This window comes from Phyllobates terribilis, unplaced genomic scaffold, assembly GCF_046119375.1.
Source record: "Phyllobates terribilis strain yellow unplaced genomic scaffold, ASM4611937v1 Scaffold_4__5_contigs__length_816908805, whole genome shotgun sequence".
Taxonomy (NCBI): domain Eukaryota; kingdom Metazoa; phylum Chordata; class Amphibia; order Anura; family Dendrobatidae; genus Phyllobates; species Phyllobates terribilis.
Window position 1 is genome coordinate 584223146 of NW_027362764.1, and position 66541 is coordinate 584289686.

Consider the following 66541-nt stretch of genomic DNA (forward strand, 5'->3'; position numbering starts at 1 on the left):
AGGCATGGTGTTATCGCAGCCGTCGTTGTTACTACTCCCCACGGGCGGAGCAGGGCCTCAGGGCAGAGAGACAGGATGGAGAGAGTTGTAGTCTAGAAAGCCTGCATAGTGCGGTGTAGCGCAGAATAAAGAGTCCGGAGGCCATAGGGGTGAACTTCCAAGGCTTTACTCACATGAGAGATGGCATAAGGAAGGCAACTCCCTGCTCCTCGCGGAGTTCTGCAGTCACCAGGAACGAGGGTCCGACAACCTCTGAGGAAGTCCAGTTTTCAATCAGGACCCCGCAACAGAGTGTTCCTAAGCTACAGACCGAGTGATTTCCTGTCTGTGTGTAGATAGGCCGGGTCTCCCTCTGAACCACCCTCAGAAATAGGGTACGAGTGGCAACTCTGCTCTTTCCGTCACCCGGTGGGATCCTCAGGGCCTACCGGGCTTCCCCGACCAGGACGTGGAGTAGCAAGGTCGGGTGTCGGGGCCGGTACCCCTCTTGCAGCCGGAATCCCTCTGAATAGATCAGAATAGCGAGGACAGCTGGCGTATACAGCTCTGTCTGCATCCTCCCTGGGATCCATTTGCGGTGGAGCTACACTCCTAAGCTCCGGGCCTTTTTGGTCATGGTCCTTGACCGGGTTGAGACATATGTTAACTGTAACCTGCCCCTCGGCCCAAGGCCAGTGCACGAGGGCCGTGTCTCCATCCGCTGCAGGTCCACACAGGATCCACGTTCAGGGTGGGAGATCACAATCAGAAGACCAAGAACCAAAAATGGCTTTTTCTTAAATATGAAATCTAAATTGTCACTAAAATGTGAGTCCTCCACTCTCACCCACTAAGTGGTTCCCCTAACTCTTGGTTCTCCAGTGTCTCGATGTAACCAGGAGGGCAGCACCTAGTGCATACTAGCCCCCTCTGGTGGAGAAATGTGGCGGTCGAACCCTCAGGGGCGCCATAGTGGCAGGCTTCGGGAGTCCGATACGGCTTTTGACTCACCCTCACATGCAGTTCAGTCAGGATTTCGTGCTCCACAACCAGCATACAAACTGGCAGCTTCAAAAACAGGTCCCCGTTTCACTGAAGCAGCTCTCGGCACTGTTGCTTCTGGGTCGGTGACAGTGTCTCTGCCACTGTGACATCCTCGACCCTGGCTTCAGGGTGGGCCCCCAGGCACATAGCTTCCACCGGTTCCCTGTCATGCCATGTTTGAGCAGGTTAATGTGGTATACCTGGTATGGTTTTCTTCTCCCTGGTTGGTGGACCTAATATTTGACGTCACTCAATTTTTCGACCACCTCGATGGGACCAACAACAACACCCAGTCTCCGGGGCTAAACTGTCTCAGTCTCGCCCACCGATTGTAGACCCTTGCCAGGGCCTCTCCTGCTTGAAAGAGGCTTTCCCTCACAATCGATATCACCCTTGCGATCTGGTCCTGCATCTGGGCCACATGCTCGATAATGCTCCAGTGGGGTGTAACCTCAGCTTCCCAGGTCTACTTTGCAATGTCCAGAAGTCCCCGAGGGTGCCGTCAATATAACAGCTCGAACGGCGAAAACCACATAGAGGCCTGGGCCTTCCTTAACCGAGAATAGCAGGTAGGGGAGTAGGCAATCCCAGTCTCGGCCATCCTTCTCCATGACTTTCTTGAGTATGGACTTTAGAGTCTTATTGAACCTCTCCACCAGGCCGTCCGTCTGTGGATAGTACACTGACGTCTTGAGTTGGGTAATCTGGAGAGCCTTACACAACTCCCTCATCACTTTAGACATAAAATGAGTCCTTTGGTCCATCAGGATCTCCTTTGGCAGACCTGTCTGGGAGAAAAAATGCACTAGCTCTCGGTCTATACTCCTGACAGAGCAGTTTCTCAGTGGTGCTGCCTCTGGGTATTGTGTCAAGTAGTCCATCACCACTAGAATGTATTGGTGCCCCCTTGCTGACTCATCCAGAGGCCTGACAAGGTCCATAGCAATCTGGACAAACGGGACCTCTATAATGGGCAACGGCACTAGGGGACTGCGGAAGTGGGATACTGGAGTAGTTAGCTGACAGGTAGGGCAAGACCGGCAGAAATGAACAATGTCTCGGTGACATCCAGGCCAGTAGAACCTCTGCAGGACCCACTCTTTGGTTTTGTCTACTCCGAGATGCCCACCGAAGACATGTGAATGGGCCAAATCTAACACCCTATGCCTAAGGACCTGGCACCAACAACTGCTCTATCACTTTCCCTCTTGGTTTAGTGACCAAATAAAGCAGCTCCTCATTTAATGTGAAATATGGGAATCTGGTGTCAGCTCCTGGCTCTTGAGCAACCCCATTGATCACAGTCACATTATCATATGCACTTTTCAATGTAAGGTCCTGCATTTGAGCAGTACCAAAATTCCCCCAGAAACCCCACACTCAGGAATCTCGGCCTCCTGGGTCACTGTTTTGTCGTCATCACCGGTAAGGGCACACACGGGGAACTCATACGCCTCCGACTGCTATGAGAATTCTTCATAGTGGCACCGGCTCCTGTCTGAGTCACCTGGTACCCATGACATTCCGCCATAAGTCCCAGAACAAGCAAAAGTCCCAACCTATAATCACCGGGTGTAGTAGGTCTTTAACAACTCTGAGCTCATGGAACTCAGCCCTACAGTTTGTTTCTATAGTCACTCTGGCAACAGGGTAGTCCTTGGCTTCCCTCTGAATACAGCAGACACCCACGTTTTTCCCAAGATCGACTGGTGGGGGAGTGTCGCCCGTATCAGAGTCACCAAACTCCCCGAGTCCAAAAGTCCCGACACCAGCACCCCATTTACTGTCATGGGACTTGACTGGGGCCCCTCACCAGGCTGATAGTCCACACTGCAGGCGGGGTAGGCATAGTACGAACAGCACCTTCCTAGGATGCAGTCCATCTGCTCGGAGGACATAGGACCGTGAGACCTTCAGCAGATCATGTCTTTCCCAGCGGCCTTTGGCAACCCCTCAGCAATCCCTTGGGACCTTGGACTTCTCCTAGCTGTGGCTCTATTACTCCTCTATAGAGGTTCTGGCTCCTTCTGGGTACCCCAGTATAGGGATGCCACACCACCTGGCTTCCTTAGGAAACTCTCAATGACCTGGTACCTCTCTATTAGGCCAACCAGGTCGTCCGCATTTCGGAGGTCCCCCTGGGCATCCCAGGTCTGCACGCCCCGGGGTGAGAGTGGATAAACCTGTCCATCACAACCCATTCTACAATCTGGGCTGAGGTGGAGGACTCTGCCTGTAACCACTCCTGTAAAAGATGCAAGAGATCAAACATTTGAGAACGAAGGGGTTTATCACCGCAATATGCCCAGTGGTGGACCCTTTCAGCTCGGACAGACATAGTCACCCCTAAGAGTGCTAGTATCTCAGTTTTTAACTTTGAATATTCCTGGGCATCCTATAAGTCAAGATCATAATAAGCCTTTTGAGGCTCACCATTCAGATAGGGGGCCAGGACCACCACCCACTGCTCCGGCGGCAGCTTTTCCTGCTCTGCTACCCTCTCTAACACAGTCAAAAACACCTCAACATCATCTCCTTGGGTCATTTTCTGCATGGCTCATCTTACCGCCTTCCGGACTTAGGAGTCATCACCTGGAGTTGGGGGAGGGGATGCCAGCCTCCCATGAACTGCCTCTGCAAGCAACTCCATCTGCTGCTGCTGTTGGAGCTGGTCTTGTTGCTGCTGCTGCTGCGGTTGATGGATCTGTTGCATAAGCAGCTTACTTGTCTCCTGTTGGGCTCTAACAAGGTGCTTGATCTGGTCTTACAAACTATCTGTCGTTGTTTCCTGGCTTATGGCCGACTTTACCCAGACATATGGTTTGCTGCTATACGTGTTCCTGGAACATTGCCAGCATTCTCCACCACCTAAAGTAAGTGTCATCCGAAATACATACATAATATATACAAATATATTGAGCCAGCCAGATGCCCAAAAACACAGGCTGAGATGAGTAATACCCTAGCACACTCATACTGTATATACTAATTCCTACAAGAGACACAGAGTCCATAGTCCATATGTCAAAATATCCAAATTTTATTGAAAAAGTATAACATAAACGGGCAGAATATATTAACATGAAATGTATAAAAATTGTCTACAATGGTAAAGACACAGGTATTTGAGTGTGTAGTCTACAAAAATATACTGGTTATGAATGGTGTAACATCTTAACTTTGTGAGTGGAATCAACACAATAGATCACAGTCTCGAGTAGAGGAAATGAATGAAGAGGCTCTCACAAGGCAACTGGTATAAACATGATGTGTACCCCTTGTATATAGAAATCAATAAGCCTAGACACAAGTGCAAGTGCATAAAATATGGGATCCAACATCACATGTGTGAACCATGTATATCATCTGAGAGCCACTCAGTAACGCCAAAGGATAAATGCAGGCTACATGTGTAAAGCCCTAAACACTGTGTTACAAGGTCTAATGAGACAAAAAACATGTAATACTATAAGATGTGCACCTTACCCATGATGTACCCATGTGGACCCACACTAACACCAGACCCAAACCACCTGTGGTAGATCGGCTCACTCAGCTGCACCCGGAGGTAGACAAAGGATCGCTGTCTCTTTAAATTTCTTGTTGGTTTATTAGAATGCGGCATAAACCAACATAGAGTTCATCAGAGTAAACATTGCCCTTTGGGAAAAACAGAAAAACAAAGAAGCACCACAAAACACAGTCCTTGTGGTAGCGGGGATCCTGCTCACAGTTTAGCAAATGGTTCAGGTTATCATAACACCACCTCTCTGGAGCTAGCCTCTCCAAACATACTGAACACTGAATGCCTGAGCAAGCCGTTTATTTAAACCCCAGACCACATCCTGGGGTGGAGATATGGAGAACAACCTCCCAGCAGCTCTATGGTTGTTCAAAAAACCCAGCCCTTAAAATGGCTGCTTAACCCCTCGCAGAACTTAGTGTACTGGAGCAAAACTTATGGGTTCCAAATCTCTGAAGCTAATAGCCTCAGTGAAACATACCTCCCCTCCAGCACTTTGCTAGTGACTTTGTCACGCAACCTACAATTTAACAAAATCTTCTTAATATTACATAATTTTTATATCAATGACAGAGAATGGTATTCAATATCTGATAATACAAAACAATGTTTTTGGGCTAAACCTTCATAGTTATCCTATTGATTTATTCATATGTTCCAGAATCGCTACACATAAAAAATACAGACAAAATAATTACCATTTGTAATGCCGATAACTCGCACGCTGACTCAGTGCCATCCTACTCACTGCGGTCTCTGCTCTGCTTTTCCTCGTGCCAGACTGTCTCGCTGAGTTGTCTCTTGCACTACGCCAAGCACTGCTGCATCTTTCTGCTGTCTCCACCTGTGTATTGGGAGGCACTGGCAGACTTTGCAGTGACCTAACCCTACTTTGTTCTGCAGGCTTCTGCTTTCCTGGCCTATCCCCTGCCAGCAGAGGATATATTAGGCAGCACCTCCCTCCACTGTTTGCCTGAGCTTTGGTTTCAGTTTGGAGTTTGCATCTAGTTACCAGTCAAGGTGTTTTGTTGTTTATCTCTCCTGTTACCAACCCGGTATGTATACCCATTCTGTCTGACCTCGGCTTTGTATTCTGAACCTGCACTGCCTGCCCCGAGCTCGCACTATCTGACAAAATAGCCGTCTGCTCTGAGCTTGGACTGTTTGACTACGTCTTTGCCTGTGCCCTCTGTACAATGTACCCCTACCTTGACTCAGCTGCTGCAGGTCGGGGCACTACCCTGGAGTGGCACCTGGAGTAGGTACCCTACTGCCCAAGCTTATCCTCACCATCAGAAGCTCTATTGAAGACCAGGTATCCACTTAGTCATACTCCTCCAGAGTAAACCCGGCCAGTGGGTCCACACTCACTATTGCCAAACCATTGTTCTGTCATTTGGTGTAAAACGCTTCACTTCCGCATTTCCTTGGCATGAAAAACGCATGTACAATCCGCATGCGTTTTTTCTGCCAGGGAGATACAGAAACGCTCAGGAAAAAAATCCTGAGCATTTCTGCATCGTGGGCACATAGCCTAAGGCTATTTAGTTGCTGTGGTTTCACAGCATCACAAGGTGAGTGTAAAAAAAACACAATATAACTGAATGCTATTAGGGCATTAACCAATGTGTACATTTTGTCAATCCCTAGTCTACGAGTTTACAACAAAGACACATTTGACTTCCCATTTCCAGCACCGTCCCCATCTATTCCCAACCAGCACAAACGCTATCCTGCTGATACCCCAATGTTGAGTCTGCTGCAGCCGCATTCATTCCTATTACTGGACTTGCTGCATGACATGATAACAATACTCCTTCTAGTGCCCTACATAGTAACAATGGCCATCTCTGTGCCCTTAATATAGTAAAATGCACCCTTTGTGCCCTCTAAATGGTAAAATTGCCGTCTAGAAAATATGTCCTCTGTGAGCATCCTAGAAAGTAATAATGCCCACATTTCATCCCATAGAAAGTAATAATACCTCCTGTTTACCTCCTTAGCAAATAATAATGCCCCTAGTGCTTGAAAAACAGTAATAATGCCCATTCAGTTCCCCATATATAGTAATAATGCCCCTTGATTCCCCAATATAGTAATAATGCCCTCTGAATTCCCTACATATAATAATATCCACCTAAGTCCCCCACATAAAGTAATAATGTTAAACTAAATCCCCCATATATAACAATGATGTCCCGAGTACCCCACATACAATAAAAATGCACCAAGTCCCCCGATATATAGTAGTAATGCCCAACTGAGTCCTCCACATATAGTTATAATGCTTCCTGACAGGGGCGGACACTGACAGCTTGGTGCCCCTGTGCACGAAATGTGTCTGGGCCCCTCTGCTTTTATGGCAACAAAGCTACAGATTATATATATATATATATATATATATATATATATATATATATATATATACAGTTGTGCTCAAAAGTTTACATATCCCGGCAGAATTTTTCCTTTCTTGGCCTCTTGGCCTTGTTTCAGAGAATATGAATGATAACAAAAAAACATTCATGGTTATTTGTTGGGTGAAGCCAATTATTGTTAAACTACTGTGTTTTCTCTTTTTAAGCCTGAATGACAACCAAAAACATCTAAATGACCCTGATCAAAAGTTCACATACCCTGGTGATTTTGGCCTCATAACATGCACAGAATTTGACACAAATGGGTTTGAATGGCTACTAAAGGTAACATTCTCACCTGTGACCTGTTTGCTTGTGTGTGCATAAAAGCTGAGTGAGTTTCTGGGATCCAGACAGACTCTTGCATGTTTCTTCCAGCCACTGACGCTTCTGGATTGTGAGTCATGGGGAAAGCAAAAGAATTGTCAACGGATCTACAGGAAAAGGTAGTTGAACTGTATAACACAGGAAAGGGATACAATGCCAGTCAGCAGCGTTCAAACTGTGATGAACAAATGGAAAATCAGGGGCTCTGTAAAAACCAAACCACGGTCAGGTAGACCAACAAAAATTTCGGCCACAACTGCCAGGAAAATTGTTTAGGATGCAAAGAAAAACCCACAAATAACATCAGCTGAAATTCAGGACTCTCTGAAAACTAGCGGTGTGGCTGTTTCAAGATGCACAATAAGGAGGCACTAGAAGAAAAATCGGCTGCATGATCGAGTCGCCAGAAGAAAGCCATTATTGTGCAAATGCCACAAAGTATCTCGCCTACAATACACCAAACAGCACAGAGACAAGCCTCAAAACTTCTGGTACAAGGTAATTTGGAGTGATGAGACCAAAATTGAACCTTTTGGCCACAACCATAAACGTTACATTTGGAAAGAGGTCAACAAGGCCTATGATGAAAGGAACACCATTCCTGCAGTAAAGCACAGAGGTGGATCGCTGATGTTTTGAAGATGTGTGAGCTACAAAAGCACAGGAAACTTGGTAAAAGTTGAAGGAAAGATGAATGCAGCACGCTATCAGCAAATACTGGAGGCAAATTTGCATTCATAAGCCCAGAAGCTGCGCAAGGGACGTACTTGGACGTTCCAACATGACAACGATCCAAAACACAAGGCCAAGTTGGCCTGTCATTGGCTACAGCAGAATAAAGTGAAGGTTCTGGAGTGGCCATCTCAGTCTCCTGACCTCAATATCATTGAGCCACTCTGGGGAGATCTCAAGCGCGCAGTTCATGCTAGACAGCCCAGGAATTTACAGGAACTGGAGGCTTTTTGCCATGAAGAATGGGCAGCTTTACCATCTGAGAAATTAAATAACCTCATCCACAACTACCACAAAAGACTTCAAGCTGTCATTGATGTTAGAGGGGGCAATACACGGTATAAAGAAATGGGGTATGTTTTGGTTGTCATTAAGATTTAAAAAGAGAAAACACAGTAGTTTGACAATAAATGGCTTCACCCAACCAATAACCATGAGTGGAGAAAAAGTTTCTTGTTATCATTCATATTCTCTGAAAACAAGGCCAAGAAAGGAAAAATTCTGCTGGGGTATGTAAACTTTTGAGCACAACTGTATATATATAATGTGACAGAGTCACTGGCATTATATGCGAGGGGAGGTATGTGTCACTCAGGATGTTCTCCTGTGTGAACTAAGACCTACTGAATTTTTGCCAGCATGTTATATGCTGGAGGTTAACTCTTTGAAAGGGTGTGGTTTTATGGGAATGGCGTAGAGATGGGAGGGAAGTCATACCCCATACTTCCACCTCAGGGTGTGACTGAACAGGGTTTAAATGTTCAGTCAGTTTTTTTTCCTGGGTGGAGTGTGTGGTCTGGAGATTGAAGTCTCCAGGCTGTGTGTGGCTGATGCCAGAGAGCAACACCGGAGGACTGGTGTTGCTGAAACTTCACAGGACTATCTGCAGCCGGCAAAGACTTTGCTGGCTAGAGGACTCTGTTATATGTCATCTTTTGTTTTCCCGTTAACCCCGAAAGGGACTGTTTATTTTTATGGGATGCTGCTGGAGTTTATGCCGCACAATAAACCCACAGGAAGTTTACCCAACCAGTCTGTCCTGTGTCTGCCTCTGGAGAGCCAAGCAAGTATATATATAGAAAAGATATATTGGAACAGCACCATTTCACATATACTCACAGTGGGTGCCAGGCCTCCAAGCAACCTGTCCACATTGCATCTTAATAGAAAATAATATATTGAGGCAGCACTCCAGATAGATTCAATTCTTAGAAAAAATGGACTTTATTGAGCCCAAATGGCAACGTTTCGGTTCACAGAACCTTTCTCAAGCAGAGTTCAAGTGCAAATGGCGAAACATTTTTAGGTGCAATTTGTGATTATCATCATTACAATTCATTAACATATGCAGATCTTTTTCACATCAAATTAGTGCAAAATATATTCTCATTACTTCCACTTTGTTTTACATAATTTCTGTCAAACTTAATGTAGTTATTTTTTTTACATTTCAACAATTCATTCTCCATATAAAGTGCCAAGTGACTAAATTGATAGTAAATAGTGTCAGGTGCATCTCCTAAAATGGTTGTACGACTCACCCTTCAGCAATCTCACATATTACATGATTTCTGTTTGTCATGCTGTTCTCGGCATCCTCTATTCCACACTGCGCATGTCTCCCATGATCCACCTTGAGTTCCATCATGTGACCGGAGCATTAGTGATCCGCCCATACGGTGACGTCACTGGGCATGCGCATTGCATTCGCGACGCTGCGGTCGCCATCTTTGAAAAGGTTTATAATAATAATTTTTTTTTATTTTTTTTTTTTATAGCGCCAACATATTCCGCAGCACTTTACAATTTTAGGGGGGACTTATGCAATTAATACAGAATAAGTATATCTCATATCAAAAGAAGTGAGGGCCCTGCTCGCAAGCTTACAGTCTATGAGGAAATGGGGGAGACACAAAAGGTAAAATGTATATGTATTATATAATGCAGCCTTGATATACTAAATAGGATAACATGGACTGGTCGCCAGCCAGTATGTGTACAGTCCTGACCGAGGCTATTAAGTGCATGGTTGGTATGAACCTGAAATTGAAGAAGATTTTAATATGGGGGAAAACTGGGATGGACAGATAGTGTGTGGAGGCGATACACCAGTCTAAAGAAATGGGTTTTTAGGGTCCGCTTGAAACTGTGGATATTGGGAATTAATCGAACTGTCCTGGGTAGTGCATTCCAAAGAATTGGCGCAGCACGCGAGAAATCTTGGAGACGGGAGTGGGAAGTTCGGATTATAGAGGATTTTAGTTTTAAGTCATTGGCAGAACGGAGGGCACGTGTAGGGTGGTAGACTGAGACAAGGGAGGAGATGTATGGCGGTGCTGAAGCATGGAGCGCTTTGTGGGTAAGCGTGATAAGTTTAAATTGAACTCTATATTGGATGGGCAACCAATGCAATGACTGGCACAGAGAAGAGGCATCGGTGTAGCGGTTGGTGAGGAATATGATCCTGGCTGCTGCGTTAAGGACGGATTGGAGAGGGGAGAGTTTAGTAAGAGGAAGACCGATTAGTAGAGAGTTGCAATAGTCGGGACGAGAATGAATAAGAGCTATAGTAAGCGTTTTTGCCGAGTCAAAGGTGAGAAACATCCTGATTCTTGAGATGTTTTTCAGGTGTAGATGACATGAACGAGCGAGTGATTTTATGTGAGGATTGAAGGAAAGATCTGAATCAAAAATGACCCCAAGACAGCGGGCTTGTTGCTGGGGAGTGATGGTTGAGCCACAAACGGAAATGGCAATAGTAGTAGTAGTAGTTCAGTTTTTGACAGATTCAGTTTTAGGCAGAGGGAGGATATAATTTTAGACACAGCAGAAAGACAATCACTGGTCTTTTGCAGTAATGCAGGGGTGATGTCCGGAGCAGAGGTGTATAATTGGGTGTCATCAGCATAGAGATGGTACTGAAAACCGAATCTGCTGATTGTTTGTCCATTAGGAGCGGTGTATAAGGAGAAAAGAAGGGGGCCTAGGACTGATCCTTGAGGAACCCCGACAGTAAGGGGAAGGAGAGAGGAGGAGCCGGCAAAAGACACAGAGAAGGAGCGGTCAAAGAGATAGGAGGAGAACCAGGAGAGAACAGTGTCCTTGAGGCCAATAGTGCGGAGCATAGAGAGGAGGAGCTGGTGATCCACAGTGTCGAATGCTGCAGAGAGATCCAGGAGAATAAGCAGGGAGTAGTGACCATTAGATTTACCTGTTAGTAGATCATTAGAGACTTTACTGAGGGCAGTGTCAGTAGAATGTAAAGAGCAAAAACCAGATTGTAATGGGTCAAGAAGAGAGTTGTCTGTGTTAGAACCTTACTCTTAGGTTTTTTCTATTGCTGGTCACATGACCTTGTTGGCCTATTTAGTCCTGCTCCGCCCTTCTGGCTTTGCTGGACTTCATTGTATTACTACTCTTTAGCTAGCCGGTGCTCAGTATCTTACTCTGTTAGTTTGCTTGGTCTTCGGACCTCTGTGTTCTATATATATTGTTTGTTCGTCTGTCTGCTACTATTTCTGTTAGGAGGTGTCCATTTTGCTCCCAGTCCCTAGTACTTGTAGGGATTCCTTCCCCACATCTATAGGTCTCCGTACAGACTAGCTGAGGACTTTAGCAGGTCTGATCGCAGGATCAGGTTCCCTGTTACATCGTAGGGATCAAGCTGAGTTCTATCGTAGGGACAGATCTCCTCTCTTTCCTTAGCTCTGGTAGCAGAACATAACAGTAAGTCCAGCCCGCAAATTCTCTAAGGAAAGATTTTTCTGTTCCATCATGGTGTCGGTTCAGGGTTTGGCTAAATGCCTGCAGGGACTCTCTCTGGAGGTGGCCGAGCTCCATCAGCATGTGAGTAACTGTTCTGGAGCACATTTCTTGGAGCCTAAGGTACGTTTGCCTGATTTATTTTTTGGTGAACACCAAGAATTTTTTTCATTTAAAAATGCTTGCTTATTGTATTTTCGTTTGAGACCCAGGTCCTCTGGGGATGAATCCCAGCGCGTAGGGTTCATAATGTCACTTTTGCGCAAAGAGCCTCAGGAGTGGGCCTTTTCTTTGCTACCTAGTGATACATGCCTTAGATCAGTGGATAGTTTTTTTTCTGCTTTGGGGCTATTATATGATGATCCTGACCGTGTCTCATCTGCTGAGACTGAGTTGAGACGTTTGAGACAGGGATCAGGTAATGTGGAAAAATATTGTACTCATTTCCGTCGGTGGTCTACTCAAACAGGGTGGAACGATTCTGCTCTGAAGAGTCTGTTTCTGGCAGGGCTTAGTGAAAGGGTTAAAGACCTGCTAATTGCTTATCCCACACCTGAAGATTTGCAACAGGCTATGCAATTAGCTATACGGGTGGATAGGAGACTGCGTGCAAGGGTTAATGAGAGCAAATCCTCTGCTATGTCAGTTTCTGGTCATATGAATGTGTGTACTAACAGTGGAGAGCCGATGGAGATTGGAGTGATGGCACCTCGCTCTCAAGAAGAGGACCGCAGATTTTCTGAAGGTTTGTGTTTCTATTGCGGAAATTCTGGTCATTTCATTAAAATCTGTGTGCTTCGTATGAAGAAAGAAAAAAAAATGGTTAGTCATGCCCGTATTGCCTGTTTAAATTCCAAGGGTGTATTTTTAGCTGCTTCCACTATTGCTCAGGAAAAATTAATGGAATTTCGGGTGTTTGTCGATTGTGGGTCTACTCTGAATGTAATTGATGGGTGATTCTTGGAAAAACTCAATTTAAAACCCGAACCTTTGTCATCCCCCATTGCTGTGGTTTCTGTGGATGGCTCCCCTTTGAAGAATGTTACTCTCAAGGTCTGTGAATTTCCCCTCACTATTAATGGTGTTCACCATGAGAAATTGGATTTGGTAGTTTTGAATAATTTGCCTTCTCCGGTGGTGTTGGGATTGCCCTGGTTAAAATTGCACAATCCTGTACTGGATTGGTCTACCAATGAAATTCAATCCTGGAGCCATAAATGTTATGACAAGTGTTGTAACGGGCGTATTGCAGCTGTGGATAGGGGGGAATTGCCTGTTCCTATTCAGGATTTTTGGAGAGTTTTTTCTGAGAAGGAATCGCAGGTTTTGCCTCCCCATAGAGACTATGATTGTACTATTGAATTTGTCCCTGGAGCGACTCTTCCTAAAAGTCGTTTATTTAACCTTACTATTCCTGAGAGAAAGGCTTTGGAGGAATATATACAGACAAGTTTGGCCGCCGGTCACATTAGGCCCTCTAAGTCTCCTGTGGCGGTTGGATTTTTTTTTGTAAAAAAAAAGGACGGCGGTTTACGTCCTTGTCTGGATTTTCGTGAGATTAACAAAATTACTGTACGCAATCCTTACCCACTGCCATTGATTCCTGATCTGTTTAACCAGTTAGTGGGGGCCAAGTGGTTCTCTAAAATTGACCTTCGGGGGGCATACAATCTGTTGCGCATGAAGGAGGGTGACGAATGGAAGACTGCTTTTAACACTCCTGTGGGTCATTTTGAGAATTTGGTTATGCCTTTTGGTCTTACTAATGCTCCTGCATTTTTTCAGAATCTTATTAATGACATCCTTAGACCTTTGATCGGCAAAAATGTGGTTGTGTATTTGGATGACATTTTGATTTATTCGCCGGATCTGGAATCTCATTGGCGGAGCGTACGTGAAGTATTACAGTTATTAATTGACAATTCGCTTTTTGCTAAACTGGAGAAATGTGAGTTCGCTGTACAGAGAATTAGTTTTTTGGGCTACATTATCTCCAGCGAAGGTTTTGAGATGGACCCGGTGAAAGTTCAAGCTGTGCAGGAATGGCCTAGGCCTATTGGTTTGAAATCGATACAGAGGTTTTTGGGTTTCGCCAATTATTATAGAAAATTCATTAAAAAATTTTCTATTATTGTCAAACCTCTGACCGATCTCACCAGGAAAGGTGCTGATGCGGTTCAGTGGACTGCTGAGGCCATTGAAGCTTTTGTGTATCTCAAGGAGAGGTTCACCTCTGCTCCCATCCTTATGCAGCCTGATGTGACTAAGCCGTTTTTGGTTGAGGTTGATGCTTCCTCTGTGGGGGTTGGCGCAGTATTGTCTCAGGATAACGGGGATGGAGTACATCCCTGTGCCTTTTTTTCAAAAAAAATTTCGGAGACTGAACTGAATTACGATATTGGTAATCGGGAATTATTGGCTATTAAACTCGCATTTGAACACTGGCGCCACCTCTTGGAAGGTGCTGAATTTCCCGTTCAGGTTTTTACGGATCATAAAAATCTGATATATCTTGATGCTGCCAAGTGCCTGAATGCCCGTCAGGCTAGGTGGGCACTGTTTTTCTCGCGGTTTAATTTTTCCGTTACTTACATCCCAGGTACTAAGAATGTTAAGGCGGATGCCTTGTCTCGCAGTTTTTCTCCCATAGTCGGTGCTGAGAAAGAGGAGAACATTTTACAAGAAGGTGTTGTGATTGCTGCTTTGGACTCCGTTTTGGAAGATGAGATTCTTAAAGCACAGGAGAATGCCCAATCTAACACTCCCCATAGGAGGTTGTTTGTGCCTGGGACCTTTAGGAGAGATTTGTTTGTTGAGTGTCACGAATCTCGGTTGGCAGGTCATCCCGGAATCTCTGAGACCAAGAGACTGGTGGGTCGCAGTTTTTGGTGGCCTGGATGGCAGAAGGAAGTCATTAAGTGGGTGCGTCAATGTACTATATGTGCTAGATCTAAGTCCTCACATACTCCTGCTGCGGGGTTGCTTTGCCCTCTGGAGATTCCCAGTGCTCCTTGGACACATTTGGCTATGGACTTTATAACTGACCTTCCCCCCTCTGAGGGTTTTACTGTCATCTGGGTGGTCGTGGACCGTTTTAGCAAGATGTGTCACTTGGTTCCCTTCGTCAAACTGCCCTGCGCTAAGACTCTCGCTAAGGCCTTTGTCAAGGAAATTGTCAGACTTCATGGCGTTCCTACTGACATTGTTTCTGATAGGGGACCTCAGTTCGTGGCTCATTTTTGGCGCGCCTTTTGTGACAGGTTGGGAGTTCATTTGTCGTTCTCATCCGGATATCATCCTGAATCTAATGGCCAGACAGAAAGGAAAAACCAGGATGTTGAGCAGTTCTTGCGTTGTTTTGTGGCAGACAATCAAGAGGGGTGGTCTGAGTTTCTGCCACTTGCTGAATTTGCTTTGAACAATCATACATCTTCTTCTGCTGGTTGTTCGCCTTTTTTTTGTTGTTCTGGGAGACATCCGTCATTTGGGTCGTTATCCAAGTTGGTATCTGCCGTGCCTGAGGAGGAGAATTTTTCCGGCGATTTGGAGAGAGTTTGGACGGATGTGCGTGGTAATCTTCAGGAGGCTAACAGAAAATCTAAAGACTACTTTGATAGGAAACGACAGGAGGTTTTGTTCGCTGTTGGTGACATGGTTTGGTTGTCCTCTAGGAATCTGCGGTTGAAGATTCCTTCTAAGAAATTGGGTCCCAAGTTTGTAGGGCTCTTTAAGGTGCTTCAGGTTGTCAACCAATCTGCTGTTAGGTTGGAGGTTCCTACCTCCTGGAGAATTAATCCGGTGTTTCATGTCTCTCTGTTGAAAAAAGCTGTTGTGTCGGATTGTGACGCCTCTGCCTCTGTTCCTCCGGTGGTGGAGGACGGAGAATATGAAATTTCTCGCATCCTTAATTCTAGACGGTATAGAGGTAGTTTGCAGTATCTCGTGGCCTGGAAAGGTTTCGGACCCGAGGATAACTCATGGGTGAGGTCGGATGATGTTTCCGCGTCCAGACTTATCAGAGCATTTCACAGGAGATTTCCGGATAAGCCTGGTCCTAGGGGATCCGGAGGATCCTCTTAGAAGGGGGGGTACTGTTAGAACCTTGCTCTTAGGTTTTTTCTATTGCTGGTCACATGACCTTGTTGGCCTATTTAGTCCTGCTCCGCCCTTCTGGCTTTGCTGGACTTCATTGTATTACTACTCTTTAGCTAGCCGGTGCTCAGTATCTTACTCTGTTAGTTTGCTTGGTCTTCGGACCTCTGTGTTCTATATATATTGTTTGTTCGTCTGTCTGCTACTATTTCTGTTAGGAGGTGTCCATTTTGCTCCCAGTCCCTAGTACTTGTAGGGATTCCTTCCCCACATCTATAGGTCTCCGTACAGACTAGCTGAGGACTTTAGCAGGTCTGATCGCAGGATCAGGTTCCCTGTTACATCGTAGGGATCAAGCTGAGTTCTATCGTAGGGACAGATCTCCTCTCTTTCCTTAGCTCTGGTAGCAGAACATAACAGTCTGAGAGATAGAGGATTAGATGGGAATGGACCAGGCGTTCCAGGAGTTTAGAGATAAAGGGAAGATTGGAAACAGGTCTGTAGTTGGCCGTGCAGTTCTGGTCAAGGGATGGTTTTTTAAGTAATGGATGTATGCTGGCATGTTTAAAAGAAGAGGGAAAGATACCAGATGAGAGCGAAAGGTTGAAAATTTTAGTTAGGTGAGTGGTGACAGCTGGAGAAAGGGACTGAAGGAGATGTGAGGGAATAGGGTCACTGGTGCAGGTGGTAGGACGGGAAGATGCAAGGAGCCTGATCACTTCATCTTCCGTGACTGGTTCGAAGTCAGAAAGTGAGCAAGATACAATGTGACAGGGGAGAGCATGCATAACATTTGGGGATTGGGAGAAAATTTCCTGTCGGATATGGTCAATTTTTTCTTTGAAATAATTGGCCAGATCGTCAGCACTGAGGTCAGTGGTCGGGGCCTGTGCTGTTTGATTGAGGAGAGAATGAAACGTGTCAAAGAGGCGTTTAGGATTATTGGAAAGTGAGATTATGAGGTTGTTAAAGTAGGTTTGTTTGGAGAGGTGAAGCGCAGAGTTATATGTTTTCAGCATAAATTTATAATGGAGGAAATCTTCGGGCAGATTAGATTTTCTCCACAGCCGTTCAGTGCACCTGGAGCACCGCTGGAGAAGACATGTTTGAGGCGTGTTGCCAGGGTTGTCGCCATCTATGCCGAATTGTTCTTTGTGTAGGAGGTGCGGCTTCATCCAGGGCGCATAGCATTATTTCGTTATAATGCTTCAATGCAGAGTCGGGACATGAGAGAGAGGAGATTGGGCCAATGATGATTGCATCTTTTTCATAAATTTCTGGGTGTTAATGGCGCGTATATTTCTATAAGTGTGGAAAGTGTGGGTGTCTTGAATAGAGTCACAGTTCTTGACAGAGAATGAAAAAAGATTATGGTCAGAGAGTGGAAGGGGAGAGTTAGTAAAGTCATGTACTGAGCAAAGTCGGGAGAAGATCAGGTCCAATGTGTTCCCGTCTTCATGTGTAGGAGAATTAGCAAGCTGTGAAAGGCCGAAGGAGGAGGTTAGCGATAAAAGATGAGCGGCAGATGGGGAAAGGGGATCGCCAATTGGGATGTTAAAATCTCCCATGATTAGAGTGGGGATGTCGCAGGATAGAAAATTTGGAAGCCAGGCAGCAAAGTGATCCAGGAACTGACGAGAGGGACCTGGAGGGCGATAGACAACCGCCACTCGCAGGGAGAAGGGCCAGTGGAGTCTGACTGTGTGGGCCTCAAAAGAAGGGAAGATAAGGGAGGGTACTGGAGGGATAACCTAAAAATACATTTTGTTGAAAGAAGCAGACCAACACCTCCATCTGATCTGTTGTCAGGTCTCGGAGTATGAGAGAAGTGTAGGCCACCATAGGAGAGAGCTGCAGTGGCGGTGGTGTCCAACTGCTGGATCCAGGTTTTGGTGAGAGCCAGTAGGTTGAGGGAATTAGAGAGGAAAAAGTCATGGATGTAAGAGAGTTTATTACATGCTGAGCGCGCATTCCAAAGGGCACAGTTCAATGAGACAGACGATATGCAGGGAATATTAATGAGATTAGCTGGGTTTCTGGATGTAACAGGGAAAACGTTAGTGTTATTATTACTGGAGGGTCCTGGATTAGGAGAAATATCACCTGCGACTAAGAGAAGGAAGATACAGTGAGTGAGCAGATGGTTGAGTGATTTGTGAGAGCGCTTCCTGTGTTATATGGTGGGAATGAATGGATCTGTGTGGTATAACATTGTGAAGAGAGCATGACAGTTGTACATAGGAGAAGAGAGGAGAGAGGGATTAATATGGATGAAGTGTGCAGAATTTGTGGGAGAACAGTGAATGTGGATGATTGTAGCAGCCAGAACGTAAATGGCACAAATACAAATGGTGAATACTGTTTGCAAAACAGATGACCTGGAAGCAAGTTTGTTTAATAGTCTTGCATGTCTTACCTGTCTCCTGCCCTGTCCATCTGCCATATCTAACTGCCGAGGCACTTACTACTGCCATATATAGAATTCTCATTCAATCCTTTTTCAATCCATTCAATCAATTTTTTAGGTAGATATATTTAAAACTATAACCAAACACTTGTTTTTTATTTATATATCAGTTCTATTATTATGTTACATTCTGTACCTATAATACCACGGATAGTATTCTCCTTCAGGAAATAATCCTTATAAGTTACAATATGTTAGACTAGTATCCATAATAATGTCCGGTTAATAAATATTTTGAGAGATATTTTATATATTTCTCTGACCCAATCACCCTTCCATGGATTTTCCCATCTCTGAGTCCATTGAGGAAGATTAAGGGTCAAAGGGGGAACCTTTTAGATCCCAACCTCTTTCCCAATCTTAAGGTGATATATTGGGTCTATTCTCTTTTTAAAAAGAATGTCTCTCCACCTATGGGAACATTTTTAGTCCAATTGAATGTTTTTTTCATTACTTTCAATTAATAGGCAGTTTAATCACTCTAAATGAATAGAATTCAATTAATTATTAAAGGAGTCATTTTCAATATGTCGATTGTCGCAGAGTGAGTCGTCTCCACATCATATAATTGGCAAAAAGAAGGGAATGGTACACCATGGAACAGAAGAGGTTATTGAAGGGACAGCAAAAGATGGAAAGATCATGATTTAAATAGACATTCATATGTATGTGATAACTTTTTCTCTAGATCCAGACCAGGAACAACAGAAGGGAGCCAACGGAAAAGAAGAGGGGGCAGACGGCATCAAAGGCATCAGGAAAAAACAGGACAGAATCAAACCACGACAACAGAGATAAATGTTAACACGCAAGAAAGAAACAAACTAGTGGTAAATATTTCTAATAAAATATTGACTAAATCACAAATGACAGTATTAAATAAGGGGTTATCTTTCGGACCAAGTAAACAATTGGATTGGTTTCAACTGGAGTTAGATCTCCAGAATTTCTTCAGAAATGTTAAATTAAAAAACAGGTTTTCTAATATTGTGGTTCCCCCTAAATGCACAATTAGTGAACTTAATTTACAACAAATGCAAATGACGAAAAAAGGCACTTTTGTACCACATATAAACCCTCCAATTATTGAAGCATTCATAGAGGCTGTGCAGAGAGATGTGAAGGTAGTAAAAGAGAGTGTAAATGGTAAACTGAATTCTCCTAATTTGACTGCAGAAGAGCTACGGGCTTTGCATGACCTTGCCCATGACGACATAATAATAATAATAATAAAACCAGCAGACAAAGGTGGGGCAGTCATCGTCATGGACAGGGTCATGTATGTTGAAGAAATAAGGAGACAATTGAGTGAAAGAGAGGTCTATGCCAAACTAGATAGAGATCCAAAATTTGAATTCCTGAATCTTTTGAAAATCATTTTAGGTGAAGCTTTGGAAAATAACATAATTGATAAAGATCTATATGACTTTCTATATGTGGAGTATCCTACTACCCCCGTACTATATATGCTCCCTAAAATTCATAAGAATTTAAATAATCCTCCGGCCCATAGTCTCCGGAATAGACTCATTGACTAATAAAATTGGAACTTATCTAGATAAGATATTGAACCCCTTGGCCAAAAATACAAAATCATTTGTGATTGACACTACTGATTTTTTATTGAAATTACAGGAGAGAGAATTGGAGGATGAGGTCATTTTAGCCTCATTCGACGTGGTCTCTCTTTATACCTCAATTGATAACATTAGGGGAATGGATGCGATTAAATGGAGGTTGTTACTTACTGATCTTACAAGCAATAGCCAAGTATTCATTATCAAACTATTAGATTTTGTATTACATCATAACTAATTTTTATTTGGGGATGAATTTTTTCTCCAGAAGAGAGGAACTGCAGTGGGGGCCTTCAGACATGTCATGGCGTGGTGGCGGTACATAGACGATGTCTTCCTCCTTTGGAGGGGCACACAGAAAGAATTGGAGGAATTTCATATATATTTAAACCAAGTGGATAGGACGATTAAATTCACACTAGTTAGTTCTAGCGAAGTAATTCAGTTTTTGGATATTCTTGTCACTCAAAAAAATAGGAAACTGATGACCTCTCTGTTCACAAAACCGACAGATAAAAATTACATTTTAAGACTCAATAGTCATCATCCCAAACGAACAGTAAAATCATTGCCATAAAGCCAATACCTAAGGGTTAAGAGAATAGAAAGTAACGAGGATGGTTTATGTAATAGTTTGAAGGAATTGATAAAAAAAATTTGAAACAAGAGGTTACCCTAATAAGCTTCTGGCTGAACAAAGAGAAAAAGTTAATAGAGTAAACAGAGGTACCTTATTAAAAACAACTAATAATAAAAAGAATGAAGGGAGAATACCAATGGTCTCAACATTTGGGGAAGAAAGTGAACGAGTGGCTGACATAATTAGAAATCATTGGAAAATGTTAGGAAAATGTCTACCGAACGTACTGGAATTCAAAAATCCTACGTTATTCTCATATAAAAGAAATAAAAACATCAGGGATGTACTAGTATATTTGGTCATTGGTCCATTTAAAACTAAGACCCAAACATATATAACGGGAAGAGAAAGGAAGGAATGTTATCCATGCCTGTCATGTGTTAACTGCTCACTTATGTTAAAAGGAGATCAATTTGTCCATCCACAAACTCAGAAGAAATACTATATCAAACACTATTTAACATGTGATTCTGATGATGTTATATATTTATTAGAATGTCCATGTCAGCTTTGGTATATTGGAGAAACTATATGCGAGTTTAAAACCCGCATAAATAATCATAGACACTCAATTAGGAAAAGGAGGATGAATTTACCTGTATCGAAATATTTTGTGTAAGCAGGCCATATGGTAAATCAATTAAGAGCCAGAATTATAGATACTGTACCTATACAAAGACGAGGGGGTGATAGAATAAAGTTATTGAGGAAAAGAGAACTCGAGTGGATACATAAATTAGATACACTAAGCCCTAATGGGTTAAATGTTGAATTCAATAAAGCCGGAATAACTTGAGAATCACACTCTGACAAATTAGCAGTGTATGAAATATGGAGTATTTTTAAATAATGTAGAAAAAATGTGTATTTTAATCTATATGATTGTAATTTAAATTTTTGATTATTTGCAGATCTTTATAACATTATGGTGTGGAGACGACTCACTCTGCGACAATCGACATATTGAAAATGACTCCTCTAATAGTTAATTGAATTCTATTCATTTAGAGTGATTAAACTGCCTATTAATTGAAAGTAATGAAAAAAACATTCAATGGGACTAAAAAATGTTCCCATAGGTGGAGAGAGATTATTTTTAAAAAGAGAATAGACCCAATATATTACCTTAAGATTGGGAAAGAGGTTGGGATCTAAAAGGTTCCACCTCTGACCCTTAATATTCCTCCACGGATGGACTCAGAGATGGGAAAATCCATGGAAGGGTGATTGGGCTCGAGAAATATATAAAATATCTCTCAAAATATTTATTAATGGGACATTATTATGGATACTAGTCTAACATATTATAACTAATAAGGATTACTTCCTGAAGAAGAATACTATCCGTGGTATTATAGGTACGGAATGCAACATAATAATAGAACTGATATATAAATAAAAAACGAGTGTTTGGTCATAGTTTTAAATATATCTACCTAAAAAATGGCAGGATTGAATGAGAATTCTATATATGGCAGTAGACCTTTTCAAAGATGGCGACCGCAGCGTCGCGAATGCAATGCGCATGCCCAGTGACGTCACCGCATGGGCGGATCACTAATGCTCCGGTCACATGATGGAACTCAAGGTGGATCATGGGAGACATGCGCAGTGTGGAATAGAGGATGCCGAGAACAGCGTGACAAACAGAAAACATGTAATATGTGAGATTGCTGAAGGGTGAATCGTACCCCCATTTTAGGAGATGCACGTGACACTATTTACTATCAATTTAGTCACTTGCACCTTATATGGAGAATGAATTGTTTAAATGTAAAAAAATTAACTATATTAAGTTTGACACAAATTATGTAAAACAAAGTGGAAGTAATGAGAATGTATTTTGCACTATTTTATTGTGAAAAAGATCTGTATATGTTAATGAATTGCAATGATGATAATCACAAATTGCACCTATAAATGTTTCACCGTTTGCACTTGAACTCTGCTTGAGAAAGGTTCTGTGAACCGAAACGTTGCCATTTGGGCTCAATAAAGTCCATTTTTTCTAAGAATTGAATCTATCTGGAGTGCTGCCTCAATATATTTTTTATATACCCATAAATACAGGTCAATTGTTTTAGGTCAATTAGGATTACCATAATTCTTAATATTTGCCAAATGCCAGAATAATGAGAGAGAGAGAGAATGTTTTAAGGCATTTTTATTACTTACTGCAAATTCAAAAGTTTACATACATTTCATTAGTATTTGGTACCATTGTGCTTAAATTGGGTCAAACATTTGGGATATCATTCCCCCAAGCTTCTCACAATAATTAGTCAGAATTTGGGCCCATTCCTCCTGACAAAACTGGTGTAACTGATGCAGGTTTGTAGGTCGCCTTGCTTGCACCTGCTTTTTCAGCTTTGCCCATAAATTTTCAATAGGATTGAGATCAGGGGTTTATGATGGCCACTCCAAAACATTGACCTTGTTATCCTTAAGCCACTTTGTTACCATTTTGACAGTATGCTTCAGGTCTTTTTCCATTTGGAAGACCCCTTTCCACCCAAGCTTTAACTTCCTGGCTGATGTCTTGTGATGTTGCTTCAGTGTTGCCACATAATCTTCTTTTCTCATGATGCCATCTATTTTGTGAAGTGCACCAGTCCCTCCTACAGCAAAACAACCCTACAACATGATGCTTCCACCCCAGTGTTTCACAGTTGGGATGGTGTTCTTAGGCTTCCAAGCTCCCTTTTTCCTCCAGCGTAACGATGGTCGTTATGCCCAAAAAGTTCAATTTTAGTTTCATTATACTACAGGACATGTCTCCAAAATTAAGGTCTTTGTTCCGGTGTGCATTTGCAAACATTAATTTGGCTTTTTTATGTTTCTTTTGGTGAAAGGCCACTCTTTCTGGCAGAGTGGCCTTTCAGGCCATGTTGATACAGTACTCGTTTCACTCTGGTTATTGACACAATCTTACCAGCTTCTGCCATCATCTTCACAAGGTCTTTTGCTTTTGTCCTTGGGTGATATGCACATGTCGGACCAAAGCACGTTCATCTCTGGGACACAGAACCCATATCCTTGCTGAGCGGTAGGATGGCTGGACATTCCCATCTTGTTTGTACTTGCGTATAATTGTTTGTACAGATGAACAAAGCACCTTCAGGTATCTTGAAATTGTACCCAAAGATGAGCCAGACTTGTGCAAGTCCACAATTCTCTTCCTGATATTTTGGCTGATTTCTTTAGACGTTCCCATGATGCTACACAAACAAGCAGTGTGTTTCAGGTGTGCATTAAAATACATGCACAGGTGTATCTCTAACTCAGATGTTGCCAAAAAACTATCAGAAAATTCCAAACACATGACATCATCATATGGGCACTCCATAATTGTTTAAAGACATAGTAATCTTAGTGTATGTAAACTTTTGACTTTGCAGTAGGTAATAAAAATGACTTAAAACATTCTCTCTCTCTCATTATTCTGACATTTGGAAAATATTAAATATTAAGGTAATCCTAATTGACCAAAAACAGGAAAGGTTTATTCTGATTTTATGTCAGATATTGAGAAAAACATGCATATGTGTCTTTTTATATAGTGTATGTAAACTTCTGGTTTCAACTGTGTATGTGTGTGTATATATACAGTACAGACCAAAAGTTTGGACACACCTTCTCATTTAAAGATTTTTCAGTATTTTCATGACTTTGAAAATTGTACATTCACACTGAAGGTATCAAAACTATGAATTAACACATGTGGAATTATATGCTTAACAAAAAAGTGTGAAACAACTGAAAATATGTCTTATATTCTAGGTTCTTCAAAGTAGCCACCTTTTGCTTTGATGACTGCATTGCACACTCTTGGCATTCTCTTGATGAGCTTCAAGAGGTAGTCACTGGAAATAGTTTTCACTTCACAGGTGTGCCCTGTCAGGTTTAATAAGTGGGATTTCTTGCCTTATAAATGGGGTTGGGACCATCAGTTGTGTTGTGCAGAAGTCTGGTGGATGCACAGCTGATAGTCCTACTGAATAGACTGTTAGAATTTGTATTATGGCAAGAAAAAAGCAGCTAAGTAAAGAAAAACGAGTGCCATCATTACTTTAAGAAATGAAGGTCAGTCAGTCCGAAAAATTGGGAAAACGTTGAAAGTGTTCCCAAGTGCAGTTGTAAAAATCATCAAGCGCTACAAAGAAACTGGCTCACATGAGGACCGCCCCAGGAAAGGAAGAGCAAGAGTCACCTCTGCTTCTGAGGAAAAGTTTATCCGAGTATCCAGCCTCAGAAATCGCAGGTTAACAGCAGCTCAGATTAGAGACCAGGTCAATGCCACGCAGAGTTCTAGCAGCAGACACATCTCTTCAACAACTGCTAAGAGGAGACTTTGTGCAGCAGGCCTTCATGGTAAAATAGCTGCTAGGAAACCACTGCTAAGGACAGGCAACAAGCAGAAGAGACTTGTTTGGGCTAAAGAACACAAGAAATGGACATTAGACCAGTGGAAATCTGTGCTTTGGTCTGATGAGTCCAAATTTGAGATCTTTGGTTCCAACCACCGTGTCTTTGTGCGACGCAGAAAAGGTGAACGGATGGATTCTACATGCCTGGTTCCCACCGTGAAGCATGGAGGAGGAGGTGTGATGGTGTGGGGGTGCTTTGCTGGTGACACTGTTGGGCATTTGAAGGCATACTGAACCAGCATGGCTACCACATCATCTTGCAGCAGCATGCTATACCATCTGGTTTGCGATTAGTTGGACCATCATTTATTTTTCAACAGAACAATGACCCCAAACACACCTCCAGGCTGTGTAAGGGCTATTTGACCAAGAAGCTGAGTGATGGGGTGCTACGCCAGATGACCTGGTCTCCACAGTCACCAGACCTGAACCCAATCGAGATGGTTTGCGGTGAGCTGGACCGCAGAGTGAAGGCAAAAGGGCCAACAAGTGCTAAGCATCTCTGGGAACTCCTTCAAGATTGTTGGAAGACCATTTCCGGTGACTACCTCTTGAAGCTCATCAAGAGAATGCCAAGAGTGTGCAAAGCAGTCATCAAAGCAAAAGGTGGCTACTTTGAAGAACCTAGAATATAAGACATATTTTTAGTTGTTTCACACTTTTTGTTAAGTATATAATTCCACATGTGTTAATTCATAGTTTTGATGCCTTCAGTGTGAATGTACAATTTTCAAAGTCATGAAAATACAGAAAAATCTTTAAATGAGAAGGTGTGTCCAAACTTTTGGTCTGTACTGTATATATATATATATATATATATATATATATATATATATAGCATATATAATTCTAGTGGGTTTGTACTCTATGTAATGACAGAGACCCAGGGCATAATCTATGTGGCAGAAAGCAGGATAAGAAGTGGACATACTTGGTTTATGCCACATATCTCATATAGAGGTGATTTTAAGAGAACACAATACCTCAAGCACTAATCAATAGGTCACATGGACTAATTAAACAAACAGGGACAAAAAGTGATTGTCAGAAATTGTAATGTTTTATGAAGTGTTTTTCAAAAATTAATTGAAAGACAGTGGAACAGAGGATACAATATGGCATATACAAAAACAATGCCAAGGTAGATGCATAGATGGCAAAAGTGTTAATAAATGAAGCTCGTACATATGGAATCTTTGCTTCTTTAAAAATAAAAAATAATAAAAATGAAAGAGATACGATTAACATAATTCAATACCAAAGGTACCTGTAATCAAAGGGAGAACAAACAGTAGCAAAAAGAAATAGGAGAGGGGCAGATATCAATAAGACAACTGGGTGATTGGGATTATACGTTTATCAAATGTCAAACCAAAATTAGTGTTTGATCTGTAACATGGTGAAATGTAGTAAATGTATAAATCTTTGAATTTTGTTCTAAAAGTTCTACACTTATTGAATGTCCGTCATAGATATCTTTTCTATGAAGTGTTTATAGCTGTTTAATTACAAATTTCTTTATTCGAGTGCATCACAGTCCGCCTTCTCCGAAACAGAACAGTTATGTCTTAAAGACATAATTTTTTGTTTGGTTGTTAGCTAATACCAGTGTGGACCCTAGAAGGAAGGTCTTGTACATATAGAACAAGAATTATTTGATATTTTTTGCATACTTGGAAATTACTTTGATAAAAGCCCTCCTAAAACTTGAGTGGCACAATGGGTAAAGAATGGGATTAATTGAGGAGTTAATCCACAACAACCAAAATGTAATTTCATACCAATATGATGCAATACAGTAATCATGGCAGGCAGCCCGAATGGCCATAAGAAATGAGTAAGGAGCCCAACAAATACAAAACACACAAACAAGAATAAACAAAGATTTGGCAACTTTTTGGTCATGGGATAATTTAATAATGTGAATATTACTCTGTTGTGTCCTGACACTTTGTAATCTATTAGGTTTTGACTTTTTGGAAGAGATATTAGAGAATGTCATTTTAATTTTCGGTAATCCTAAACCATTTTGACCTCGGTGGATGAATCGCCCTGATACCGGTATCTGCAAGATTTCTTCTTCACTTGAGCAAACTGTGAAAACTGAAGATTCCCTTTTCTTTTTGCTTCTTATTTTAATATTCCAATAGATGCTCAGGTTAAAAAATGAAATACTTAAGAGAGGAAGAAAAAAGTCAAAAGTGGAAGCTCCCAGTAGAAAGTGCCAGCTGTTGTAGTATGAAGGGAGACAGAGGTCCTCGGCAAAGGAGTTGTCATTATCAAAATAGTCCCAGAGAAGAATAGCTGGGCTGTATAAGAGAGATGACAGTATCCAGACTGCAGCCATCTTAAGTACTGTCTTGTAATGTTGTTGCCGCTGAGTGTGATATACAACCTAAACAATAGAAGACAAGAAAATGTACACATACATTAGAAGTATTATGTGTCTTCTAAAATGTGGCAGGGTTGCCAAACAATTATTACATTTTTTCTGGACAACTGACCCAAAATTCATGGACAGATAACATTTACGGAATTTTCCCACACCCCTTAAGACCACGCCCACTGGAAAAGACCACACCCAGAATAATGACTAGACCCCCCTAAGACATACAGAATAAGATGAAAATACTGAGAATTACACCTAGTATACAGGAGAAGTGGTTAAAGTGCACTTTATATATACCCCAATAAAGTCCCTTCAGTTCAGGGGGTGATAAGTGTCTTCAGGGGGACAGGGGCAGATTGATGTGTTAGCTGTTGTGACCATCACTCAGTCAGAAGTAAGAAGAACTGCTGGAATCCAGCAGCTGGATGCACTGTCTGCTCGGAGGGTCTTCCGAGCAGCTATCAGAGGTAGTGAGTAGGAAGGAGACAGGATTAGCTGAGAACATGAGTCATAATTAGTAAGAATTACTTACACACACAGAACTCTCGTCCTTCCTCAACGCTGTCACTTCGAAAGCTCAAACCCTGAGCTCAGAATGAACATGGCATGTTTAGGAATCCCCTCTCTGCAGTGATTCATGGAAAATAGAGGCTCCTTCCTTCTGTAGTCAACTTCTGTTTGTACTGCACATGTCAGCATTTTTTAACGCATACACAGTACAAACTGCAAGAAAATTTTAGAAAATCACGAATGGAGCGTTTTTTCTGCTGGACACTACAGACGGCAGAGAAAGGCACTTGTTTTTTACAGACTGTCGGTAAATCTATGGACGATTGGCAACCCAGACAGGTGTAAATATGCAGCCTCTCAATAAACAAACAAGTAAAGGAAAGAATGAGATTTTAGAGTGGTCTATTACAGAAAGCAAATGCCAGCAACACTTACAAGAATGGATCTGTATTCCCTATCTGTCCCAATATGACGACTCTATACTATTACTACCTGGTATTTAACAGGTTAATCACAATACACACACACACACACACTATATAAACATAACTATGCAAAATTTTTAGGAAGGTGTGGAAAAATTATGTAATGTTAGAATGCTTCAACAAATAGAGATGGGAATAGTTTATTATAATCAATTCACAAAATACAAAGTAAATCAAATCAATAGTTGTTGAATAGTTGTCAATTCTTCTACGTACACTTGCACACAGTTTTAGAAGGAACTCAGCAGGGAGGTTGATCCAAACATCTTGCAGAACTAACCACAGATCTTCTGGGGATGTCACTTGTGCAAATTGTTCTGTCCTTTCATGTATTCCCGACAGACTTGATGATGTTGAGATCAGGACTCTGAGGGGGCCATATCACCATTACAGAGTGATTCCATAATTTTTTCCTCAGAATTGAGTGATTCCACATCACTCAATTTTTTCGCTCTGCTTGGTCTGAAAAAAATTACCCTTACTGAGTACCACATTTTTAATCTTGATTTCTTTTAGTGTTTCTTAAAGCCCTAAAGTTGCCATTTGAAATGACTTTAGTTTTGTGCCATGTCTGTGATCTGCTTTTTTTCAACAACATTAAACAACTGAATGAACATCCTCCGAGCCCGGTGATTCCATAATTTTTGCCAGGGGTTGTATGTATATATATATATATATATATATATATATATATATATATATATATACAGTAAAGACCAAAAGTTTGGACACACCTTCTCAATTAAAGACTTTTCTGTATTTTCATGACTTTGAAAATTGTACATTCACACTGAAGGCATCAAAACTATGAATTAACACATGTGGAATTATATACTTAACAAAAAGTGTGAAACAACTAAAAATATGTCTTATATTCTAGGTTCTTCAAAGTAGCCACCTTTTGCTTTGATGACTGCTTTGCACACTCTTGGCATTCTCTTGATGAGCTTCAAGAGGTAGTCACTGGAAATCGTTTTCACTTCACAGGTGTGCCCTGTCAGGTTTAGTAAGTGGGATTTCTTGCCTTATAAATGGGGTTGGGACCATCAGTTGTGTTGTGCAGAAGTCAGGTGGATACACAGCTGATAGTCCTACTGAATAGACTGTTAGAATTTGTATTATGGCAAGAAAAAAGCAGCTAAGTAAAGAAAAACGAGTGGCCATCATTACTTTAAGAAATGAAGGTCAGTCTGTCCGAAAAATTGGGCTAACTTTGAATGTGTCCCCAAGTGCAGTTGCAAAAACCATCAAGCGCTACAAAGAAACTGGCTCACATGAGGACCGCCCCAGGAAAGGAAGACCAAGAATCACCTCTGCTTCTGAGGATAAGTTTATCCGAGTCACCAGCCTCAGAAATCGCAGGTTAACAGCAGCTCAGATTAGAGACCAGGTCAATGCCACACAGAGTTCTTGCAGCAGACACATCTCTTCAACAGCTGTTAAGAGGAGACTTTGTGCAGCAGGCCTTCATGGTAAAATAGCTGCTAGGAAACCACTGCTAAGGACGGGCAACAAGCACAAGAGACTTGTTTGGGCTAAAGAACACAAGGAATGGACATTAGACCAGTGGAAATCTGTGCTTTGGTCTGATGAGTCCAAATTTGAGATCTTTGGTTCCAACCACCGTGTCTTTGTGCGACGCAGAATAGGTGAACGGATGGACTCTACATGCCTGGTTCCCACTGTGAAGCATGGAGAAGGGGGTGTGATGGTGTGGGGGTGCTTTGCTGGTGACTCTGTTGGGGATTTATTCAAAATTGAAGGCATACTGAACCAGCATGGCTACCACAGCATCATGCAGCGGCATGCTATTCCATCCGGTTTGCATTTAGTTGGACCATCATTTATTTTTCTACAGGACAATGACCCCAAACACACCCCCAGGCTGTGTAAGGGCTATTTAGCCAAGAAGGAGAGTGATGTGGTGCTACCCCAGATGACCTGGCCTCCATAGTCACCAGACCTGAACCCAATCGAGATGGTTTGGGGTGAGCTGGACCGCAGAGTGAAGGCAAAAGGGCCAACAAGTGCTAAGCATCTCTGGGAACTCCTTCAAGATTGTTGGAAGACCATTTCAAGTGACTACCTCTTGAAGCTCATCAAGAGAATGCCAAGAGTGTGCAAAGCAGTCATCAAAGCAAAAGGTGGTGACTTTGAAGAACCTAGAATATAAGACATATTTTCAGTTGTTTCACACTTTTTTGTTAAGTATATAATTTCACATGTGTTAATTCATAGTTTTGATGCCTTCAGTGTGAATGTACAATTTTCAAAGTCATGAAAATACAGAAAAATCTTTAAATGAGAAGGTGTGTCCAAACTTTTGGTCTGTACTGTATATATATATATATATATATATATATATATATATATATACAGTGCCTACAAGTAATATTCAACCCCCTGCAGATTTAGCTGGTTGACACATGCGGAATTAACTTGGCATTGTGACATTTGTACTGTAGATCAGCCTGGAAGTGGGAAATGCACTGCAGCAAATTTTTTTTTTTTTTTTTTTAAACTTTAAAAGTTAATTCAGAGTGTCATTTATTATTCAACCCCTCAAACCACAAGAATTCTGTTTGGTCCCCCTAAAGTACTAAGAAGTAGTTCAGGCACCAAGAATAATGAGCTTCACATGTGTGGATTAAAGATCTCTTTTGCCAGCCTTTTCTGACTATTTAAGACCCTCCCCAAACTTGTGAACAGCACTCAGACATGGTCAACATGGGAAAGACAAAGGAGCATTCCAAGGCCATCAGAGACAAGATTGTGGAGGGTCACAAGGCTGGCAAGGGGTACAAAACCCTTTCCAAGGAGTTGGGCCTACCTGTCTCCACTGTTGGGAGCATCATCCGTAAGTGGAAGGCTTATGGAACTACTGTTAGCCTTCCACGGCCAGGACAGCCTTTGAAAGTGTCCTCCCGTGCCGAGGCCAGGCTTGTCCGAAGAGTCAAGGCTAACCTAAGGATAACAAGGAAGGAGCTCCGGGAAGATCTCATGGCAGTGGGGACATTGGTTTCAGTCAATACCATAAGTAACATACTCCACCGCAATGGTCTCCGTTCCAGACGAGCCCGTAAGGTACCTTTACTTTCAAAGCGTCATGTCAAGGCTCGTCTACAGTTTGCTCATGATCACTTGGAGGACTCTGAGACAGACTGGTTCAAGGTTCTATGGTCTGATGAGACCAAGATCGAGATCTTTGGTGCCAACCACACACGTGACGTTTGGAGACTGGATGGCACTGCATACGACCCCAAGAATACCATCCAGACAGTCAAGCATGGTGGTGGCAGCATCATGCTGTGGGGCTGTTTGTCTGCCAAGGGGCCTGGCCATCTGGTCCGCATCCATGGGAAGATGGATAGCACGGCCTACCTGGAGATTTTGGCCAAAACCTCCGCGCCTCCATCAAGGATCTTAAGATGGGTCGTAATTTCATCTTCCAACAAGACAACGACCCAAAGCACACAGCCAAGAAAACCAAGGCCTGGTTCAATAGGGAAAAAGTCAAGGTGTTGGAGTGGCTTAGTCAGTCTCCTGACCTTAACCCAATTGAAAACTTGTGGAAGGAGCTCAAGAATAAAGTCCACATGAGACACCCAAAGAACCTAGATAACTTTGAGAAGATCTGCATGGAGGAGTGGGACAAGATAACTCCACAGACCTGTGCCGGCCTGATCAGGTCTTATAAAAGACGATTATTAGCTGTAATTGCAAACAAGGGTTATTCCACAAAATATTAAACATAGGGGTTGTATAATAATTGACTCACACTTTTATGTTTAAAATTTAATAAAATTCAAATGAGCAACATAACTTTTTGGTTTGTAAGATTTATGCTTCTGTTCATAAAACCTACTCTCGTTTGCAGTTTGAGGGCTCTAACTTATTTGCATCTTATCAAACCAGCTAAATCTGCAGGGGGTTGAATACTACTTGTAGGCACTGTATATATATATATATATATAACATGACATGTATGACATTTGGTATTTAAGGGACTTTGGTTAATAACTTTTATGGTCATAATAATTGTACCATACCATCTATACCTCTTGTGGGGGGATAAAATATTTATAAAATGGTGAAAAAAGATGATGTTAAACTTTATATCAGGGAATACACTTTACAATTTTACAGTGCACATATTGTTTGTGTTATATCAACTATTAACATGATGTAGTTATTGTTATGTTCTGCTACCAGAGCTAAGGAAAGAGAGGAGATCTGTCCCTACGATAGAACTCAGCTTAATCCCTACGATGTAACAGGGAACCTGATCCTGCGATCAGACCTGCTAAAGTCCTAAGCTAGTCTGTACGGAGACCTATAGATGTGGGGAAGGAATCCCTACAAGTACTAAGGACTGGGAGGAATATGGGACACCTCCTAACAGAAATAGTAGCAGACAGACGAACAAACAAAATATATAGAACATAGAGGTCAGTAGACCAAGCAAACTAACAGAGCAAGACACAGAGCACAGGTTAGCTAGAAAGTAGATATACAATGAAGTCCAGCAAAGCCAGAAGGGCGGAGCAGGATTAAATAGGCCAACAAGGTCATGTGACCAGCAAAGGAAAAAAAACCTAAGAGCAAGGTTCTAACAGTACCCCCCCTTCTAAGAGGATCCTCCGGATCCCCTAGGACCAGGCTTATCAGGAAATCTCCTGTGAAACGCTCTGATAAGTCTGGACGCGGAAACATCATCCGACCTCACCCAAGAGTTATCCTCGGGACCGAAACCTTTCCAGGCCACAAGATACTGCAAACTACCTCTATACCGTCTAGAGTTAAGGATGCGAGAAATTTCATATTCCCCGTCCTCCACCACCGAAGGAACAGAGGCAGAGGCGTCACAATCCGATACAACAGCTTTTTTCAACAGAGAGACATGAAATACCGGATTAATTCTCCAGGAGGTAGGAACCTCCAACCTAACAGCAGATTGGTTGACAACCTGAAGCACCTTAAAGGGCCCTACAAACTTGGGACCCAATTTCTTTGAAGGAATCCTCAACCGCAGATTCCTTGAGGACAACCAAACCATGTCACCAACAGCGAACAAAACCTCCTGTCGTTTCCTATCAAAGTAGTCTTTAGATTTTCTGTTGGCCTCCTGAAGATTACCACGCACATCCGTCCAAACTCTCTCCAAATCACCGGAAAAATTCTCCTCCTCAGGCACGGCAGATCCCAACTTGGAGAACGACCCAAACGACGGATGTCTCCCAGAACAACAAAAAAAAGGCGAACAACCAGCAGAAGAAGATGTATGATTGTTCAGAGCAAATTCAGCAAGTGGCAGAAACTCAGACCACCCCTCTTGATTGTCTGCCACAAAACAACGCAAGAACTGCTCAACATCCTGGTTTTTCCTTTCTGTCTGGCCATTAGATTCAGGATGATATCCGGACGAGAACGACAAATGAACTCCCAACCTATCACAAAAGGCACGCCAAAAACGAGCCACGAACTGAGGACCCCTATCAGAAACAATGTCAGTAGGAACGCCATGAAGTCTGACAATTTCCTTGACAAAGGCCTTAGCGAGAGTTTTAGCGCAGGGCAGTTTGACGAAAGGAACCAAGTGACACATCTTGCTAAAACGGTCCACGACCACCCAGATGACAGTAAAACCCTCAGAGGGGGGAAGGTCAGTTATAAAGTCCATAGCCAAATGTGTCCAAGGAGCACTGGGAACCTCCAAAGGACAAAGCAACCCCGCAGCAGGAGTATGTGAGGACTTAGATCTAGCACATATAGTACATTGACGCACCCACTTAATGACTTCCTTCTGCCATCCAGGCCACCAAAAACTGCGACCCACCAGTCTCTTGGTCTCAGAGATTCCGGGATGACCTGCCAACCGAGATTCGTGACACTCAACAAACAAATCTCTCCTAAAGGTCCCAGGCACAAACAACCTCCCATGAGGAGTGTTAGAAGGGGCATTCTCCTGTGCTTTAAGAATCTCATTTTCCAAAACGGAGTCCAAAGCAGCTATCACAACACCTTCTTGTAAAATGTTCTCCTCTTTCTCAGCACCGACTATGGGAGAAAAACTGCGAGACAAGGCATCAGCCTTAACATTCTTAGTACCAGGGATGTAAGTAACGGAGAAATTAAACCGCGAGAAAAACAGTGCCCACCTAGCCTGACGGGCATTCAGGCGCTTGGCAGCATCAAGATATATCAGATTTTTATGATCCGTAAGAACCTGAACGGGAAATTCCGCACCTTCCAAGAAGTGGCGCCAGTGTTCAAATGCGAGTTTAATAGCCAATAATTCCCGATTACCAATATCGTAATTCAGTTCAGTCTCCGAAAAATTTTTTGAAAAAAAGGCACAGGGATGTAATCCATCCCCGTTATCCTGAGACAATACTGCGCCAACCCCCACAGAGGAAGCATCAACCTCAACCAAAAACGGCCTAGTAACATCAGGCTGCATAAGGATGGGAGCAGAGGTGAACCTCTCCTTGAGATACACAAAAGCTTCAATGGCCTCAGAAGACCACTGAACCGCATCAGCACCTTTCCTGGTGAGATCAGTCAGAGGTTTGACAATACTAGAAAAAATTTTTATGAATTTTCTATAGTAATTGGCGAAACCCAAAAACCTCTGTATCGATTTCAAACCAATAGGCCTAGGCCATTCCTGCACAGCCTGAACCTTAACTGGATCCATCTCAAAACCTTTGCTGGAGATAATGTAGCCCAAAAAACTAATTCTCTGTACAGCGAACTCACATTTCTCCAGCTTAGCAAAAAGCGAATTGTCCATTAATAACTGCAATACCTCACGCACGCTCCGCCAATGAGACTCCAGATCCGGCGAATAAATCAAAATGTCATCCAAATACACAACCACATTTTTACCGATCAAAGGTCTAAGGATGTCATTAATCAGATTCTGAAAAAAATGCAGGAGCATTAGTAAGACCAAAAGGCATAACCAGATTCTCAAAATGACCCACAGGAGTGTTAAAAGCAGTCTTCCATTCGTCACCCTCCTTCATGCGCAACAGATTGTATGCCCCCTTAAGGTCAATTTTAGAGAACCACTTGGCCCCCATTAACTGGTTAAACAGATCAGGAATCAATGGCAGTGGGTAAGGATTGCGTACAGTAATTTTGTTAATCTCACGAAAATCCAGACAAGGACGTAAACCGCCGTCCTTTTTTTTTACAAAAAAAAATCCAACCGCCACAGGAGACTTAGAGGGCCTAATGTGACCGGCGGCCAAAATTGTCTGTATGTATTCCTCCAAAGCCTTCCTCTCAGGAATAGTAAGGTTAAATAAACGACTTTTAGGAAGAGTCGCTCCAGGGACAAATTCAATAGAACAATCATAGTCTCTATGGGGAGGCAAAACCTGTGATTCCTTCTCAGAAAAAACTCTCCAAAAATCCTGAATAGGAACAGGCAATTCTCCCCTATCCAAAGCTGCAATACGCCCGTTACAACACTTGTCATAACATTTATGGCTCCAGGATTTAATTTCACTGGTAGACCAATCCAGTACAGGATTGTGAAATTTTAACCAGGGCAATCCCAATATTACTGGAGAAGGCAAGTTATTCAACACTACCAAATCCAATTTCTCATGGTGAACACCATTAATAGTGAGAGGAAATTCACAGACCTTGAGAGTAATATTCTTCAAAGGGGAACCATCCACAGAAACCACAGCAATGGGGGATGATAAAGGTTCAGGTTTTAAATTGAGTCTTTCCACGAATCCCCCATCAATAACATTCAGAGTAGACCCACAATCGACAAACACCCGAAATTCCATTAATTTTTCCTGAGCAATCGTGGAAGCAGCTAAAAATACACCCTTGGAATTTAAACAGGCAATACGGGCATGACTGACCATTTTTTTTTCTTTCTTCATACGAAGCTCACAGCCTTTAATCAAATGACCAGATTTTCCGCAATAGAAACACAAGCCTTCAAAAAATCGACGGTCTTTTTCTTGAGAGCGAGGTGCCACCGATCCAATCTCCATTGGTTCACCACTGTTAGTACACACATTCTCATAACCAGAAACTGACATAGCAGAGGATTTGCTCTCATTAACCCTTGCACGCAGTCTTCTATCCACCTGTATAGCTAATTGCATAGCCTGTTGCAAATCTTCAGGTGTAGGATAAGCAATTAGCAGGTCTTTAACCCTTTCACTGAGCCCAGCAAGAAATAGACTTTTCAGAGCAGAATCGTTCCACCCTGTTTGAGTAGACCAACGACGGAAATGAGTACAATATTTTTCCACATTACCTGATCCCTGTTTTAAACGTCTCAACTCAGTCTCAGCTGATGCGACACGGTCAGGATCATCATATAATAGTCCCAAAGCAGAAAAAAAACTATCCACTGATCTGAAGCATGTATCACTAGGTTGCAAAGAAAAGGCCCACTCCTGAGGCTCTTTGCGCAAAAGTGACATTATGAACCCTACGCGCTGGGATTCATCCCCAGAGGACTTAGGTCTCAAACGAAAATACAATAAGCAAGCATTTTTGAATGAAAAAAATTCTCGGTGTTCACCAAAAAATAAATCCGGCAAACATACCTTAGGCTCCAAGAAATGTGCTCCAGGACAGTTACTCACGTGCTGACGGAGCTCGGCCACCTCCAGAGAGAGTCCCTGCAGGCGATGAACCAAATCCTGAACCGACACCATGATGGAACAGAAAAATCTTTCCTTAGAGAATTTGCTGGCTGGACTTACTGTTATGTTCTGCTACCAGAGCTAAGGAAAGAGAGGAGATCTGTCCCTACGATAGAACTCAGCTTAATCCCTACGATGTAACAGGGAACCTGATCCTGCGATCAGACCTGCTAAAGTCCTAAGCTAGTCTGTACGGAGACCTATAGATGTGGGGAAGGAATCCCTACAAGTACTAAGGACTGGGAGGAATATGGGACACCTCCTAACAGAAATAGTAGCAGACAGACGAACAAACAAAATATATAGAACATAGAGTTCAGTAGACCAAGCAAACTAACAGAGCAAGACACAGAGCACAGGCTAGCTAGAAAGCAGATATACAATGAAGTCCAGCAAAGCCAGAAGGGCGGAGCAGGATTAAATAGGCCAACAAGGTCATGTGACCAGCAAAGGAAAAAAAACCTAAGAGCAAGGTTCTAACAGTTATACTACAATAAAGAATAGGAGAATACTTACAGCCATAGTGACAGCCAAAAATCGATCATAACTAATAAGAACAACATTAAAGGCTGAAGCTGTGCACATCATATAGTCGGCGACCAGCCATAGCTTGCAGAGGAATTTTCCTAGCTTCCACTTGCCATTGAACATATAAGGTACATACAATGGAATGCAAAATGCTCCTGTGAAAAGACTTACATATTAATACTTACTAATGCTGGTGAAAGGAAAAGGTTCTGCTATTATCTTATCAGAACCATAAGACAGAGATATTGTTATGTTCTGCTACCAGAGCTAAGGAAAGAGAGGAGATCTGTCCCTACGATAGAACTCAGCTGAATCCCTACGATGTAACAGGGGACCTGATCCTGCGATCAGACCTGCTAAAGTCCTAAGCTAGTCTGTACGGAGACCTATAGATGTGGGGAAGGAATCCCTACAAGTACTAAGGACTGGGAGGAAAATGGGACACCTCCTAACAGAAATAGTAGCAGACAGACAAAAAAACAAAATATATAGAACACAGAGGTCCGTAGACCAAGCAAACTAACAGAGTAAGATACAGAGCACAGGCTAGCTAGAAAGTAGTTATACAATGAAGTCCAGCAAAGCCAGAAAGGCGGAGCAGGATTAAATAGGCCAACAAGGTCATGTGACCAGCAAAGGAAAAAACCTAAGAGCAAGGTTCTAACAGATATACTCTGAGGGAAGGCATCCAGGTATAGCTGTCACAGGTGTGTCAGAGGTGACAGACAGTCGCCCTGCAGTTGGTTGCAGGAGATCTCTACGTTTGGCATTACAGACATCTTCTTAGAGGCTAGCTGTCTCTAGGACCCAGCGCTACCTCCCTCTGGCTAATTAGCTCCCTGGCTTGGGTGCATAAATACCTGGTGTGTCTGAGAGGGAGTTGCCAGCAATGTTCTTTACTACTTGTGAGGCTTTAGCAAGAGCAGTTCCTAATCCTCTCTGAAGCTTGAGGCCGTGTGTGCATTTGGCTGGAGTCGTCTAAAGCTAAGCAATCCCCCATGTTTCTCTACCCTTGTTGTCTATAGAGTTTAGAGGAGATCGACTAGTGCTCATCTCCTCTCTCCGCGTGCGGCGATTGGTGAAGAGCCAATATAGGGACGGTAGTTGAGACAGGGTGACACTAGACAAGACTAGGAGGTCTCCTCTCCCCCCTTCCCTCTTCCCTCTGTGATGCACTAAATCTTTCCCACACCCTGCGTGACAATACCACTCTATAGCCATACAGTGTACTTGAGCACAATATAAAAAAATACATCACATGATATACATGTTTTTGCAGTGGGCTACTGTGTTGGAAAACAGAAGACCCAGAGACAGCTATGTACCCTTTTGAACCATTTTCAAAGTTCTTTAGCGTCCGCTGACCTTCAGGGGCTTTGACAATATTCATTGCTATTCCTGGCACTTGTCTGGAGCTCCCATGGAATCCCATAATCAGTTGTAGAGTCTCAGACTCTTCCTGCAGACATCCGCAAGCACATTGCATAATGGGAATGAGGAATCTATATAACTTGACTAAGCCCTGATATCTGGATTTTCAATACTACACTATTGCATTATGCACTCGGTGTCACAAAACCACTATCCCACCCAATGTACTGACATTTGTAAATGGTAAGGTAAAGTTTCTACTGACCAACATAGAACAACATTTAAAAAAAAAAATCACAGAAAAAAAGATGCAGCCTTACCAACACCATGTCAGATTACCAATGAACCAGTAGGATGCAGCAGACCCCCATGATGAAGAACAGGTGCACAATACTGATGTTACAGCCACTCCCTAACCTACAAAATTCATGGAGTGGGTGGCTGTGTACATGCACACAGATGGTGCTTGCATAGGAAGCCAGTCACACAGATACTTTAAGATCAGGTGGGCTGGCCAGCACTATATGAGTGCACCCCACAAGGACAAATGCCCCAAATCACCCAACCAGCACTAAAGGGCCTGCTGCATCCTGCATAAAAAAGGAAAAAAGTGCAATAAAAATGTATAAGATAAATACATTAAATGAGGTATTGGTCGATATTTTGGCCAAAATAGGTAAGCTCGCAACTCGCGTAAAGGGTCCTCATGTTTGCGAGTCCTAACACTAAAATTAAATCTTGCTAACATAGAACAACATTTAAAAAAAAATGTTGAAATGTTGTTCTGTTAGCCATTTTTAACCCCTTTACCCCCAAAGGTGGTTTGCACGGTAATGACCAGGCCAATTTTTACAATTCTGAACACTGTCACTTTATGAGGTAATTACTCTGGAACGCTTCAACGGATCCCCCTGATTCTGAGATTGTTTTTTGTGACATATTGTACTTCATGATTGTGGTAAAATTTCTTCGATATCACTTGCGTTTATTTGTGAAAAAAACAGAAATTTGGTGAAAATTTTGAAAATTTCACAATTTTCAAACTTTGAATTTTCATGCCCTTAAATCAGAGAGCTATGTCACACAAAATAGTTAATAAATAACATTTCCCACATGTCTACTTTACATCAGCACAATTTTGGAACCAAATTTTTTTTCGTTAGGGAGCTATAAGGGTTAAAAGTTGACCAGCGATTTCTCATTTTTACAACAAAATTTACAAAACCATTTTTTTTAGGGACCACATCACATTTGAAGTGACTTTGAGGGGCCTTTATGACAGAAAATACCCAAAAGTGACACCATTCTAAAAACTGCACCCCAAAGGTACTCAAAATCACATTCAAGAAGTTTATTAACCCTCCGTGAAAGGAAAAAATGAACATTTAACTTTTTTTCACAAAAATTTTATTTTAGACCTCAATTTTTTATTTTCACAAGGGTACCAGGAGAAATTGGACCCCAAAAGTTGTTGCGCAATTTGTCCTGAGAACACTGATACTCTCTGGAATTCACAGCGGACCCCATGTCGCGTTTAGAGAGCCACTGATGTGCCTAAACAGTGGAAACCTCCCACAAGTGACCCCATTTTGGAAACTAGACCCCTTAAGTAACCCCCAAGTATTTTGCAAAAGTTTATGACGTAGAGCCGTGAAAAAAAAATCATTTTTTTCCACAAAAAAAATCTTTTAGCCGCAATATTTTTATTTTCACAAGGGTACTAAGAGAAATTGGACCCAAAAGTTGTTGTGCATTTCTCCTGAGTACGCTGATACCTCATATGTGGGAGAAAGCCATTGTTTGGGCGCACGGCAGGGCTCGGAAGGGAAGGAGTGCCATTTGACGTTTTCAATGCCAAACTCTCTGGAATTCACAGCATACCCCATGTCGCGTTTAGAGAGCCCCTGATGTGCCTAAACAGTGGAAACCCCCCACAAGTGACACCATTTTGGAAACTAGACCCCTTAAGGAACTTATTTAGATGTGTGGCGAATACTTTGAACCCCCAAGTGTTTTGCAAAAGTTTATGACGTTGAGCCGTGAAAAAAAAAAATTTTTTTTACACAAAAACAATCTTTTAGCTGCAATATTTTTATTTTCACAAGGGTACTAGGAGAAATTGGACCCAAAAGTTGTTGTGCATTTCTCCTGAGTAAGCTGATACCTCATATGTGGGGGAAAGTCAATGTTTGGGCGCACGGCAGGGCTCGGAAGGGAAGGAGCGCCATTGGACGTTTTCAATGCCAAACTCGCTGGAATTCACAGCGGACCCCATGTCGCGTTTAGAGAGCCCCTGATGTGCCTAAACAGTGGAAACCCCCCACAAGTGACCCCATTTTGGAAACTAGACCCCTCAGGGAACTTATTTAGATGTGTGGTGAGCACTTTGCAACCCCAAAAGGTTTATGACGTAGAGCCGTGAAAAAAAACAAAAACATTTTTTTTCCACAAAAACAATCTTTTAGCCGCAATATTTTTATTTTCACGGGGGTACCTGGAGAGATTGGACCCCAAAAGTTGTTGTGCAATTTCTCCTGAGTATGCTGATACCCCATATGTTGGAGAAAACTACTGTTTGGGCACATGTCAGGGCTTGGAAGGGAAGGAGTGACGCTTTTGAATGCAGACTTTGATGGAATGGTCTGCGGGCGTCATGTCACGTTCTCAGAGCCCCTGATGTGTGACCTGTGAAGTGGAACCTCGTACAGTGCTGAGGGTGCTGCCATCACCATGTATGGTGGTCAAGAGAAGGACATCCCTCCAGTTCTTGTACTTGACCACCAACAAGTGGTCGCTACATTGGGCTCTGCTCTCACCCCTTATGAGCAGCTGCCCAATTAGCGCCTTTGGGAGGCCTCTCTGATTTTTGCGGACAGTACCGCAGGCTGCGGTACTTCGCGCAGAGAGGGACTTGAAGTGAGGGACACTGGTATAAAAGTTATCCACGTACAAGTGATAACCTTTATCCAGCAGTGGGTGCACCAAGTCCCACACAATTTTCCCACTCACTCCCAGAACAGGGGGGCATTCAGGGGGTTCAATCCGGGAGTCCTTCCCTTCATAAACTCAAAACTTGTGAGTGTACCCTGAGGTACTCTCGCAAAGTTTATACAGCTTGATCCCGTACCTGGCCCTCTTACTGGACAGGTACTGCCGGAATCCAAGCGACCCCTTAAAATCAACTAGGGACTCATACACGCAGATATCCCTTGGGGCACGTACACTTCAGCAAACTTGATGTTGAAGTGTTCGATGACCGGCCGAACTTTGAAAAGACGATCAAAGTTCGGGTCATCGCGTGCAGGACACCTTGCATTATCGTTGTAATGCAAGAACTTATGGATGGCCTCAAAGCGTCTCCGGATCATGACCATTCGGAACACTGGAGTGTTATACAATACGTCAACACTCCAGTATTGCCGAACGTCTGGCTTCTTCAGGATTCCCATATGAAGGACAAGGCCCCAAAACTTCATAATTTCTTCTGCGTCTACAGGAGACCAGTTAGAAAATGATGAAGAGGGGTTTTGTTCCAAAAATTGATGAGCGTATCAATTAGTTTGGCCCACCATGAGGTTTATAAAGTCCTCAGAGAAAAAAACTTTGAAAAAGTCTATTTCTGTGAGGCCGGTGGTGTCAAACTTGATTCCTGATTTCACCACGAAATCAGGAATCAGTGGCTCATAATTTTCAGAGGGCGAGGTCCATATAGGGTCAGTAGTGGGGGGCGCTGGATCATCTTCTCTCCTGCGACGACTGCGGAGCGGTCCAGCAGCACCTGAGGAGGAAGAGGAGGACGACGAGGAGTCGGAAAAATAAACAAATGTGGGATCCTCGTCCTCGCTGTCAGTGTCGGAGGCAAGAAAAGAGTATGCCTCCTCCGCTGAATAGCGAGTTTGGGATGAGTGGGACATTTTTTTTTCTTATGTACCGTACAGACCAAAAGTTTGGACACACCTCATTTAAAGATTTTTCTGTATTTTCTTGACTATGGAAATTGTACATTCACACTGAAGGCATCAAAACTATGAATTAACACATGTGGAATTATATACTTAACAAAAAAGTATGAAACAACTGAAAATATGTCTTATATTCTCGGTTCTTCAAAGTAGCCACCTTTTGCTTTGATGACTGCTTTGCACACTCTTGGCATTCTCTTGATGAGCTTCAAGAGGTAGTCACCGGAAATGGTCTTCCAACAATCTTGAAGGAGTTCCCAGAGATGCTTAGCATTTGTTGGCCCTTTTGACTTCACTCTGCGGTCCAGCTCACCCCAAACCATCTCGATTGGGTTCAGGTCTGGTGACTGTGGAGGCCAGGTCATCTGATGTAGCACCCCATCACTCTCCTTCTTGGTCAAATAGCCCTTACACAGCCTGGAGGTGTGTTTGGGGTCATAGTCCTGTTGAAAAATAAATGATGGTCCAACTAAACGCAAACCGGATGGAATAGCATGCCGCTGCAAGATGCTGTGGTAGCCATGCTAGTTCAGTATGCCTTCAATTTTGAATAAATCCCCAACAGTGTCACCAGCAAAGCACCCCCACACCATCACACCTCCTCCTCCATGCTTCACGGTGGGAACCAGGCATGTAGAGTCCATCCGTTCACCTTTTCTGCGTCGCACAAAGACACGGTGGTTGGAACCAAACATCTCAAATTTGGACTCATCAGACCAAAGCACAGATTTCCACTGGTCTAATTTCCATTCCTTGTGTTCTTTAGCCCAAACAAGTCTCTTCTGCTTGTTGCCTGTCCTTAGCAGTGGTTTCCTAGCAGCTATTTTACCATGAAGGCCTGCTGCACAAAGTCTCCTCTTAGCAGTTGTTGTAGAGATGTGTCTGCTGCTAGAACTCTGTGTGGCATTGACCTGGTCTCTAATCTGAGCTGCTGTTAACCTGCGATTTCTGAGGCTGGTGACTCGGATAAACTTATCCTCAGATGCAGAGGTGACTCTTGGTCTTCCTTTTCTGGGGCGGTCCTCATGAGAGCCAGTTTCTTTGAAGCGCTTGATGGTTTTTGCAACTGTACTTGGGGACACTTTCAAAGTTTGCCCAATTTTTCGTACTGACTGACCTTCATTTCTTAAAGTAATGATGGCCACTCATTTTTCTTTACTTAGCTGCTTTTTTCTTGCCATAATACAAATTCTAACAGTCTATTCAGTAGTACTATCAGCTGTGTATCCACCAGACTTCTGCACAACACAACTGATGGTCCCAACCCCATTTATAAGGCAAGAAATCCCTCTTATTAAACCTGACAGGGCACACCTGTGAAGTGAAAACTATTTCCAGTGACTACCTCTTGAAGCTCATCAAGAGAATGCCAAGAGTGTGCAAAGCAGTCATCAAAGCAAAAGGTGGCTACTTTGAAGAACCTAGAATATAAGACATATTTTCAGCTGTTTCACACTTTTTTGTGAAGTATATAATTCCACATGTGTTAATTCATAGTTTTGATGCCTTCAGTGTGAATGTACAATTTTCATAGTCATGAAAACACAGAAAAATCTTTAAATGAGGTGTGTCCAAACTTTTGGTCTGTACTGTATGTGGTGTGTGTGTGTCAGTACTTTATTTAGAGTGTGTGTGTGTGTGTGTGTCAGTGTGCTTGGTGTGAACTTTTTTTTTATGAAAAAAAAAAAAGAAAAAAAGGAACTACTGTAAGTGGTGCAAACAGCGAGCACGAGTGCGGATCGGTGAACTATGTCACCAATCAAATCTTTGCAGCTGTTGAGTGTGCGCGCGGATGTGGTGCAAAGGTGGGGAGGAGTGTAAAACAGCGAGCACGAGTGCAGATCAGTGATCTGTGGTCACTAATCAGCGCTCAGCAGCTGCAGAAAGCACGGGAAAAAAAAATGGATAAAAGTCGAGCGATCAAGTAATGATCAGCGCTTGGTGGGAGAAAGGTGGATGGGAAGGGGGGAAGGAGGAGAGGGGAGAGAGGGGGATTGGGGTGGATGAGGATGGATCAAAGAATCCTACTTACTGTTGTCGTCTTTCAGATGTCGTCTGTACGATGTCGTCTGTACGATGTCGTCTGTACGATGTCCTCTGTGCGATGTCTTCTGTACGATGTCTTCTGTACGATGTCTTCAGGAGCGGCGATTGTGGTGTCACAGGCTTCTGTGGCACCGCAAGGCCCAGCACGGAGCACAATAGGACAACACGACCGCCCCTTAGAAAAGAAAAAAGGTTAGTTGAAAAAAAAGGGTAGCGAGCGTGAGTGCTGATCGGTGATTTGCATCACCGATCAACTCTCAGCGGCGGCTAGATGCATGCACGGAGGTGGTGCAAAGTGGGGGGAGGATTGACAGGGACAAAAAAAAGTCCTGAAAAGCAGCGAGCACGGACGTTCATCAGTGACGTAGTCACTGGTCAGCGCTCGGCCGCTGCAGGACGCACGTAAAAAAACAAACAAACTTGGGGGAGGTGGATTGGGGGTAAAAGGAGGGAGGGGGATTGGGGGGTAAAAGGAGGGGGGAAGGAGGAAGAGGGGGACAGGGGTGGATGAGGGGAGAACAGAGATTGACTTACCAAGCCTTCTCTGTTCTTCTTTCAGCAACAGGTTCTGGAAGAGGCTCTGGAGCAGGATCCGCAGCAGCAGGACACAGAGCTGGAGACCCAGGACCCAGGAGACCGCAGCAGGACACTGGAGCAGGAGACCCAGGACCCTGGAGACCGCAGCAGGATGCCGGAGCAGCAGCAGCGACTGGAGCAGGTGAGAGGAAGGTCTTGTAGTGTCACAGAAGATTCTGTGGCATTACAAGGCCTAGCACAGTGCAGATCAGTGTGACTGCTCTGTAGAAATCCTCACCAAGTGTGAGGATCTGCAGGGCGGTCACAGGGGGTGATAGGGTGGTGACAGGCAGGTCACAGTCTGGTCACCACCCGGTCACCTCCCCGTCAGGTACTCTAATTGGTGCGATCGCACCAATCAGAGATGGCTGGGGCCTAGGCACGCACCACAGGGGGGTCACAGGGAGGTGACAGGCAGATCACAAGCCGGTCACCGCCCTGTCACCTGTGTTCAGGTACTCTGATTGGAGCGATCGATGTCATCATTGATTGCTCCAATCAAAGCCGGCTGGGGGCTTCTCTGACATCACAGGGGGTCATGGGGCGGTGACAGGCAGGTCACAAGCCGGTCACCACCCCATGACCGCCCTGTTACCGCGCGGTCCCGCTATGATCGGTGCGATCACACCGATCATAGCAGTTTGGGTCCAGGGCTGGGGTCTCCTAGCAACAGCCTAGGATCGGTGCTCTTAGGAGCACGGATCCTAGGCTGCGCATCACTGTTTCCAATCTGATTGCCAGAAACAGTGAGAAATGCTGTGACTGGCTGTTCAGAATTGAACAGCCAATCACAGCAATCGTGGGTGCGGGGGAGGCGGCGACACCACACCCCCCCAAGATGCCGGCACCATCCCCCCCGAGATGCCGGCACCATCTACCCTAAGGTAATATGGCACTGGAAATTTAATGTGATCACTGCGACCGAAGTCGCGGTGCCGCATTAAAGATAGGGTGTACTAATACGTATCAGGCCCATAAGGCCCAGGGCGCACATACGTATTAGTACGCCCTGGGCCAGAAAGGGGTTAAAGAAGCATTCTCGACAAACTTTTGATTGCCTAAACCTGTTTAAATGTAAATTTAGTGTGGTAATATATTCACCAATCCGTCTTCCCTGGCTTCTAGCTCTGCTCTTGTCCTCTTCTGAGTTATGTGATAGCTATTCCGACTCGTCAAATCACACAGGGTTCTATGGCCTTGAATAATCAAAATTGAAGTTGCTTTTGCCAGTCTTGATGATGGGGTGTGCTGGAGTCGGAAGTGCCTGATTCATTAAGAAACACACACCTCTGAATGAATCAGGCACGTCTAAAAGGTTTGAGTCTCCGTGCGCCTCACCTTAAGCGTTCTCTCACACTAGCGTGTCAATCAGACAAGTGCAGTCCGATAAAAAAAATCTAATTGCAATCGGACCAATGTTCTTCAATGAGGCAGTGGAAATCTGCATATTTTTTCTCAGCTGTATTCGACATGAGAAAAAAAAATCACAGCATCCTGCGATTTCACTCCGTAAACGGTACACTACGAGAAAAAAATTGGATGCCATACGGACCATCTGTATGGCATCCGATTTTGATGACTCAAGGCCCATATGTGAACAGGAAGTCTCCTTTACAATGCAAGCCTATGAAATGTCAGAACGATGCACTATAGGCTTACATTGTAAAAGCAACTTCCGGCTCATACATAGCGCACAGTGTGATCCGGCAAGTTAGAATAGCCATCACATGACCCAGAATAGGACAGAAGTGGAGCTGGAAACCAGGGAAGATGGTGATCGGTGAGTATATTACCACAGTTTTTACTCACCTCAGAGAACTGAAGAGGTGCCTGACCAAAAAATACAGGCAAGATTTTCCCTGAGCAGCAACCAATTAACAATGCCCTCAGACCCTGATGGCCCAGGATCATTACGCAGCGTCCAGATTCACGTGGATGGCCACACAGCTCAGGTGGAATATGTTCTCAAGCACCCAGCAATCATACACTTAAAGACACGAAAAACACATAAAATACAATGTGCTAGATCATTGAGCACTGAAACTCACCGATCCCACAGCAGCTACAAAGGAAAGGGAATATAGAGTACTTAAAATAATGTACTCACCATGTGGTTTTTGTTTCCCCTGTCCTGTGGAGCCTCTGCCTTGGTCAGGTGAGGGCCAGTAAAATGGGGATCTCGTTGAGACCTCCAAAAGCTAGAAAATAGCAAAAGGCAATGGTACTCACCAACCAAGGTTTCAAGAAAAATGCACACCAGGACGCAGCCGGTCCCTTTTGTTAGAAGGAATTAACACAGGTGCAGAATGCTGATGAACAATCACTCTCACACACTCTCACTGGAGGAGCGACTGCCTAGCACTAAAGCTGCACACAGATGAGTCTTGCAGTAGGGTGCAATTCACACTCTCGCGGCACTGTGCCTAGCCAGCATCCTATTACACGCCCCTACTATTAGATTAGGCGGGATGCCCGGCACCCTATCCGTACATTGCAGAGGTGTGAAGCCCCAACTCACAAGGTCACCATTAATGGGCCTGGCTGCGCCCTGGCAGATAAAAAAAGTGCAAAAATATCATATGAGGTATTAGTTAATATTTTGCCCAAAATACGTAAGCTCGCAACCCATCGTCAAGGATCCTCATGGTTTTGCGAGTCCCTACTCTTACATTAAAAACAGACAGCATAGCCAGAACAATAAACAGAATTTTTTAAAAAAATTCCAAAGTCAAATTAGAAAATAGCAAAAGGCAATGGTACTCACCAGCCAAGGTTTCAAGAAAAATGCACATCAGGACACAGCCGACCCCCTTTTGTTAGAAGGAGGTAACACAGGTGCATGGATAGGGTGCCAGGCATCCCACCTAATCGAATAGTAGGGGCGTGTAATAGGATGTGTGAGAGTGTGTGAGAGCGATTGTTCATCAGCATTCTGAACCTGTGTTACCTGCTTCTAACAAAAGGGGGCCGGCTGCGTCCTGGTATGCATTTTTCTTGAAACCTTGGCTGGTGAGTACCATTGCCTTTTGCTATTTTCTAATTGGACTTTGGAATTTTTAAAAAAAATTCTGTTTATTGTTCTGGCTATGCAGTCTGTTGTTTTTTTTTTGACCTCCAAAAACTATCAGAGTACAGTCCATCATTGTATTACAGCAGTCTTTTCCTTGCACGTAGGGAATGGATGCAACTGGAGAGTGTAACGGGTCTGGGAGGCGGAACCTCAGAGCTACTATACAAGGAGGCGGTCCTTGTAAGGGAGCGGGTGGCGACCAGGGAAGACGGGCTGGAAGTCTCAGCAGGTGAACGGGACAGTCTCTGAGTGAACGGGACAGTCTCTGAGTGAACGGGCTGGAGGTCACGGCAAGTGACCGGGGCAGTCTCTAGGTATAGGGTTGGTACGACCTGTGGCGGCTGAAGATAGACGTGAGCTCCCAGGTGAGCAGGTGAGAGTCTCTGGATGAACGGGTGGTCACAGCATGTGACGGCGGAGCCTCCAGGAAGACCAGCGGACAGGCGACAGATGAGCGCTCCCAGGTGAGCGGGCAGAAGTCTCTGGACAGGCGGGTGGTCACAGCACGTGACGGCAGAGCCTCCGGGTAGGCAAACAGACAGGTAGCAGAAGAGCGCTCCCAGGTGAGCGGGCAGGAGTCACTGGACAGGCAGGTGGTCACAGCACGTGACGGCGGAGCCTCCAGGTAGGCTAGCAGGCAGATAGCAGATGTGCGCTCCCAGGTGAGCGGGCAAGCTGGTCCATAGACAGACTGACAGGAGTTGGAAGGCAGACCGTCGGACCTCAGGCAGGCAGGCAGGTAGCTGATGTGCGCTCCCAGGTGAGCGGGCAGGCTGGTCCTTAGACAGACTGACAGGATTAGTAAGGCAGACCGTCGGACCTCAGACTAGCAGGCAGGTAGCAAGTAATCAGGCAGGAATCTGGCAGGTAACTGGCAATGGGACCTGAGGGCTGAAGCACAGGTGAGACACAGGTGCAAACAACATTGCTCGGGCACCTCCATTTTGGAGGAGGTGCCTTATATACGGTAAAGTCCTCCGGCCATTGGCCGGGGACTCCTTAGGACGGCGCGCGCGGCCCCTTTAAGAGGGAGGGAGGGCGCGCGCGCGCGCCCTAAGCACAGTGGCCGGGAAGGAGCGCGCGCTGCCAGCAGAGCGGGAGAGGGACGCCGGGCACGGAGCAGAGCGGTGAGGTGAACAGCGTCCCTGCCTAGCAGAGGGCAGGGACGCCGGCACTACAGAGAGAACATCATTCACTCACAGGAGTTAAGTGTTAGTATAAGGTGTTCGCTAAATTTTATTAAGTTACACAAGCTTATATAACAAAGAAGTCAGGTAGCTAATTTTGTAATGTGCTGAGGCAAAGAAATCAACTTTGAAGTAATACTATCAACAGAAATTGACCTATTGTTTAAATCAGGTCTTTATGTTACATGCTTTTTTTCATATCATGATCTTGGTTAAAAAAACAAAACAACAAAAACTAGTAATCGTGCAATTTGCACAGATGCCACTGGTGCTTTTTTAAAATCATACTTCCTGTCCTTTCAGGAAGAGTTTTCAGCTAGGCTCCATTTTATCAGAGGCAGGAACACATCTATACACATCTGACAATAAAGGATCCACCATTCATAATATACAATGTCACAGCTGATCCTCTCACCCTCCCTTCACAATGATCTTTGCACAAACTAAGTTGACTCCTCATTAGTGTTGAGCATTCCGATACTGTAATATTGGGTATCGGCCGATATTCGCGGTATCGGAATTCCGATACTTAATTCCGATACTTTTACAATATCGGATACCGGAATCGGAAGTTCCCATAATGCCTGCGCTCTGCAGTGTCTGTGAAGGATGACAAGTTGGATGGCAGCGCGATCCAGCCTGTCATCAGAATGCCATCCCAGCGTGGGAGAATTCTCCTGATTGTTTAAAAGCCGGCGGGCGGTATAAAGCCGCCGGCTTTTAAACAATCACACAGCCCCATACTGCTTCCCCGCAGCCTCCCACCCCGATCCTCCGCTCCCCTCGCCACCTCCCATCCCGATCGTAAGTTAGGACCGGGCGGGGAGCGCAGCTTCAAGGAGCGGGGAGTGAAGGTCCCGGGCGGGGAAGCCGGCAGTGAAAAGACTTCACCGCCGGCTTTCCCGTTCTGTGCTGCGCTTTCCCGCCGGTTATTTCAAATGAACAGCTGAGGTATCAGCTGATGCCGATCAGCTGTTCATTTGAAGTCGCCGCGGTGCCCTCAGAGGGTTCATGTGAGTTCATGCTTGACTGCATGAACTCACATGAACTTTCCCACGGCCGCACAGGTCAGCCTCACCTCCCAGACCATCAGCCCGTCATGATTAGTGTGTGTGCGGGGTGTGTGCGCGATGTTTGTGCGGGTGTGCGCGGTGTGTGTGCTGTGTCTGTGCGATGTGTGCGGGTGTGTGCGGTGTCTGTGCGGTGTCTGTGCGGGTGTGTGCGTGCAGGCAGACATAGGCCGATGTGACACTACTACTCCCATCGGCCTATGTCTGTCCCCCGTCCACTCCTGCCAGCAGGATCAGCTCGATGGGAGCAGTAGTTCCCATCAGACTGATCCTGCTATTTAAATTGCCCTACTGTGTCCCCAATAAATGTTAAATACATGTCATTGGTGGCCAGTGGTTACCTACAATAAATTAGTTCATACATTACCTGTCCCCGCCGATCGCCACCTAAAATAAAGTAAAAAATAAAAAACTACACCTATACTCACCTAGACACCTAATTCCCCGAAGCCATCGATCTCCTGTAATAAAATATAAAATAATAAACCACAACCTTATCCTTACCCCTCCGTAGCAGTCCACGAGTGTCCCATGAAGATCTCCAGTTCAGAGCAGCCACATAGAATGTGACCGCTCTGAACCGCTGCCGCCGCTAGAATGACGGGGCCGTAAGGGTTCACCGGAGTTCAGGCAGCGCTGCTCCGGTTAGCTCCTTTACGGCCCTGCTGTATCGTGAGAAATTCCCACGGTACAGCAGTGCCGTAAAGGAGGTCTCCGGAGCTGCGCTGACTGAATGCACTCCGGTGACCTCAGTCAGTGGCTCCCGCTGCCGGGAGCGGACGTGTTCCCGGCAGCGTGAGCTTACAGCAGCCATGCACAGCTGTCACCATCTCCAGATGTGACAGCTGTGCATGGTAGATCAGCGCAGGAACGTGGACAGGTAACTATTATTTTTAGTAAACTAAGAATTAAATAAAATTGTGTGTTTTATTTCAAATAAATTATTTTTTTCTGGGTGTAGTGTGTTTTTTCTTTTTAACACTTTGTAGGTTAGCAATGGGGGTGTCTTATAGACGCCCATCATTACTAACCTGGGCTTCATGGCAGCTGGCGCTGACATGAACCCCACCACTATTACCCCCTGCCACCGCACCAGGGCAGCGTGGAAGAGCGAGGCTAAGTGCCAGAGTTGGCGCATCCTATGGATGCGCCATTTCTGGGGCGGCTGACGACTGGTGTTTCTAGCCTGGGAGGGGGCCAATATTCATGGCACCCTTCCTGGGCTATTAATATCAGCCCCCAGCTGTCTGCCTAGCCTTTGCTAGCTATTAAAATAGGGGGGACTCCACGTCATTTTTTTTGGGGGGGTCCCCCATTTTAATAGCTAGTAAAGGCTAGGTATTCAGCTGGGGGCTGATATTAGTAGCCTGGGAAGCTCCGTGGGTTTTACCCCCTTCCCAGGCTTCAAACATCTGCCCCAGCTGTCTGCTTAACCTCCGCTAGAGACTAAAATTATGGGGGATCCCACGCCATTTTTTTTTTAAATAAATCCATTATTTTAACACTAAATGACATTTGAGGAGTTAATAAAGATGCAGTCCCTAAATTATTATTTATTTTTTAATTAATTTTTCCCAAAACTTTTGACGTGGGCTTCGCCATATTTTTGTATGCCAGCCAGGTACAGCATCCAGCTTCTATGAACGCGCCATTTTCCGGGGCGGCTGCGGACTGCAATTTTCAGCGGGGGGCAGAAAGCTTGGGCCTCCCTGCGCTGCAGATTCCATCCCCCAGCTGCCTAGTTGTACCTGGCTGGACACAAAAATAGGGAGAAGCTCCACGTTTTTTTTTTTTTAATTATTTCATGAAATTCATGAAATAATTAAAAAAAAATTATGTGGGGCTTCGCCCTATATTTGTGTCCAGTCAGGTACAGCAGGCAGGAACGGGCTGCCCCCAACCACCAGCTGCCTATTTGTACCTAGCCGGACACAACAATATAGGGAAGCCCTTTTTTTCTTAATTATTCCATGAATTTCATGAAATAATTAAAAAAAAAAATACGTGGGGCTTCGCCCTATTTTTGTGTCCAGCCAGGTACAACAAGGCAGCTGGGGGCTGGAATCCGCAGCGCAGGGAGGCCCAAGCTTTCTGGGCCCCACCCGCTGCAAATTGCAGTCCGCAGCCGCCCCAGAAAATGGATGCGCCATTTCTGGGGCGGCTGACGGCTGGTGTTTCTAGCCTGGGAGAGGGCCAATATTCATGGCACCCTTCCTGGGCTATTAATATCAGCCCCCAGCTGTCTGCCTAGCCTGTGCTAGCTATTAAATTAGGGGGGACCCCACGTTAATTTTTTTGGGGGGTTCCCCCATTTTAATAGCTAGTAAAGGCTAGGTATTCAGCTGGGGGCTGATATTAGTAGCCTGGGAAGCTCCGTGGGTATTACCCCCTTCCCAGGCTTCAAACATTTGCCCCAGCTGTCTGCTTAACCTCCGCTAGAGCCTAAAATTAAGGGGAACCCCACGCCAATTTTTTTTTAAATAAATCCTTTATTTTAACACTAAATGACAAGTACAGTAATCAACACTGTCACTGTACTTCATATATATGTGACTGACATGTTTCTATCTATCTAATCTATGTGTGATTCTCTATTCTTTCTGTTGTAAATTGTCGGGTACAGATGCTGAATTGCCGGCCGGCTTTCTTAAAGAGACGGTGCATGAAAACACTATTATTTTTTTAAATAAATCCTTTACACTAAATGACAAGTACAGTAAGCAACACTGTCACTGTACTTCTTATATATGTGACTGACATGTTTCTATCTATCTAATCTATGTGTGAAGCTCTATTCTGTCTGTTATAAATTGTCGGGTACCGCTGCTGAATTGCCGGCCGGCTTTTTTAAAGAGACGGTGCACGAAAACACTAATATTTTTTTTAATAAATCTTTTACACTAAATGACAAGTACAGTAAGCAACACTATCACTGTACTTCATATATATGTGACTGACATGTTTCTATCTATCTAATCTATGTGTGAAGCTCTATTCTTTCTGTTGTAAATTGTCGGGTACCGGTGAATGCCGCTGATGAATTGCCGGCTTTTCATGTCATTCTACATTATTCTTAGTTGTTTTACTTCATGTAGAATTAACCTACAAGGAAAGAAAGGGTTTATTTTCATTCCGATATTTGTGTCCCATTGACTTGCATTGGTTTCCGGTATCGGAATCGGCGATATCCGATACTTTTTGGGTATCGGCCCGATCCAATCCGATACGATATTTCCTGATATCGGAAGGTATCGCTCAACACTACTCCTCATTACAATGTGGTCTAAGCACTGTGGCAATGTACATGTCCTGTTTCCTGAAACAAAAGAACGTTAGAGTCTAAGAAATTCCCAGTGACCAAAGCGAAAATTGCACGATTTCTGTTTTTCTATTTTAACACAGATTGTGATATAGACTGTGCACCTTATCTACTCAGCTTTCCATGGGTAGGTGTTAAACACAGTCAGGCACAAGTCCAACTATAGCGAAGTGAGATATCTGAGATAAGTACTATGCTGATTGGATATACTTTGTTGCAGTGGGATGGCTTTTAAACTTTTTTGATTAAACAAATGACAACTATATATCCTATGTTTTTCTATTGTATCAAATACTTATTTAATGCAATAAAATGCTAATTAATTATGTAAAAATCATACAATGTGATTTTATAGATTTTTTTTAAGATTCAGTCTCTCACAGTTGAAGTGTACCTACGATAAAAATTACAGACCTCTCCATTCTTTGTAGGTGGGAAAATTTGCAAGATCGGCAGTGTATCAAATGTTTATTTTCCCCACTGTATATATGCCCTCCATCCTGGTATATATGTCCCTCATCCTGGCCCCATCCTGGTTTGTATTTTTCCCTTTCTGGTCCCATCTTGATATTTATCCCAGATCCTGGTATATATGTCCTTTATCCTGGGCCCCACCCTGGTATATATGTCCCTTATCATGGTATATACAGGTGCTTCTCACAAAATTAAAATATCATCAAAAAGTTAATTTATTTCAGTTCTTCAATACAAAAAGTGAAACTCATATATTATATAGAGTCATTAAAAACAGAGTGATCTATTTCAAGTGTTTATTTCTGTTAATGTTGATGATTATGGCTTACAGCCAATGAAAACACAAAAGTCATTATCTCAGTAAATTAGAATAATTAACAAAAAACACCTGCAAAGGATTCCTACATGTTTAAAAACGCCCCTTAGTCTGTTTTAGTAGGCTCCACAATCATGGGGTAGACTGCTGACTTGACAGATGTCCAGAAGGCAGTCATTGACACACTCCACAAGGAGGGTAAGCCACAAAAGGTCATTGATAAAGAAATTGACTGTTCACAGAGTGCTGTATCCAATCATATTAATGGAATGTTGAGTGGAAGAAAAAATTGTGGTAGAAAAAGGTGCACAAGCAACTGGGATAACCACAGCATTGAAAGGATTGTTAAGAAAAGGCCATTCAAAAATTTGGGGGAGATTTACAAGGAGTGGACTGCTGCTGGAGTCACTGCTTCAAGAGCCACCACACACAGATGTATCTAGGACATGGGCTACAAGTGTTGCATTCCTTGTGTCAAGCCACTCATGACCAATAGACAACGCCAGAAACGTCTTACCTGGGCCAGGGAGAAAAAGACCTGGACTATTGCTCAGTGGTCCAAGGTGTTGTTTTCAGATGAAAGTAAATTTTGCATTTCATTCGGAAATCAAGGTCACAGAGTCTGGAGGAAGAGTGGAGAAGCACACAATCCAAGCTGCTTGAGGTCTAGTGTGAAGTTTCCACAATCAGTGATGGTTTGGGGAGCTATGTCATCTGCTGGTGTAGGTCCACTGTGTTTTATCAAGACCAAAGTCAGCGCAGCCGTCTACCAGGAAATTTTAGAGCATTTCATGCTTCCCCCTGCTGACAAGCTTTTTGGAGATGGAAATGTCATTCTCCAGCAGGACTTAGCATCTGTCCACACTGCCAAAAGTACCAATACCTGGTTTACAAACAACAGTATCACTGTGCTTGATTGGCCAGCAAACTCGCCTGACCTTAACCCCACAGAGAATCTATGGGGTATTGTCAAGAGGAAGATGAGAGACACCAGACCCAACAATGCAGACAAGCTGAAGGCTGCTATCAAAGCAACCTGGGCTTCCATAACACCTCAGCAGTGCCACAGCCTGATCGCCTCCATGCCACGCCGCATTGATGCAGTAATTGATGCAAAAGGAGCCCCGACCAAGTATTGAGTGCATTTACTGAACATACATTTCAGGAGGCCAACCTTTCGGATTTTAAAATCATTTTTCAAGCGGTTGTTATAAAGTTTTCTAATTTAATGAGATAATGACTTTTGTGCTTTCATTGGCTGTAAGCCATAATCATCAACATTAACAGAAATAAACACTTGCAATAATCACTCTGTTTGTAATGACTCTATATAATATATGAGTTTCACTTTTTGTATTGAAGAACTGAAATAAATTAACTTTTTGATGATATTCTAATGTTGTGAGAAGCACCTGTATATTCCCATTCTGGTATATGACCCCCATCCTGGTATGTATGTCCCTTATCCTGGGTCCCATCCTTGTATATACAGTTGAAACCAAAAGTTTACATACACTATATAAAAAGAAACATATGCATGTTTTTCTCAAAATCTGACATGAAATCAGAATAAACCTTTCCCATTTTAGGTCAATTAGGATTACCGTCATTTTTAATATTTGCCAAATGCCAGAATAATGAGAGAGAGAGAATGTTTTAAGGCATTTTTATTACTTACTGTGAAGTCAACAGTTTACATACACTAAGATTACTATGCCTTTAAACAATTCTGGACTGCCCATATGATGATGTCATGTGTTTGGAAACTTATACGCAAGTACAAGCAACATGGGAATGTCCAGCCATCATACCGCTCGGGAAGGAGACGGGTTCTGTGTCCCAGAGATGAACGTGCTTTGGTCCGACATGTGCATATCAACCCAAGGACAAAAGCAAAAGACCTTTTGAAGATGATGGCAGAAGCTGGTAAGATTGTGTCAATAACCACAGTGAAACGATTAATGTATCAACATGGGCTGAAAAGCCATTCTGCCAGGAAGAAGCCATTACTCCAAAAGAAACATAAAAAAGCCAGATTAATATTTGCAAATGCACACAAGAACAAAGACCTTAATTTTTGAGACATGTCCTGTGGTCTGATGAAACTAAAATTGAACTTTTTGGGCATAATGACCATCGTTACATTTGGAGGAAAAAGGGAGAAGCTTGGAAGCCTAAGAACACCATCCCAACTGTGAAACACGGGGGTGACAGCATCATGTTGTGGGGTTGTTTTGCTGCAGGAGGGACTGGTGCACTTCACAAAATAGATGCCATCATGAGAAAAGAAGATTATATGACAATACTGAAGCAACATCTCAAGACATCAGCCAGGAAGTTAAAGCTTGGGCGGAAATGGGTCTTCAAAATGGACAATGAGCCGAAGCATACTGCCAAAATGGTAACAAAGTGGCTTAAGGATAACAAAGTCAATGTTTTGGAGTGGCCATCACAAAGCCCTGATCTCAATCCTATTGAAAATTTATGGGCAAAGCTGAAAAGGCAGGTGCGAGCAAGGCGACCTACAAACCTGGATCAGTTACACCAGTTTTGTCAGGAGGAATGGGCCCAAATTCCGACCAACTATTGTGAAAAGTTTGTGGAAGGATATCCCAAACGTTTGACCCAAATCATTCAGTTTAAGGGCAATGGTACCAAATACTAATGAAATGTATGTAAACTTTTGACTTTGCAGTAAGTAATAAAAATGCCTTAAAACATTCTCTCTCTCTCTCTCTCTCTCTCTCTCTCTCTCATTATTCTGGCATTTAGCAAATACTAAAAATTATGGTAATCCTAATTGACCTAAAACTAGAAAGATTTATTCTGATTTCATGTCAGATACTGAGAAAAACATGCATATGTGTCTTTTTATATAGTGTATGTAAACTTCTGGTTTCAACTGTATGTACCCCGTTCTGCCGCTATTCTTTAAAGCATAAAAAATAAACAATTATTCTTACCTCTCATCCACTCTCCCGCCAGGTGGTGTCCTCTTCTGAAGCCGGCAGCTGACTTCAGCATGCAAGTGAAGGGACCGCATGATGCCACTGCCATGTGCCCCAGTCACATGCACGCGTACATCATCTGCTGGCCTCTGATAGGCCGGCAGCATGTATTGCAGCGCACAGACCCGGCATTTCTCTGTGCTGCAATACACTTCAGCTCAATGTGAGTGCGAGGACGCACATCCAGTTGAAGTTTACACTGGAGTCGGCAGGCCTTCCACCCTCACGGGACCAGTTGTGGTCCCAACCTCTGCGTCCGCGGTTGTTACGCTCCTGTGTGTTACTAGGAACAGTTACTTTTGTTCTAAAGAAGGAGAAGAAGGCGGTAGTCCACTAACTGGGGCTATCTCTTTGGTGTGTCATTATCCTCGTTATACTTCATTACCTTAAACTGAGTGGAGATTATATGTTTCCCTCACAAATCGCATACTGATCCCCCAGCCCTCACAAGTCATCAACTACCCCTTTTTTCAATAGTTTACACTAGTGTATATGTCATGTAAACGCTATACATTTATACTGACCCTTCCTGGAAATTTCTGCTCATACACCTCTTAAGTAAAAAAAAAATCGCAACATTGTTTAGAAAATACATTTAACACAAAAGTCTGATTTAAACAATGGATAATTTTCTGAAGATAGCTTCAATTTAGTTGCTGAATCTGCTGTATTAACTGTATCCAGATAGTCCCATGCAACCATTCCTCCAAACAGAACGCAATTAATTCTTGCAGCTGTAAATATAGCCTTGAATCTCAACAACCTCTCTTGAAATCATGGAGGTATGGCACAAAAAACAAGGATGTCAAACCAAGAAAAGCTCTGCATTAATAAAAGCGACACAAGTAGATGAAAGAATACAAAATGGAGTAAAATGACAAAATGGTGACTATTGTGATATGGTCATCAAACCACCCTAAAAAAATTGCAATAAAAAAGTGATCAGAGCATCGTATGTACCAAATTTGTATCAATGAAACCATCAACTCGACACGTAAAAAGCAAGCCTTCACACGATTCTATTAATGAAAACAATAAAAACATTATGGATCTTGGAAAATAGCAACAGAAACCAAAATATTTTTTTGCACACTTCAGAACTTTTTTTCCACCACTTAAATGAAAAAAATCTATGCAAGTTAGATATTGCTGTAATTATATGAACCTGGAGAATCATATTTGCAGGTGATTTTTACCATACAATGAATACTATAAAAGCACAATGGCAGAATTGCTTTTTTCCCCATTTCATCCCATTTAGAATTTTTGTCTTGTTTTACACTGCATTGTATAGTAAAATATGTAATTCAAAACTAAAACTCATCTTATAAAAAATAATCTCAACTGAATAATAAAAGTTCTAAAAAAAAGTTATGGCTCTTAAAAGAAAGGGAGGGAAAAATAAAAGTGTAAACATGAAATTTTCTGCAGAGGCAAAGGGTTAAAATGAGCGCATTGTAGTCTTAAAATTGAAAAAAAAATATGGATAGCCACCTACTGTGCCCCACCAGTCTCCTTGTTATCTCCTGCCAGGGAGAAATCATATGACTGTTGCTGCAAGTTAGCAGTAAGCTGTCAGAACTGTAGATCCAAAGAGTTAAGTGACGAATTTAGTTCAGTGCTACTTGTGTATTAATTGTACATAAGTGTTATTTCACTCTACGATGTCAGAATGTTCTGATCAGCAAAATAGCTTTTGTGTGGCGAACCTTTCCTTAAATATGCATTTACAACACTCATACTCGTTTGTACAAAGTAGGACACAGAACACAGATTGATGGTCCCAGTGCCATTCACAAAGAACCTAAAACCAGCACCAAGAGTTATAGTTAAAGGTGTGCATCACAGTATCACATATCCTAGAATGAACATGGTAGCGTTAGATAGAAGAAAGCCACCCTACAAAAAGGTACAATGTTCTCACTTGAACGGACCCCCTCAATCCCTGGACCACATAGCTGCAGTTACAGCTATAGTTCTGCTACAGCCATAGCTCTGCTGTTGTTCTGCTACTGCTATTGTTCTTCTACAACTCTAGTTCCAGCCACGATATAATACAACAAAGATATATGTATAAATATAACTCACCAATTAAAAAATCACAAATAGCTAAATTTAAAAGGAAGAAGTTACTGCTGCTTCGAAGCCGCTTGTCTTCTATAAAACATACAATGACAAGACTGTTGCCTGCAATAGTGATGAAAATTAAAAGAGATATCAACATAATTATGAGAATAGTTACACCTTGTGCCATGTCATCAACTTCAACGGATGAGTTTGCAAAACTGATACCAGTAAGATTTTCTGAAAAGATTAAAATTGGTTTCATCTTGAACTGAGAATATAGGTACATAGTGATGTATGGTGGCGTGAAGGACATATGTGTGCCTCAATGATCACTTCAACAAGCTGCAATATATATACAGTAGAATATTCCTATGGGGGAGTCTCCATTGTCAGGATACTATGGCGTCTGACAGGTGCTCACAAGTCCTTTTCATAGGTATAAAATTATCTAAGCATTCAAAATAGGTGCTTAATATTTTTTACTTTAGCTTTATGTGCACATTCATTACACTAATGTTATACGAAACTAAAATTAAAAAAAATCCTCAGTGGATCTGTACTCCCAGAAGAGCAAACTCATTACCTTCTATGTGAAACACATGGAATATTTACAGTCCCGAAAGAATTTTGATCTTCGAGGCAAATTTCCGTTTTTTATAATTAAATGTTTATTATTGGGTTTTCAATTATGTCATATACAGGTACTTCTCACTAAATTAGAATATCATAAAAAACGTAATTAATTTTAGTTCTTCAATAAAAAAAGTGAAACTCATATATTTCTTACCCTTTCTTAACAATCCTTTCAAGGCTGCGGTTATCCCAGTTGCTTGTGCACCTTTTTCTACCACACTAATATGCTTGGATACAGCATGCATGTGAACAGCCAGCTTCTTTAGCAATGACCTTTTGTGGCTTACCCTCCTTGTGGAGTGTGTCAATGACTGCCTTCTGGACATCTGTTAAGTCAGCTGTCTTCCCCATGATTGTGGAGCCTACTGAAACAGACTAAGGTACCTTTTTAAATGCTCGGGAAGCCTTTACAGGTGTTTTTGTTAATTATTCTAATTTACTGAGATAATGACTTTTGTGATTTCATTGGCTGTAAGCCATAATCATCAACATTAACAGAAATAAACACTTGAAATAAATCACTCTGCTTGTAATGACTCTATATAATATATGAGTTTCACTTTTTGTATTGAAGAACTGAAATAAATTAACTTTTTGATGATATTCTAATTTAGTGAGAAGGACCTGTATATGAAACTATAGTGATTTTTTCCAACTCACAATTGAATTAAATCTTCTCAATATTATACAATTTTTATATCCATGGCAGAGAATGGTATTCAATTTCTGATAATATGAAAAGATGGTTTGGGGCTAAAGCGTTTATAGTTATCTGATGGATTTATTCACATGTTTCAGAATCACTATACATAAAAAATACAGATAAAATGATTACCATTTTTCTGTTATAAGAGCAAAGAATGGTATTCAACGTATGATTCTATTTGTCACATGATAGGCACCAATGGAACCCAATAGACCCTTTTGACTAATAATAGCATTTGTTATATTTGTTATGGTGTGTGTCATTTTACCGTAAATAGCTGCATAATATATGTTTTCCATCAAATGTGAAGGAAACTGAAGAAGCCTCCAATGCAAATTTGAACAGAACCTATTAATGCTGTATGTAATTAAAATGACCTTATGACATGTAAAGAAATATGACTACAATATTATTATGGTAAATGCATATGAATTAGCAAGCTAGGTGCATGGACACATACTCTATTTTTTGGACCATAAGACGCACTTTTTCCCCAAAATTTTGGAGGAAAATGGGGTGTGTGGTCCAAACGTAACTTACCGGTGGTGCGGTGGTGGTGGAGCGGGATCGCAGGGCCCTGAGTTCCCTCCCTCCATCAGGAAGGCGGCAGCAGCAGAAGAAGAGGTGAGGCGGGCCGGTATCTGGCTGTGGGCCCGGGGCCGGTGTCTTGCTGTGAGCGGCGTGAGCGGCTTTCCAGCGGCCGCGGCCATGTTCCTGAAGCTGTCATCTACAGGAAAATGGCATTTGGAGCCGGCGCACGCGCTCTGCCATGCCGGTGGCCATTTTCCTGTAGATCACAGCTTCAGAAAGATGGCCGCAGGCACCAGGAGCCGCTCCTGCCACACTGCCACGCCAATCAAAGCAAGACACCGGCCCCGGTACCAGACCCCAGGACCCCAGCGCCAGGCACCAGGCCCACAACACCAGGCCCCTAGGCACCAGACCCCCAGGCTTAAGGCCCCCAGCCCCAAGTACCAGGCCCCCAGCCACCAAGACCCCAGCATCAGGCCCCAAGCCCTAAGTACCAAGCCCCCAGCCCCAGGTACCAGGCCCCCAGTGCCAGGCACCAGGCCCCCAGGCACCAAGCTCCCAGCCACAGGAACCAGGCCCCCAGCCCTAGGTACGAGGCCCCGGCGCCAGGCCCCCAGCACAAGGCTCCCAGGCACAGGAACCAGGCCCCCAGCACCAGGCACCAGGCCCCCAGCCTCAGGCACTGGCCCCCAGCCAACAGCCAGACACCGGCCCCCAGCCAGGCACCGGCCCCCAGCCAGGCACCGGCCCCCAGCCAGGCACCGGCCCCACAACATCTCACCTCTTCTGCTGAAGCCGCCGGATTCCTGAGAGAGGGAACGGAGGGCCTTCCGATCCTGCTTCACCACCACTGCAACTCCCAGCTGCTGAAGCACTGGCTTCTCGCATCCAGGATCCGCAGCATTCCTCCACTTCTGCCGGCTTCCTGAAGGACCCTGCCTCCTGTGATCCCCACTCCACCCACAGGTAAGATACCTATTCAGACTATAAGATGGACCCCCATCTTATAAAAAAAAAATTTTTTCCTATTTTCCACCTCAAAATTTGGGGTGTGTCTTATGGCCCGGTGTGTCTTATAGGCCGAAAAATACAGTAATATATTTAAAGGAGATGTCCAGTCAGAAAATATTTATGGCCTATATTTAAAATAGGACATCAATATCAAATCGGTGAGATGCGGCACCCAACACTTTGAACGATCAGTTGTCAACTGAATCATCAGTATATGAAAACAGCAGCAACACCAAAATAAATTTATAATACAACACCAAAAATATGGCCTTCACTTTTCCCCATTATAAATTAGGACCCCTATGCTTTCATCATTTATGACATTTGGTATCCACATTATTCCCATTATACAATATGACCTTCTCACTGTCCCCGCTTTTGAAATTTGACCTTTCACATCAGTCCTCCCTTTATGAACAAATGTCAGTACATGAATACATCATCAGAACCAGCATCATTATATCAATACAGCACTAGAACTGACATCAGTAAAGGAATATAGCCACAGAGCTATTATCGGTACATAAATACAGCACCAGATCCATTAACAGTACATAAATACAGCACAAGAGTTGTCATTAGTACATAAATACATCTGAACCATCATCAGCACATGCATACAACAGCATAATCATCATCATCAGTACTTGAATATGACATTTAAAACGTTAATCCGTACATGAATATGACACTGAAAGTAATATTAGTATATGAATATAGCACCATAACCAACATTAGCACACGAATACAGCAGCAGAACCAACATCAAGTTATAGTACAACACCAGAACCAACATCAAAACATGAAACCTCATTATGAAATAGGTCCTCTACACTGTCTCAATTTATGACATTTGGTGTTCACACTGTTCTTACATCCACACACTACACCCCCCTTGAAATATTGCCTAGAACATCAGTCTTCCCATAAGAAACATAGCCTCCAGACTGTTATAGCCACTTATAAAGTAAGGCCACCATACTGTCACACTTTATTAAATATCACAATCCGCTCACCTATTCTGCATATCTTAAAGACATGGCAATTAATACCAAAGATCTCAGCTGTTGACTCATCAGACCACAGTACAGATTTCCAGTTATCTAATTTATAATCTTTGTGTTGCTAGGCTCAAAGTCTCTTCTTCTAGTTTGTGTCCTTCAGTAGTGGCCTCATTGCAGCAACTTGACCATAAAGACCTGCTGTTCACCAACTCGTCTGGACAGTTGATGTGTCTGCTACTTAATGTTTGTGCATCCTTTATGATGGCTGTTATCTGAGGTGCTGTAAATTTGCATTTTCTTAGCTTGGTAACTCTGATGTACTTATACTTTGCATGATATGTAATTTGTGGTCTTCCTCTCCTGGGGCGATCCTCATGAGAGTCCATTTCATTATAATGAATGATGGTTTTCATGGCTGCACTACCTTCAAGGTTCTAGCAACTTTCCAGAATGATTGACCTTCATGCCCTAAAAAGCATTTGTCACTAGGATTAACCCTCCAAAGCAGTCTATATGGGCATGGAGGTTATAGAAATTGAATCAAGTAATACCTTAATATCTGTAATCTCATGAATTCTTCCTGAGAAATAATAGTTTCATAGTTTTTCATGGTTTTTAAGGTTGAAGGTAGATATAAGTCCATCAAGTTCAACCTATAGCCTGACATAGTGATCTAGAGACAGGCAAAAACCTCATGAGGCAGATGCTCAATGCCTAATATTAGGGGATAAATTCCTTTCTGACTCCACATACGGGAATAAGACTAGTTCCCTGGATCAATGTCCCATCACAGAACTTAGTACCCTTCTCTTAATCAATAACTTTGGTTGCTTTTCTCTGTAACCGCTCTAGCTCAGCTATGTCTTTCTTATACATTGGAGGCCAAAATTGGACACAGTATTCAAAGTGTGAACACACTAGTGTATAGAGGCAAAACTATGTTCTTGCTATGAGCATCTATGCATCTTTTAATGCATCCTATTATTTTATGTGCCTTGGCAGCAGCTGCCTGGCACTAGTCACTAAAGTTGAGTTTGCCATCTACCCATACGCCCTAGTCTTTTTCCATGACAGTTTTACCCAGTGTTTTATCATTTAGTACATAATTATTTTTTAATTTCCTCACCTTCATGACCTTACATTTTATCTGCATTAAAGTTCAATTGCTATTTCTCAGCTCAAGCCTCCAGCTTACATAAATCCCTTTGTATTATTACCACTCTCTGTGTTGATTACATTACAGAATTTAGTATCATCTGCACATATTGAAATTGTACTCTTTATGCCCTCTGCAAAGTCATTAATAAATATGTTAAAAAGAAGAGGACCCAATACTGACCCCTATGGTACCCCACAGTTAAAAGGAACCTGTCAGTTCCCCCATGACCTCCAACCCAGCAGCATTCACCTATGTATGTACGCTCATTCCGGCAGAGTCACTGCATCTCTGAAGCCAGGTGTACACTTCCCGGCTTCAGAGGTGCGCACTACGCATGACCGGGAGCTATGTTTTAAACTTCCGGACATGCGCAGTGCATGCCTCTGAAACTGGGAGTAGTCCCATTAGTCTCATTTTATGTACTAACCTTTTGTGTTGCACTGTATCAAACGCATTTGAAAAGTCCAGGTAGATAAAATCCTCAGCATTACCTTATCATAGAAGCTGATCAGATTAGTTTGACAGGACCGTTCCCTATTCTTATTGAGATATTCAAGGATAGCAAATTTTAGGAAACCCTCCAGCATTTTACCCACAGTGAAGGTTACATTTACTGGCCTGTAATTTTCAGGTTCAGATTTTGTCTCCTCTTTGAATATTGGCACCACATTTGCTATGCCCCAGTCCTGTCGTACAGAGCCTGTTATTATGGAATCTTTGAATTTTAGAAATAATGGTTACTCTATCATGGTACTTAATTTCTGCAGTATTCAGTGGTGTATGCCATCAAGGTGTGGTGATTTGTCTACTTGAGACAATGAAGAATTTCCTGCTGGGATAAGCAAGTGACATTTTCTTAAAAATTTTCGGTATCCTTGATCATGTCATCTGTCACTGGATTTTCTTGTGTAAATACTTTAGAAAAAAAGGTGTTTAGTAGATCGGCCTTTCCCTCATCCTTTACTACCATTTCTACCAGATTATTTTTACTTTTGAGTTTGTGTAGTTGAAGAATATTTTTAATTATTTTTACTTTCTTTGGAAATGTGCCTCTCTACTCAATCTTTTCTGCCTGGATTTGCTTTTTACACAATTTTATCTTTTTCCCTATAATTATTTAACGCTTTGTCACTGTTTTCTTGCTTTAATTCCCTAAACCCTTTTTTTTTGCCCCTACAGCTCCATTTAGCCAAAATGGTTTCCTCCAATGTCTAGTTTTTTGTTTATTCTCATAGGGGATATATTGTGCACAGGTCCTATTCGGGATGCTTATAAAAGTGTCCTATTTGCTTTGTGTACTTTTATTCTTCAAGGACACTGTCTGGCCTATTGATTAATATTAGGTCTAGAAGTGCTCTCCACTTCAGATACACACAGTCTTGTTGGGTCCTGCACCACTTGCGAAAGATAATTGTATTTCATTATTGTCAAAAAACTGTTTCCTTTGC

General features: G+C 43.0%; 2 protein-coding genes across 2 annotated transcripts in view; both read right to left on the reverse strand.

Annotated features, from left to right (window-relative positions):
- Positions 1–3577, reverse strand: part of LOC141264691 (histamine H3 receptor-like) — a 27218-nt gene extending 23641 nt beyond the window's left edge. The window contains exon 1 of the mRNA XM_073676955.1: positions 3457–3577. Coding sequence (XP_073533056.1) covers positions 3457–3577 — 121 coding nt within the window. The remainder of the gene's footprint in view (positions 1–3456) is intronic.
- A 23061-nt stretch (positions 3578–26638) lies between these two features.
- Positions 26639–60311, reverse strand: LOC141264692 (histamine H3 receptor-like). The gene is made up of 3 exons (XM_073676956.1): positions 60071–60311; positions 37572–37738; positions 26639–27382 (listed from the first exon to the last, which is right to left on the reverse strand). Exons 1-3 carry the CDS (start codon positions 60309–60311, stop codon positions 26639–26641), a joined length of 1152 nt encoding a protein of 383 aa, XP_073533057.1.
- Positions 60312–66541: the final 6230 nt, after the last annotated feature.

Coding starts and splice junctions, on each gene's coding strand:
- LOC141264692 (XM_073676956.1), bottom strand. CDS start 60,311: ATGAAACCAATTTTAATCTTTTCAGAAAATCTTACTGGTATCAGTTTT. Junction 37,739..60,070: donor TATTTGTGATTTTTTAATTG/GTGAGTTATATT, acceptor GTCTTTTCACAG/GAGCATTTTGCATTCCATTG. Junction 27,383..37,571: donor TTTTGGCTGTCACTATGGCT/GTAAGTATTCTC, acceptor TCTATTGTTTAG/GTTGTATATCACACTCAGCG.